The sequence below is a fragment of the Squalius cephalus genome (genome assembly GCF_949319135.1).
Source record: "Squalius cephalus genome assembly, chromosome: 18".
Lineage (NCBI taxonomy): Eukaryota > Metazoa > Chordata > Actinopteri > Cypriniformes > Leuciscidae > Squalius > Squalius cephalus.
Genome location: NC_137139.1, coordinates 29,524,480 through 29,585,427, shown reverse-complemented (window position 1 = coordinate 29,585,427; position 60,948 = coordinate 29,524,480). Strand labels below are relative to the sequence as shown.

Here is a 60,948-nt window from a genome sequence, read left to right as displayed (position 1 = left end):
CTAGAGTTTCATGACAGAACTTTGTATTTAACATCAACACGACTCAGAACAATGTCAAGATATGCCAATTGTTTTGATGTTAATCTGCAAAGTGTAAAGCTAAATATTGGCTAAGTGAGCTGACTGGGGTCAGAAGTTTTTTTTTTTTTAATTAATAGGCTACTTTTATTCAGCAAGAACACATTAAATTGATTAAAAGTGGCAGTAAATACATTTATAATGTTACAAATGATTTTGGTTTGTAAATAATTTATGTTCTTTTTAACTTTATTTTCATCAAAGAATAACTGTTTTCACAATTAATAATAAGAAAATGTTTCTTGAGCAGCAAATCATCATATTGGAATGATTTCGGAAGGATCATGTGACACTGAAGACTGGAGGAATGATGCTGAAAATTCAGCTTTGATCACAGGAATAAATTACATTTTATAATATATTCAAATGTTGAGTATAAGAGATGTCTTTCAAAAACATTGTAAAAAAATTTACCAACCCCAAACTTTTGAATCCTAGTGCCTAATGACACACACACACACACACACACACACACACACACACACACACACACACACACACACACACACACGTCTGGTTTACTATCTTTGTGGGGACTCTCCATAGACTTAATGGTTTTTATACTGTACAAACTGTATATTCTATCTCCTTACACTAACCCTAACCCTAAACCTACCCATCACAGAAAACTTTCTGCATTTTTACATTTAAAAAAAAAACTCATTCTGTATGATTTATAAGCTTGTTTACCCATGGGGACCTCTATTTAAGTCCCCACTGTGACACGAGTCCCCATGAGTCCCCATGTGCATTCAGGTTGAAGTCCCCACCGGGATAGAAAAACAGGTACACACACACACACACACACACACACACACACACACACACACACACACACACACACACACGTCTATGCTTAAAAAACGCTGTTTAATTAAACATTTACAGTAAATGCACCTATGAAGCTCAAACATACCGTTAGAGTAAACTTTTTAAAATGCCTATGCCCCAAATTATTTGAATCAAACATTGAAACATGCCCTATAATGTAAAAAAAAAGCCAAATATTTACTTTTTATATTATTTCATTGACAGTAAGACCAATCATAATGTCAGCAGTGTCAGTGTGTCCTCGTGCATTAGTACACACTCAGCAGTAAGATGACTAAAGTCTCATGCTAATCTGAGCTCAGGTGAGTGACCTGCATAACGTCTACAGGTCAGCCAGGAGTCCAGGTCAGATGCTGGATGGGGGGCAGGCGTTATTTGTTTACTGGGACCATCTAAAAGTTTCAATTCTCACACTATTTGAATGTAATGTCAGTAAAGATAACATGCATGTCAGCCTGAAAATAACAGGTTTTAAAGAGAACCTATTTTAGGCTTTTTTTTTTATACATGTTCAGCTTTTTTTAGTGTGTAATGTTGCTGTTTGAGCATGAAAAAGGTCTGCAAAGTTACAAAATTCACACTGAAATGCCTTGATTGTGATCTTGAGTTTTCTTCCGGGAATGAACACGTCACAATATTCCTCATTTAAATATTTCCCGCCCAAGGAACACGCAAATAAAGGGACGAGGCCTGGTTGAGTTAGTTAGTAGTGTGTTGAAATTCACACTTATGGTAAGGGGCGGGACATTTCACAAACACAATCGTAGCGATTGACCAATCACAACACACCTGTTTTTTTAAACATTCAAGCACGATAATCTAATCTACTGTAGTAGACACTAAAAACAAATTTAAGAGTTCGTGAAAGGGCATAATATGGCCTCTTTAATTAGATCTAAGCATGCAAAAAAGTACAAACATTAGACCAGTAAGAAAACTATAAGTGATAAAACTGAGGGTTTATTGGTAAAAATATTGCACAAAGCTTTGACAGTATAGCAGCCTACACAAGCATAATCCCTTTCTGTAGTTCAGAGGACACTTTATTATAATCTCGTACAAGATAATTAGTCACAGCACAGTATTTCTAACAGTGAAGTTCATGTGTGTCACGTATACTGCAATATAGTGCACAAAACAAGGGCTATAGTCTTACAAAGGTGGTGGGAAAAGGCGTTAAATCATTTTAATCTGCTTTATTATGACAAAAATATATAATAGATAAACATACAATAATAATTTCTGCATTAGAAAAATAAACCACTCTAGATAAATTACTCCCAAAACACTATTTAACGAATAAATAAAGGCTGGGACTTTATGTTTACAGTTGGGTAGTTTCTTATTCCAGCGATGTACAATCTAATATCGATAGGTACAGCTTACAGTTTTACACATTATTGCACATTACAAACTAGCCATGCATTACAGAGAGTATATGTACAAAAGCACAGAATTAATACTCCTCACACAAGCGTCCAGTAACACGGACCCCTGCTCCAAATGTTTTAATACAGAGATATTAATTGTCCTTGATAATGTAAAACTGTTTCCTCAAGGGAAAATACAAAATTTGAAGTTCAGCACTTGAAGTGTAACTGTATACAGGGACACTGTGTCATCATGAGTGTGTGACAGGCTGTATTTGTGCTCTGTGAGCATGTGTGTGTGTGTGTGTGTGCAGATATGGAGGCACTCCTCTGAACTTCAGTATTTCAGAGCGGTGCGGGCCGGTGGCCATCTGTCTTGCAGACACTCTTGACCAGAGCAGAGCAGCAGGACCTGCCCACAGAAAGCAGCCAGTGACTGGGTGAAAGGTCACAGACCTGTAGCCAGCACGAGAAAGTGAGGCATGTGGCATATATATATATATATATAATATATATATGCGTATACTGTATGTGTTATTAAACAATCAAGCTGTCAGCTTTACCTGTCAAAAATCACATAATTCCAATGCAGCCAAATCACATGACGGAGCAAACGCCAGTCTGCAGGTTCGGCCCGCTTCGGTTGGAGCTTCTTTTTGCGTACCTGAAGAATTTAAAGTACATAATTAGAGTCAATCAATCAATGGATAAAAACAAATTATGTTGCAAATTTTTCTCCTTTAATATCCTGTTTCACTCAAAAATATATTTCAGATTACAGAGGGGAAAAGGCAATATTGTTTTTGAAGTATTTATCTGCAATTATAGTATTTATCATTATTTATTTATTTTTTATAAAATTCATGTTTTTTTATTTTAATTTTAAGTTTTAGAAATTTTTGTTAAGTTTCTATTTAGTTTTAATTTTGTATTTTCATAAAATTCATGTTTTTTTATTTTAATTTTAAGTTTTAGACATTTTTGTTAAGTTTCTATTTAGTTTTAATTTTGTATTTTCATAAAATTCATGTTTTTTATTTTAATTTTAAGTTTTAGACATTTTTGTTAAGTTTCTATTTAGTTTTAATTTTGTATTTTCATAAAATTCATGTTTTTTTATTTTAATTTTAAGTTTCAGACATTTTTGTTAAGTTTCTATTTAGTTTTAATTTTGCATTTTCATAAAATTCATGTTTTTTATTTTAATTTTAAGTTTTAGACATTTTTGTTAAGTTTCTATTTAGTTTTAATTTTGTATTTTCATAAAATTCATGTTTTTTTATTTTAATTTTAAGTTTCAGACATTTTTGTTAAGTTTCTATTTAGTTTTAATTTTGTATTTTCATAAAATTCATGTTTTTTTATTTTAATTTTAAGTTTTAGACATTTTTGTTAAGTTTCTATTTAGTTTTAATTTTGTATTTTCATAAAATTCATGTTTTTTTATTTTAATTTTAAGTTTCAGACATTTTTGTTAAGTTTCTATTTAGTTTTAATTTTGCATTTTCATAAAATTCATGTTTTTTATTTTAATTTTAAGTTTTAGACATTTTTGTTAAGTTTCTATTTAGTTTTAATTTTGTATTTTCATAAAATTCATGTTTTTTTATTTTAATTTTAAGTTTCAGACATTTTTGTTAAGTTTCTATTTAGTTTTAATTTTGTATTTTCATAAAATTCATGTTTTTTTATTTTAATTTTAAGTTTTAGACATTTTTGTTAAGTTTCTATTTAGTTTTAATTTTGTATTTTCTTGTTTTAGTCATTTTAGGACTTAACATTATGGCAGTTACTTAGTTGCAAAGGCAACATTTCTATTTTGTATAAATATGTAATATTTCTATTTCATTTTATTTAAGCTCTATTTTAATTAATGAAGTTTAAAAAAAGTTGTATTTTTAGTTAACGATAACAATACTGAAAATTGGTTATGAATAGCACATTAACTTTAAATCTTGTTTTTGGCAAACTCAAACACTCACTAATAATGTAAGTCAAGGTTTCTCACACACCGAAAACATCATAATTTACTATTGCATGACCAGTTTTTAGTTTTTGCCACTGTACCTTTAAGATGTAAATGACCCCTATTATGATTGGCTAGCCTTCTCGAATGTGAAATGGGTAACCATGCTCACACTAGGGGTCCATTTACACGACACTGTTTTTAACAAAAAGATTGAGAACTTTTTATGCATTTTCACCATTCATTTACACGACAACTGCGAAAACATAAACTTTTGAAATCAGGTTTCAAAGTGTGTGTTTTTGAAAAGATACAATTATTGTCTCGAATGCGAATTTGTGAAAACGGTGTCTTCATGCGCATGCGTATTACATGTTCAGTCTATAGACCTTATGTAGCCCCGCCCCTTTTCAGTGCTGCGCTCGTTGTCTTTTGACTTCCGGTCTGTATTTTCACAGCGATTTTGCATGTTTATTAATGAACGGCTCGTTTTAAAAACTTTCCGGTCGACTGACATTAGTTAAGACATCTGCTTTAAACATTACAGTCCTCAAGATAACTTTCGTTAACTTTACATTAAGTAAATCCACTTCTAAAGCTAATTACTCATGGACAGCAATGCCATAGAAATATACAGAGCGACCGCAAAAACGTAAGTTCAAAGACAATATTCTAAAGATGGCGGCGCCCTCGTTTCTCTGGCGCATAAGGTCTATAGGCGAGTAGTGTTTCTTAACAAAGTGTCATCGGCATCTACTGGCCAGGCAGCGAAATACAGCGTTCGGTAACTTTATTTTAAGGTGACGTAGTTACACGTTACTACATGTGCTTTCGATTGTAATAACAGTAAATTATGCATAATTACAAGTAACTAACCCTAAACCAAACCCTAACCCCAACTCTAAAGTAAGTACATGTAATTAATTAATATTACTCAGTACTTATTTGAGCAAGTACAATGTAACTACGTCACCTTAAAATAAAGGGTTACACTTTATTTTAAGGTGTCATTGTTACAGTGTAATTATATATTTAAGTACTGAGTAATAGTAATTAACAACATGTACTTACTATAGGGTTAGGGTAGTATTAGGATTTGGTTTAGGGTTAATTGCATGCAATTATGCATAATTTACTGTTATTACTATGCAAGTACATGTAACATATGTAACAAGGACACTGTAAAATAAAGTGTTACCAAATAAAGTGTAACCCAGCGTTTTTTAATTATTTTTGCAGATCTGAGTGAACGGGGGTCGTTTTTAACAACATTGGCGTCTGTACGTGAAAAAAGCAAAGGAAACACTTTAGTACATTTGTTGCGTAAACATGCCCAAAGTTGCAGAGGAAAAACAAACCCTGTTCTTAGTTAGTCTCCCAGACTGGTCAGGCTAGCTTAAACCAGACCAGAAACTAGTTTAGGCTGGTTTAAGCATTTTGTTTTTCATCAGGTACAGTGTGTAAACATAGGAAATCATATGTTAATATGCTCATGGTTGACAAGGTGGTTTCTGAACATTTTCATAGCTTAGAGTGTTAGAGTTTTAGTACAAATGATCGAACAAAGATCTGTTTTCCATGACATGACCTTTAAACACAAACACATACCCATTTAGATCAGCTGGCTCCGAGTGATACACATGTTTGCCCTTCTCTGCAATGGTTAGGGTCCCGACATGAGTGGTCTCGCTGTGACTGACCCGCATCGGGTGGTACTGACTCTTTGCCTCGGTGGAGCCACACGGCACGTTCATCTGATGGCTGGGCGTGTGGCCGTTTAGTTGTGGGGTCTCAGCGAACTGCTTCTTGCGGACGGACTCAGGTGTGTTGGTCGCGATGACCTTGATCTCAGGCACAGTTGGAGGGTTGTGTTTCAGACAGGCCTCAGAGTGGGCCAGCTGCAGCTTCTTCATCTGGCGAATGGCCACTGTAGCGTTGAAGGCTTGCTGGAGGGACGAGATCAGGACTTCAGATCAGGAAAGAACAAAAGCTAATAGACAGATTTTTTTAGTACCAAATCTCACTTTGGATTGTATCTTGAGACATGAAGTAAAAGGAAAAAGCAATCAATGCATTTTAATGGTGCACAAAAAGATTTTTTTTTTTTTCTGTATGAATGATAGACCTGTGCGATCTACTATATGCACATGCAGTATACAAAATGAGCTTACTAAATGAGTGCTGTGTCCCATAACGCAGTGCACTTCCATTATCAGCGTGACATTTAAATGACTGTAAAATATGTAATGACTATTTCATTTGAAACCATATGAAAAACCACACCAGTGTACCAGTTTACAGCACAGTATGCATTTAGAAGTGTGCTAAATATGCAAATATAATGTTTATGTTCGGAATTGGACACTGGTTTACAAACTAAATATTGTACAGTTATTCATGAGACCATGCATTATAAGGTGCATAACAAGGCATAATTAAGGCATTACAATAATATTAGAATGCATTATATTGCTATTTGGATTTAAACAGGCAAATGCTTAAGGATCATTATTGCAAGGATTATTATGAAAATACTCAGCAATGGTGTTGACTTGTGAATTTGCACATGGTTTGTCTTAAAGCATATTAAAAACACCACATAGACATATAAACAACATTAAGAGCTTGATTTTCACCACAGGGGGACTTTCAGAGTCTATGATTGGATCAGTATTGCAGTGATTGTTATGTTTCTATCATGTTACTGTATATGTTTGGGAACAGTTCTTCTAACCCTAATTGATGGAGTGTGTAGCTTTTCATTTCTTAAACAACCATACATCATGGCCATATTCCAGGATGACAATGTAAAGATTCATCAGGCTCAAATTGTGAAAGAATAGTTGTGAGGAACATGAAGAATCATTTTCACACATGAATCGGCTCCTCTGAGTCCAGATCTTATATTCATTGAAAGTCTTTAGGATGTGCTGGAGGAGACTTTACAGAGTGCTGGACTCTTGCATTGTCAATACAAGGTCTTGAGCATATATTGATGCACCTCTTGATAGAAATAAATGTTGCAATGTTATTTCCATCAAGAGGTGCATCAATTTCTGTTGCCAAACATGCTAGAAACATAGTAATCATTGCAATAATGACCCAATCATAGATTCTTAAGCATTTGTCTGTTTAAATCAAAATGGCCGGGCAGTGTATAAATGCTTGAAGTGTTTCTAAAATATATTTTTCTAGGCCACTGATTTTATTCCCCAAAAAGAAAAAAAAGAAAATAAATACACCTTTAGATGTCTCCAAGCATAAATCAGTTTGCTAAAACTAACTGAAACTGGTCTGTTCCAGATATTCACACAGATGGAGCAATTATAAGGCAAGACGGATGACCAAATCAACGACTTAAATTGTGTAATCAGACCAGAGATCATCTGAAAAACCCTACTGAGACTAAACCACAGGAGACCAACTCCAAGCAGAGTTATGAAACATGACTTTACCTTCCACTTGGACTTGGCAAAGTTTTTCTGGATCTGCTCACTGACGGAATGGTAGATGTCCTGACTCCGGGCCGTCTTTCCTATAATCCTGCAGGTCAAAGCTGGATTTAAAACCAGAGCTAGAGGAAAACAGGAGGATTTCGTTTCCTCTTTTAACCAGACTTTAAGACAGGAAGAAGTTTAGACCAGTTTAATCTAACAACTGTCGTTCTCATATGTGATCTGTGGGTTTCGTTTCAATGAGATTATACGGAGAGCAAACAGAGACTTTTAATGTCAAGTCAAGTTGGAGATATCAATACAAACTCAATATTTCCCATCAAATTATCAATGTTATTTTAGAGTTATTATAATACAATCATATTTTTTTTAATATTTTGAATTATTTTTATATTCTGTTTTTATGATAATATCATTAAAAATTTTGGTAATTTTGCTATGTGTTTTGTCACTTTTATTAATTTTTGTGTTCTAATTAGCTTTCTTTTTAAATTTCAGTTTATTTTTTATTTATAACTTGTTTTATTTCAGTTAGTTGCCACATTTAAGTTTTTCATCTACACGTATTTTATTTTATTTCTGCTTTATTTCAATTTCTGAAAACTATTTTTATAGTTTTAGTTAACAAACAACACTGATCTGCACAATACTATCCATATTAATTTTATAGTTCTATACTCTGTCAACAAAGGTTAAAAAAAAGTTTATTTTTCTTTTTTTTCCTGAGACATATGAGAAAAATGTATACATAAATTAAACAACAGATATTTGTTAAAGAGATAGTTCACCCAAAAGTGAAGATTCTGTCATCATTTACTCACCCTCATGTCGTTCTAAACCCGCAAGACTTTCGTTCATTGATATTTTCAATGAAATCTCTTCATAAAGAGATCGTAAAACATGGTTTTAAGTGTGGTTAAATCCAAGACTTCTGAAGAGACATGATTGCTTTATATTATGAACAGATTTAATTCAGGCTTTTATTTACATAAACATTGATCATCGAACATGCATAATATGTAGTGCATTCAAATTTGGTAAACAGAAGCTCGAGTATGAGAACCAATGAGATTCATTCTCACGCATCAAGCAAGTACGGAACGACACAAGGGTGAGCAATTGATGACAGATTTGTAATTTTTTGGGTGAACTGTCCCTTTAAGGCTTTGAAAGAGCAACGTCTGAGCAATAGAAGTGTCCTGCGGTCACTCACCAGGGGTGTCTGAGAGCCTGTTCTGTGTCGTAACGCATCTTAGGATTCTTCTGCATCATGTTGCGGATGAAGTCCTTTGCTAGAGAGATAGTAATTATACATGAGGTTAAGGGCTTCTATTACAGGTGTGTTTTACAGAATCATAAGAGAGGTTTAGATCAATCTGATAGCAGTAGTAAAGTAATGAATGGTTGTATTATTGGATGCTCACCAGACTCAGAGATATCATCCCAGAAGGGCGAGTCGAACTCGTACTGCGCCTTCATGATCTTAGAAAACAGACGAGTCTCGGTTTCTTCGTAGAAAGGAGGATATCCACAGAGACTGTGAAGATAAAGCAAAATAAATGGTGACACTTAATATTGATGCTCCACTTTAGACATTCTAATAACTATAAGTAACTTTGCAACTACATGTCAACTACCAGTCATTAGAGTATTAGTAGGCCTATGTCTGCCTAATATCTGATAACACTTTATTATGATGTTTGCTGAACAGACGGTCTACTGACTAGAAGTAAATTTGCAAGTACATATCAGCTGAGGTATAAAGTCCAGGGGTCAGAAAGTAAAAGTCCTGCCATGTTTATTCCACCCATAAGTTTACTAATACTCTAATGAGAGTTAGTTGGCATGTAGTTGCAAATGAATGAGAGTTAGTTGACATGTAGTTGCAAAGACATTTACAGTTAGCAGAATGTCTATAGTGGACTATTGAAATAAAGTGTAACCAAATAAATGAATGAAAATTTAGATTTCCACCAGGGGGCGCCGTGCATCTGAGAGCCCTACACTGTATTATGTATTCTGTGTGACCTTAAACTGATAAATGAATCAAACTGCTAATCTGTCAGTGTTGACAAACAGTAAGCTTTAGGTTTCCAAATTAAGAACCTGGCATCTGTTTATCACTCTCGGTAAATAACAGTGCTGTTTACAGTCCAGCTCACTTGATAGTGTGGAGTGGATTTTGTACAAAATCAGTTTTCTTAGAAATGACATTTGTGCTAGGGAGGGACTTACAGGATATAGGTGATGACTCCAATAGACCAGCAGTCAACGGCTTTACTGTAGGGTTTCTGAGCCAACACTTCAGGGGCTGCGAGCAAATACAAATACATCCACTTGTTTATTTTCTTGAATGTCTCTAGTGGTTTCATCACTGCACGTTATTCTAAAAAAAATTATGTTCATTGAAATAATGCAGCAATAAAATAAATTCAACATAAAAATGAGTAATACAGTACATTTGTTATACACTCAACTGTTCAGCTGTTCATGTTATATCAGGTCCATTAAATACTGCCATTAAATACTGTCAATTAAATAATATTAAGCTTCTGGTGTTGTTTAAACAATCAGAATGGTACGAAACTCTGTGACTTTTGCAGGAGTCGCTATGTAACCACAAAAAAAAAAAAAAAAATTTGTGGACATTCAAAAAAGCGAAATGATCGTAAAAAATATATGTTTGCACTTGTGTTGTTCGTGGTCAAAAATGACCGCTGTAGGAAATGAGTGGGAAATAGGCACAATGCAAAAATACAGAGAATTATTTGTGTGTACAATCTACAAATCAAATCGATGCAGAAAAAAGTGCACAGCAATGAAGGAGTGACACTCTAAAATATCAAGAGTGCAAAATAATATAAAAAACATTTTTTTTACATTATTGTCAATGGGGAAAAAAATATCATAATTATTGCATAAATATTTATTAGTACCATGAAATTCTCTCAAAATACAAAATAAAAAATAATATTGAACAAAAATATATTACATTCATTTTACTTAATTTTTTTTTTTTTTTTTAATCAGGTTTTCGTCACCAGTGTTCGGTTTTGACTGCAAACAACACAAGGTTGACTCCCAAATGAACAATATTAGATTAACATATACAATCTATGCTTTTAATAATGTATTAGTAAATGTTGAACTTAACATTAACTTGTTAATGTTAACAAATGGAACCTTATTGCAGTGTTACCAATAAATACAATTCATAAAGACTACTAAAATAACACTTTATAAAATCTTAATATAATAAAATTAAATAACTTTTCTGCAGCGCAGTATTATAATACCAATATTATTACAGCATACTTTTCATGATCCCAATGGATACAATTCAAGTCTCAAAACAGTATCTATCACTGAATGCTGTGCATCACTCAGAGAAACATCACATTACAGAAGTTAAATATGTTGTGGATGCAGTTTCACGGTGCCTTTAGAGACAATGAATCAAAACCAGCTGCCTTTTGTGCTTTGACATTCCCTGGCTGTCAATGGCTATCATTCTCACCGACATATCCCGGAGTCCCACAGGCCGTGGACATGACGCCATGCTCTTCCATCTTAGAGAGGCCGAAATCACTGATCATGATCTTGGAGTCTTCATCAGAGCTGTAGTAGAGCAGATTCTCTGGCTAAAGAGAGAATACAGATCTCAAGTCTTTATCTGCATACATGTACAGTATATGTGCAGTGTGAATGCGGCGTCTCTGTACCTTGAGATCGCGGTGTACTATGCCGTTTTTGTGCAGGTAGCCGACTGCCTCCAGCACCTGTTTGATAACCTGACTAGCATCCAACTCTGAGTACATGCCCCGGTCCAGGATCCGGTCAAACAGCTCACCACCTGAAACTCTGACGGGATACGAGACGTTTAACAACATGCTGTAAAGACACAAAGAGCTTTGAATACAGTAGCTTCAGTGGGTGATAACACTTACAGCTGCATGAGCAGGTAGTAATGCGTCGGACTCTCATAGAAATCCTCCAAGCAAACCACATTGTCATGTTTGATCCTACAGACAAAAAAAATTAAGAAGTTAGTATAAGGAAATACAGTTATGCTGTTTTAAATCAGATAAATGTTGTTTTAAATGCATTTACAATAAGCTTATTTACACCATGGAGTAAAACGATAAAAAAGGTTATTTTAACTTTTTATCTCAAATTGCTACGTTTTTTTTTTTTTCAGAATTCTAACTTCTGAGTTTATATTTCACAATTTAGCAAAAAGTCAGAAAAAGTTATGAACTCACAATTGCGAGAATAAAATCCCACAAGTGCAAGTTATAAAACCCAAATTATAGGATATAAGCGAGTTTATATCGCAATTCAGACTCTTTTTTTCTCAGAAATGCGAGTTTATATCCCTCAATTGCAAAAAGTTAGAATTGTGATCTCGCAATTCAGACTTTATAACTCGCAATTGCGAGTTTTTATCTCGAAATTCCATGGCGAGCTTCCATAATTTCAATGCCCTAAGTTTGAATTTCTAATGTGGTTTCAATTTCAATTTCATTGCATATCTAAAAGCTAGGGCTAGTTTCATTCTTACATCCGCAAGACGGCGATTTCATTCTCCAGGTTGATGTCCCTTTTGTTTTTCTTCTTCACACACTTCATAGCAAAAAGCTTGCCTGTTTTTCTCTCCTTCACCATGTAGACATCTGAGAACGCTCCCCTAGAGAAAGCAAAGAGAGAAAGATGGGGGTAAGGTCAGATGTGCAATTGCCTGGGATGATGTTTTTCTGAGCGAGAGCATGATCTTGGTTTATGTGCTGCCGGTGCGGCACGTCCCCCTGAGAGTAAAACAGGTTTTAATGAAGGCGAGGATGTGACTTTTTAACCCCTGCTGAGACCTCCGCGCCACACTGCAAACCATCCATTTAATAACAGCTAGAAATGTGAAAGAGGCCAGGGCTCTGGCGAGATCTGCTATGAAGCAATATGTGAAGCAATTACTATTAGTGCAAGTGATTTTACAATTGTAGATAAACACATATATCAATTTGCTAAATGCCTGGACAATAAAACAAGTGAAAAAATGCCTAGCAACACCCTAGAAACCACCCCAGCAACATCTGAGAAACTAATCAGAGCACAGACTCAGACAATAATTTTTTCTGAATTTACAACTAATTGGGTAACCGGATAATTTAAACAATCAGTAAAATATGGTTGGCTGGTTGTAGGAGCTTTGGAAGATCACCTAAAGCACTTAATTTTCTTTTCTCCATGCCCTCCTCAGAAGTAACCTGGAATAGCTGCCCTGGGACGAGGATTACATGTGAAATCCCTTACGCAACGGAAACGCTAATGGCCTGGTATCCAGGAGCCTCGACAAACACAGGCCTGCAACCAGGGCGCCTGGCACTTCCCACGACGGAAAGAGGATCGGTTACAATTAGCATGAGATTGGTTGAATAAGCCCGGCTATAAAGAACAGCTGCTGAGATTACGCATCACTGCTTTATCTGCTGCAAATCTTCATATTATTCATGTAATACTCTTATCATCCCTGTTTAACTCTTTCCCTGCCAGCGTTTTTGAAAAAAGTTGCCAGCCACCGCCAGCATTTTTGATCATTTTCACACACACAAAAAAATATATGTTGTTTTATGAATATCTGAACATGCAATATATCAAAAGAAAGAACAACACTTATTGACACTTGAATGTTGGTAAATTTCATTAAAAAAAGCAACATTTTGAGCTAAAAGCTGAGAAAATTGTGTTTTGTCAAAGACGATATCGGTTGTTTCTGCTTCCTCTTCGCCTGTATGTAATAGCGCCCCCTACCATATAACAGTGAAAACATGGAAAGCCGGAAATTTCCGTCAATGGAAAGAGTTATAAGCTGAAAGTTTTACTTTTATTCAGCATTTTTGTGTTGATTCATCTAAAAAGATCAGACGAAGAAAAATTTACCAGAGAAGTAAAACTGTATAAGATATTAAAGTCACCAAGAAATGGACAATTCTTATTTTTTATGGAAACTTGCAGTATTTATCATAAACGATTTATCCGTGCACATTATTATTTATTTATTTTTTAATTCATGTGCCTTGTAATCTTTAATCAAAATATTTTCCCCTCCCTCCTTCAGCGACATCTCTTCTCTTCTCTGATGACGAGGGCGGGGCAACCTGTCACTCACATGAGATCCACCAATAGCAAACCACAACCATCCAATCAACAAAATCAAGCCCCGCCCTACATTTGTTCTTGTTCAAGAAGCCGATTCATTTGGATATACGTCACAATAGAGAAGAAAAGACGATCACATCTTCCGTTTCATGTCGACTTTAAGATTTCTCAGAGAATATTTAAAAAACATTAAGAGAATATATATCTTGAAAATAAGTGTACTGCGTAATTTGAGTGTAAAACTCACTAAATGTATTATTATTACAATATTTTAATAACATTTACTACTTAAAATAAAAAGTTTAAAGTTTGAAACTCCGTAAATAGATATTTTTGAATGTTTAATATAATTTTTTTTTTTTAAATGTAGGTATTTATTTTTGATATAGCACTGAATTCGAAATGCTTAAATCATGCCTGAAGTGCTACATCACACAATCTCGTCCTCACACACACACACACACACGGAGCGTCAACAAACAAGCGTCCCCTGACACTGCCAGCGTATATCACATATTCCCACAACACCTTTTTCCTGTATTGAATGCAAGAGCTCAGAGATGTGTGTTAACCTTCACCTACAGTCAGGAGTGAATAATCCTTTAGAAAGTCCTGAATTCATTAAATACTGAGGATTTCAATGAAATGCATGAATAAATAAATAAATAAAAACTAAATACAGCTCACACTGAAGGTCAGTGCACAGAATGTGTCCAAAGGCAGAGAAAACTGCTAATGAAATACATAGAAATATTATTTTTCATCATAGAATCTCTGGATTAAGCCAATTTTAGATGTCGTACTTCATCCTGATGGGTGTTAACTCCAGTGGAAGCCTGCTGAGGGATTGTGGGAGTTTAATTCGGGTTGTTTTTGTCAGAGGAAACCACTGTGCTCAACTCTCCACGGCCCATAATGCCCCAGTGGTGCCAGTAACACCCTCAGGCAAGGGCAGGTCGTGACAGAGCTCTCTAGACACAGCAGTTTATGCTTGAAACTAGATCATTATCTCACTTTATGATTGTAAACTTGTAAAAAAATAAATAAATAAAAAAAGAAGAAGGAATTGAATGTGGTCTCAAACTGGGAAAACATTTCCCATTTTCATTTAGTTTAACTTGATGTACAAAAACCCCCAGAAAAAAAAAACTAAAACTGACATAAAAAATTAATAAAAACTATACAGACATTTTTAAAAATCAAACAAAATCCCTAAACCTTTAAATGAAATAAAAATGAAAAATCTAATTCAATCATAAAAACTATAATACTATTTCGATACTAAAATAACACTGTGGTCTCAAAACACAGAGGCAAAATTCTCCATATTAAAAGAAAACAGTAACAACAATATTAAAAAGTGGAAAAAAGAAATTAATAAAATGAAACAAATTAATAAAAAAAAAAAAAAAGATTTACAGAGATTTTGGGCTATTTGGCTTTTCATTGCATGTGTTCTTTCCACTAGTCAGAAAAACATGTGTTTATTTTATTGCACTTTATGTATTTGCATCAGTAGATTTTAGAGATGTGCCGATACATTTGGCTCATGAGACGAAACACGATATTCAGTTCACGAGACAATATTTTAAGTTAACACTTTAAAAATCTTCAATGACAAAATATATGAATTGTCTTCTATTTGTCTGAAAGTCACAAAATGCAAATATATTTAAATATTTTAACTAATCTAGGGCTGTGACGCGATTATTTTGGTAATCGAGTCATCTGTCAATGATTTTGATGATTCTGATCTGGAAATGTATGCAAATTAGAGCATATTTAATTAGATAATTAGATAATGCCTCAACAACATTTCAGATAACATGTAATACAAAAATGTTTGTAATTCTTAATGTAATTGCATTAAGTAGTGATATTCATTAGATACATTTTTTATATTGTTTCGCCTTAATCAATGAAAATAATCCAGTATAATTATTTACATGGATATCATCATCTGCGTAATAGACAGCACATTGCAGGCCATGCCTGGTAGATTATCGCAAAGCTGTTTCCATCCCGTTAGCTGTTCCCCGGTGCCTGTGATCCCTGTTATTCCCTGTCTGCCAGAGCGATTAACACACACCGGTCTAGAAGTGTCTTAACCTGTGCTTTACCCTTGAATCACCTACAGACGCAAGGCGACCTGAATGCTACAGTCTCCACTGAATAAATCTCACACCCTCAACATCAGCCAATCAAATGCACACTTTTGGATCCCATTGTAACTGATTATGTAATTACAGACTTCCGTGAAACATGGAAACAAACGTCCCAAATAATGTTTATGACGCTTGTACTGATCTCATGTCTGTCTTCAGGGATGAAACATTATTCTGCTTAGTGATCGCTGGACAGTCAGCAAAGGCGATGTACAGCTGCTCGAGTCTGCTGAGCTCACGGTATAGTCAGCTTTCTGCGCCCGCAATGACACAACCGCTTCAGGACGACAGGGCCGGATCATTGCTGTCTGCTTTACAGGCTGAGGCCCATTAAAGGTGCAATATGTAAGATTTTTCAAAATAAAATATTTCCTGCAGTTGTGTACTTACAATATATCCCAAAAGTTCCCAAAGATTTTTAATTTCAGAGAAAATCCAATTTTAAATAATGGCTCGTCCCTGGTCATTGTCGCCTGTCAATGACGTAATATCCGCGTTATCCCTTGTTTCCGCTTGTACTGCCATAGTATCCATGGCGACAGACGTGGACAACTGCGTTACGTCTAGCGGCACGATCACGCTGTTGTTGTTTCGTTCAAACATTATGGACCATGGCAGGCAGACTTTGGGACAAAAGGAGAAATAAAATGAGGATCAATATCGGCGTGGCGTTTTCGAGATGCCGAGAGCTCCACGTCCGCAACTAACTTCAACTTGACAGAGCTTCACGAGCGACATAAATTCATCAACCATTCAGAAATGTCCTGTTGCATTCTACATGTTGTCACTTCTTCTTGAGTCTCTCCATCATTGTCTGAATCCGGTTTGAACATAAAAGGCTAAAAGTTTTTGAAATTTTCAGTGCATGTCTGTATGAGTACAAGCTCTTGAAGTTCCGCCCTCTGTGCCGGGAGCAGCAGCTCATTTGCATTTAAAGGAACAGACACAAAACAGTGCGTTTTTGCTCAACCTCAAAAAGTGACAATTTTAACATGCTATATAAAAATATCCAACACTATCTCACGACCAATTCGTACGAATTTGTACGAATGATAAAAAGGTGGCTAATCGTAGACAAATCGTAGTGGTACGATTTGTCTAAACCCACGTGATGGGTAGGTTTAGGGGCGGTGTCAGGGGTAGGTCATTCGTATGAATTCATACGAATTGGGCAATTCGTAAAATATGTACGATTTAGCAAAAATCGGACAAATTCATACGAGTGAGGTCGTATGAATTTGTACGAATTAACCACCTCGTAGAATTTGTACGTTTTCCTGTGAGATCAGGTTGAAATATCTGTGGGGTATTTTGAGCTAAAACTTCACATACACACTCTGGGGACATCAAAGACTTATTTTACATCTTGTGAAAAGGGCATTATACCACCCCTTTAAGGAGAAAATACTTAGCAATGGTGTTAACTTATGAATTTACACATTGTTTGTCTTAAAGCATTTAAAAAACACCACATAGACATATAAACAACATTAAACACTAGATTTTTTACCACAGGGTGTCTTTAAGTCAATTTTCTTTAATCAAAGAAAATCCAAACAAAAGTCTTAAAATGTAAGGACACAGTTAAAGAGGGAATCACTAATCTCACAAATGCCGAGCCTTGAAATACCCACACAGTGAAGTTGGGTAAACAATCTGGGTCAATCCTTTACCGGACACTTTGGGTGAGGAAAAACAGCTTTCTGGAAAATGTCTTTAAAAAACTCAGGAAAATGAGATACAAACTTTGAGGTTTAAAAAAAAAAAAAAAAGATTTAATGTGCATGATAAACAACTTTTTAGCACAGTACTTGTTTACACTTAAAATCTAAAAATAATTGTATTATCAGCTGCATGTAGGAAGTAAATTTAAGTTATACTTCATTAAAAATAAAATGCCACTTGAGACATAAATACTGTCAGTATAAATTTACCACCAAAATAACATATCCTACTGAAAAAAATGATGTTAATAAAACCATTCACAACTTTTACAATGAATAATAAGAGGAACTAAAGTTGTACTTACGATCCGAGCACCTCCATGAATTCAAACACATCCTGGATGTTATCCGTGCTCTTTTTCCAATCATAGTCACCCTCCTTTCGCCCCATTTCTGCGTGAGCTTCTACAGGGATTTCTGAAGAGAATAAAATAAAAGAAGAAACTTCTTTATAAAGTGACCAACAAAGACGTACGTCTGTGATCTGTGATAATGTTTTTTTAAATGTATACCTTTATTCGCAGCCAAATCCCTAATAATCCCTAACAGCCCAGGAGCCATGAGGCCTGATTCCTAATATAAATCCAATTAGAATTCCAAATCAAGATGAAATATCAAAAACTCTTTTGCATCCTTTAAGGTTCCATCAGCTACTGACGGACAATCGATGGCTTCACTTTTGACTGGAAGTGTGTTCATCTAACAGCTTTAGTTTTAGTGTGTCACTGATCTGCGCCAAACTCTTTAAAAACTCCACAGCTCCTCATGGGCTGTCCTACATAGCTTATAGATGGCTGTCAGAAAACACTAATCAGGTTTGGGCTGGTCAGAGTACAGACAGGAAGATGTGCGTCTTAATACTTATGTCTTTTTTTTGTTTGAGTTTGAATTTGAGTTTAGGTGACTTATGAGATTCTTTTGGCATTTCTATGAAATATGTATAAATAAATCTAGTTGTTTTAACTGGATTATATTTGGAGAAGGTGGATTTTGTCTAAACTAGACCTTTCACCTCTGCAAACCCAACTCAAAGGTGCTTCTAAAAATGATTGGATGTATTTCATAAAGCCATCATCTTCAACAAAACGCATGCACAATGAACTCAAGCCCGTCAACTGCACACAAAGACAGCAGAAATTGCTCATTTACATCATGTCTATTGTGTTTATTTTAAGGTAAAATAAACACAATATATCTTATTTCTTCATAATAGGTGTTCAGACATGCATGCAATCCAATCAATTTGTCATTTCATAAAGACTTCTTTGGGATTAGCAGTAGGCCTACTGAGTTCTGGTAAGTTCTGGAAAGCTTTGCTCTCATTCCACTTATATAACGGGTTAAAGGCTCTGATCTTCTGACCTTAAAACAATGACCTCCCTGATGAGTTCATGAGGTCACTTGCCATTTATAACTTCAATAGCCAAAAATATCAGTCATTTGCCACTAAGAGTGTCGTTAAGTAAAGTGAGGTGCAAAAACTCAATGGAATCGAGTAGGCTAATTTATAGAGTAGACCATTAGAACCAGTAATAGACAAATTAGGTAACCAAGAGAAAAAAGTACATCCAATTAAGAGGCAAGAATGGACTGCAGTTCTAAAAAAAAAACACCATGATTGCATGCAATCATTACCGTCAATGTCATAACGAACAATAGCTGGTTAAAGCATAAATATGACCATCGCTATGTTAAACTACAAATTCATAAAAATAAATGATCAATTTATGAAATAAATGCCACATATAAATTACAAACATACAAATGAAGACAAATATTTAAAATATTAAATTCATCTAATTAATTAATCAATTAAAATGAAATAAAATTTTATGAATTTTTTTTTCATTTCTTGACTTTTCTTGTACCAATCACAGTATATTCGTATTCATTTTTAATATCCTATCATAAATTAAAATGCATCTTGCAATGCACAACATTGCAAACTAATCACACATCAATTTCTGCACGTGTCTGGCTTTGTCTTTAATGTTCAGCGAGTCTGTGTGGATTAACACTCATATTTCTGCTGAGCGCACGAGACCAGCATAAACATAAACATGCAGCTCAGCAGGGTCATCATAAACACATGCATGGGGCGCGTGTCCTGGTGCAAGGTGTCCCATACAGTGACTGACGATCATATCGCATAATTCAAAGTCTTAATCTATAGATCGTACTCACGTGCACCTTTAAACCACACGCATAATAATGCGATCCATTAATCATCTTTCACAATGTGCATTCTGATGCTGCCTGCATGCATAAGCAGAGGGGATTATTTTACAAAAGAGCCCGTTTTTGACCTTACCTTCAGGTCTGTAACTCCAGCAGGATTTTTGTCTCTTGCAGAAACTATCGAAGCTCAAGCAAGGACAGCATTGACAAAGAAAGAGAGGCGAGGAGAGAGGTTGATGCGAAACGGACATTTGCAACGCGTCCGAAATGCAATGATGCACATTTATGTGCAATTAGTACAGTTTGCAAAAATCTTTCATATGCACCATCATCATATGAAAAACGAGCATTTAAATTTCGCAAACCACTAAGTCAGAAGTTAATTTTTTAAGCAATTGTTGCGCGCACTCAAGCAATAAAACTGTCAGATAAAATCGTCTATTTAAAAAAAAAAAAAAACACTTTACATTACAATGTCCATATTGCATAGAAATATAATGGATTACAATAAATAATTGAACATTAACATGAACACTGTAATTTAAAGTGTGACCTGTTTTTGCAGCATCCTCAGTCTCCTCTTGTCTCTGTATAGGACAGGAATCGGGTTTACTCGGGAGAGCGTCCCGTCCTTTGACTTACCTAGAGAGGCAAGTGCGCAAAAGATGCCCTGCTCTGACTCTCCTGCCAAAAGCCCGCTGCAGTCTGGACAGATTAAACCCGCCGGGAGGAGCACAAATAACCAACAGGTTGAGATTACATGAGCTGTCAAAGAAGGAGGAGCGGACAGCGAGGCGGATTCTCAAGGTCTCTTTGATGACTTCTCTACTGTACATGTGATATCCCCACACGCAAACACAGAAACTTGCCATGATGGGTTTTTCAATGGCCTTTTCAATATCAGTATCATGAGAGCACAGGTGGTCAATGGGCATATAAATCTTTAACATTTTATGACAGCACCACATGTACACAAAATTTCTTATTTTAAATAAAGACTAACTTTAACTAAAACAAAGCATTCACAAACAAAGCATTTTGGGAAAAAAAAAAAACTTTAGGCGACAAGGCTGTTGGTATATTTTAAAACTGACCACATGTGAATGACCATTAACAAACACGGTGCCTATTCAAAGAGGCGCACTCACCTACAGGACTTGACAAACTAATGGCGTGTTCACACCAAACGCGAATTTAATTATTTGCGCGAGTAGATTACATACAAAGTCAATGCAAAGACGCGAATAGACGCTCGATATTCGCCTCAATCGCGTTTCCGCGCAAGTTGAAAAATTTCAACCCGAGCGAAAAATTCGCATGACGCTAAGAAATTTTGTTGTTGTTGATGATGTGCCTGAAGACTCTCCTTTTTCGCGCGATGTTTTTTTTCGCGCGAGTGATGCGAAAAACAAGAAACATCCCGTGAGTAGCCTAATCTAGAGCGAGTAACGCGATGCGAATTTACAACACACAATAAGAACTGAGAGGCGGTTTTATGTGCCGCACTTTGTGTCTGAGCACTAAATCTGCGGGAATGAATAAAATTATGCGCAATACGAGCATTCCCACGCTGAAATTCAAGCCCTGTAACAGAAACTATATTCATCCAGAGTGAGTGAGGAGAGGCGGGTTTGTGTGTAACTCGCTGTCGGAGAGATGAGAGAGAGAAAGCGCAGCTATCGGGCCCTGTCCCAAATGGCACACTCCGGACTTGTGGAGTCCAAACTTTGGTGACGTCATGTAGTGCAGACCTATAGGGCCCTTGGCGCGAGTCCACGAGGGCGCACTGAGAGGTATTTTTGGGACAAACTCGATCGTCACGCCGGAAATAACGGCCTGGTTGTTGTTGGACAGGAGAAATCACATTTTTGGGCTCCGACGTCATTATCTCCATGTCAACTACACAGCCTAATTTTACAGTTCTATATTTTGATATTGTGCATACCACCTGGGCATTAGACAATAGACACATCATGCTTATTTAAATGATGTATACAGTTGTACATAATGTTCCATTTGAACTAAGATTACAATTTTAACACAATGAAAATGTGCATGAGTTTCAGATGAATTTACAGGTTTCAATATTCATACTATGTTTATATGACTCAGTAAAGCCCTGACATTCGGTTCTATTTATTTAATGAATCATAATGTGATCGTATTATCCAACGGCGCACTATTATTATGTTTGAGACATCAACCACTGGTCGATGACCATAATGTTTGTATAAACTGTAGGTAACAACTGGTAAAATGTACATCTAGGTCATAAAAAACTTAATATTTTCTTCTCAGCCATGTCAACAATTATCCGTGAGCGAAATCTCCTCCCATCCGTTGTCTGATTGGCCTTTCGCAAGGACTCCTGGGTAGTTAAAGTGTGTGGAGCCTGCATCTATGCGGGCTTCGCGGAAGGCCGCTTCAAGGGTACAAAGGGGGCGCTGCTGAGCACACCTCAGAGCGTTAAAATGCTGAATGGGACGGCCTACGGACTCGGCGAGCACGAGACCGAAAGTCCGCATGAAGTGCGCCGCGTCTATTCTGCGGAAAATGAGTATTGGAAGCGTTTCAGATATTTCAGTATTGATATGTGTAAAAAAAAAAAAAATCTATATTTTTGACAACACTACATTTTACTTAGTTTATTATTTCAGTTGCCTTTTTAAAAGTCTACAATTGTAAAATGTGTATATAGGCCTATATATATATATATAAAATTCAACCCGCCAAAGTGGCTAGGAGGAGTGACTGTGTTACACGCCACTGCTGAAATAGGCCTACACAGCATTTGGTGGGTTGGTGGGTGTTAATGTCTGTTAGGCTACTATGAATGGGAGAAAGTGCAATGCGCAATATGGCGTAATAAGTAGCCTATCGCTTTTTTAAATAAAAGGGCCAATTGCCAATTGGTAGTCATCGCGTCACTGCAGCTGCCGTTGGTGTTCTGATCCAGCTTAAAAAATGCATATTTTTTAAATATGGCTTGAGCATTTAGAATTTTTTTTATTGTCAGACAGTTATTGTCAGATTTCATTCAAATATGAAATGTAATCGTAAGCTTGGTAAACAGTTATAGAGAATTTGATGTTTCCCCATTCAAAGAGATAAGAGCTGCACTTGCATGACTGAAAAGCTGCCCAAGAGGCGTTTCAAAGATGGCCGCCGAGTGAAATGACTTGCCTTTAAGGGAATTTGCCATGAAAACATGGTGGAAATGGCACTAAAAACATTATCTGACAATCAACCAAACTTGATTTTTGTAGTTTCTGAAAATGAGAGTGGTGTTTGCATGTGTAAAACTCCCACGCTACAATGCCATTGCATTGCTATATGGTTGCGAAGGTGTTCTGAGTGGTACTGCATTCAGCACATTGCCATGTTAAATGCCATGCTTAAATGGAACAAATCTGGTCTCTAAGAAAAAGGACCATTCAAGTGTTTTAGTTTTCTCTAGTTTTCCCTAGGTCGCATCAGAGTTGTACAGTGAGCTCAAGGAGAGATTATTGCATGCGACCTGTTGGGCCAGTCAGGATAATCCCATAAAACACACTGTGACACTTCCTCCTTTAATAGGCTTGAGTAAATCTTAAACGTGAATTTTACATCTCTTATTACTGGACATGCAACGACATTAAAGACCACTGTCTACAATAAAAAATGTAATATAATTTATAGAATTTGATATAATTTAAATATAATTTGTTTACTTTTTGTTTTTACATTTTGAATGAATATATATATATATATATATATATATATATATATATATATATATATATATATATATATACATTACACACCTACTGAATTTTTATTTTAGAAGAAAAATATTTCTTGTGACAATTATTGTGACCAATTCTTATTATCTTTATGCAAAAATAAATAAAAACAGAAATCTTATTAATGCAAAAAAAATTATATTATTTAAAATGTAATATGTATTTTGAACTTTAATGTATTATAAATTTAAACAAATATACATTTTATTAATATCAAAATAGCAATGTGTAAAAATTGAATAATAACATTTACATTATTATTGAAAATCTATATTTTGAATGTAGATTTAATACTTACTGATTATTTAATAAAAACAAATATACATTTTATTAATATCAAAATATAGCAATGTGTAAAAATAAAACAGTAACATTTACATGATTATTAAAAATCGATATTATTTATTATTATTTTGAAATGTAATCAAAACTATTAAAGGTTTTAATATTAGAATTTGAAAAGTTGAAAAATGTCATTGTAAAAATGTTTGTTTTATAAGCAAATTCATATGTATGCACAATTATTTGTCTACAAAACTATTTGTCAAACACAATTTCAAGCATTTAAGCAATATCAAAAGGTTGACAGTCAAATGTGTCCAAACTTCTGCCTGGCACAGAAGATAAATTCGAGGTTTCTTCCAGCTTACCTTTGTGATTCTGTTTTTTGCTGACCAGCGCTTTGTGTTGCTTGATGAAGTATGAAGGCATCGCTGGCAGAACTGCGTCCTGTGGCAAACGTTACGCTGTCAGGACCGGTGGAAGTCTGACTTGTTTTCAAGATGTTGTCGTATGTATCCTGGGAGAGACATGATGAACCTGGGCGAGACAGTTCTCTCATTAAAACACTCTGTGTACGGTGTTGCCATGGTGGGGAAAGGAAACTTGGGAGATAACCGGACGTGAAGATCTCTAGATAGTTCTGTTTCAGGGAGGATGATTTGCGTAAATAGGAATAAGAATGTGGAGACGAGGAACCTGTTTCCACCTAAGAGGTCTCACAGAGGACGCTATTCACTTTCAGAAAATATCTAACACCCAGTGCCATGAACAGACATTACAAAGAACATTTGCTCTAGATATCATACACAAACATCTGCACTGAAGTCATTTCACAGATTGACGAACCATACACAGCCAGAATTGTTTCTGCATCATCGCAAAGTGTTACTATATCCTCCCTGTCTGTTAGCCATGATTTTTCTTGTTTTTTTTTTTTTGTGTGTGAATTATATCAAATGCAATGCTTTATATTTCAAAATTCAAAAACCCTTGTTATTAGCGACACCAGTGGCTGTTAAGTGAACTGCAGCCAGTAACTTTTTGCTCACAGGTAACACACAAGAGACTGAAAGTGATTAAAGGCCCCGTTATACTCTTTTTTTGTTTCTTTTTCGCTCTTCACTTAGATGTAAAAACTAGTTAAAAATTACTCAATTAAAATTACACTGTTATGATAGTTTGATTATAAAGTATGTTTGAGACTATAGACTATATACTGTAGCCTAGATCTGACTATGAGAGACTATAGTTTGAATTAATCCCCATTGGCAACAAAAAAGCGATTTATACATGACATATACACATAGCTTACATATAGCCCCTTTAAATTAAAGTAGTCTATAAAAAGATTTTTTCTTTTTTTTTTAATGCTTTGCGATTCACATTTAATTAGAACTTTTATTGTGAACATAATTTAAGAGAAAAAAAAGACAATTATTTTTAGAATAGAAACTTTCACCAAGTTTTACTATGTCAAGTTTGGTTTTGTATTCATGTCCGTGTTTTCAAGTCTCTTATTTTGAAGTTGTCTCATTATGATATTCCTGGTTTTGTCATGTGATTTTCTTATCCCATCATGTGATCCTGTCATGTGTTTCCCCTGTTCTTGTTTTCATTGGATCATTGTTTGATTGCGCACAGGTGTCCCTCATTCAGTCATTAGTCTCTGTGTATATATAATGCGAATTTTACGAGGTGGCTAATTCGTACGAATTCATATGAATTAGTATGATTTTTGCTAAATCGTACATATTTTACGAGTTGCCCAATTCATTCATTCACAAATGACCTACCCCTGACCCCGCCCCTAAACCTAACATCACGTGGGTTTAGACAAACCGTACGAAATCGTACGAGTGAGGTCGTACGAATTAGCACCTTTTAATCACTCGTACGAATTGGTTGTGAGATATAGCGTTGCAATAGCCCTCATGTTTCCATTGTCTCTCAGCTTTGTCTCTGTAACCATTGTTTGAGTCCATGTCTAGTCCAGGTTTATGTTCATAGTCAAGTTTAAGTCAAGTCTTTGGTTCTTTTGTATTTGTTCACATTGGGTTTAATAAAACTGCACATGGGTTCATCAAGCTTGCCTTCAGTGGACTTTGTTACATACTATGATTATAACAAACTTTCAAACGGTAGTGTACTGTATATGTGTACTGTCAGACTTTTGGTCCCGATTGCATGTGAAGATTCATCCCAGAGAAACTGGTGTTCTGGTCCAGCTGACAAGGTAATCTACTGTCAGTCACATAAGATCCCAAACCCAACAGTCTTCTCGTTCCGAGCTCTTTAAATGGTTCTGCTGGGACTCTGTGGGTCTCTTATCAGGGGATATTATAGGGGATATATAGACCACATCTAACTTTGAATCTGTTTTGGAATGATCGTTTAGTTCCTGGATTTCTTCCTGTTTTCCTTTGGCAGAAGTTCAGTCGTATTTGCAGTGAATCTCGCCTGCCAGCGCATCCGTCACTCTGCCAAGTCAAACAGCCCCTAAATGGATAAATGTGTTTGCAGCAGGACTCACAGTGACAGTCTTAAAAAGGCCTGTTTTTAAAGTAATTATACAGACAGAACAACTGATTTACAAACCCTGCAAGTACAAAAGATAATGATGTCCTCGATTTGATTTTGAAGTTACATAATGGAGAAGAGGTAACTAAATATGGAATATCCAGTACACAAGTATATTCCTGTAGAGCTACACTGTGCATTAGTCATTTTATTATGTATTTAGGCACACTATAAAAATAATCATTTCCCAGGACAAAATCACAAATATTTCTTGTGACTTAGTCTCAGCACTATCAAGACATTGAGCCTCCCAAACAGTTTAATTATATCAGCCCAAACATTTATAATGAAACCTTTTACAAACCAACTGTTGAGTGTATTCTATTAAACATATTAACATATGCTACAAATCATTAAAGGGTACATAACATGCACAGTTTCACCTAATCTCATGTTAATCTTGAGTACCTATAGAGTAGTAGTGCATCCTTAATATCTCAAAAAAGTGTTTAGTTTTATTAAATTTATAAAAGAAAAATACAGCTTTCCGATTCTCTCCGGAAAAAGCCGAGGTCCTGGAGGCGGAGCTAACGTTATAGAGTCAAGCGGTAGCTTTCCAGCAAAAGACAGAAATCTGATCCAGTTGTACTTACATGAATGGGGTCTTTTATCACTGGGACCACTCCACGTTTTAATAGCAAACGATTTGCAAATCCAGCGTCGACCTGGGCCTTGTTAATAAAACATTCGTCAGATCGTCACTGAAACGACCAGAACTCACAACCGCACTTCCTACACTCCGTTGCTGCCCCGGAAAAACAAACGGCATCCACTGTTCCTGTAACACTGGGTTCTTTGGAAAGCTGGACACGGTAAGCTTTCCCTCACATCCAAAAACACTTTTTTGGAGACATTCTTGAACAAATCCTAGGCAGCGCTGCCGATGATTTCCTGTTGAAGCGCGTTGATGTGCGCGGTCTCGCTCTCCTCTAGTCGACGTGCTCGCGGGCGAGCTTTTCCGAGAGAAATGCTCATATAAGGAGTTCCATTCTGGTCTACGTCATTAGATCCACGGTCGAAAAAAAACCAGCCGAAACTTCTACCAACCCGGAAGTAAGATTTTCGGCACAGAAATTCTCCGTTATTCGTCCAAAATATTTTTTTAAAACTTTGCCCATGTTTAACACGAGAATCCATCTCTTTAACACTGTAAACAACTCTGAATACATGAAACACCATGGTACCCCCCCTTTAAATAGAATTGAATTTGACATTTTGTTAATTTTATAAATGTATACATCATTTAAAAACATTTATTGGACCAGGGGCTTTCAATCTTTTAGATGCCATGGACCCCCAAATATGATCGTTCTCATGCAAGGGACCCCAATTCTAAAATTTAAAAGAGCTATATATGTTTTAACTATAAAGAACCAATTTATACTGTAAAAAAATCATATTATAAACATGTTTAAAATATTTAGTTTTTACAGTTTTTATGATCATTGTACTATTAGGTGCTTTTTTCTTTTTATATTTTTGTTATTTAGTTATTTAATTTATTTATTCAATGGATTTTAATAACTTATTTATTTAAATCAAAAGCATAAAAAAAAAAAAGTACTTTTTTTTTTTTTTCAAAACTTTCCCACGGATCCTCTAGGACCCCAGTTTGAAAAACCCTGTATTATACAATGGTTCGTGGGTTAACTTTGGGATCAACACCCCAGCCACGATTGCTGACATCACATGACTTGGCTAGTTTGATACGCTCAGCGAACCACTGATATAAAAGGTTTCATGAAGCAGTGTTTCGAAAACATCCATAACATGTTGCCAACTTACCATGCAGGTGCAGCGCCCAGTCAATGTATAGTTTCATGCAGTGTTCACAATGATGTTGACTATCTTGTGCCAGTACCTCCAACTGCAATGTAAAGAAGCCCAAATTTTAAAACGTGTTCACAAATAACGTAATTTATACGTCAACCTGCAGCTGCACTACAGAAACATGCTCATGATGAGCTTTCAATAAGCAGACAGTCTTGTCCCAGCAGATAATGTTAAATAACATGAATGTTTGTGTTTATTTAAGACACAATCCATGGATTGCATTGCTAAATGCTAAACATTCTATAATTGCCTTGACAAGAATTTTTAAGTTCAAAGAACTACCTGTTACTCATTAGATAAACAAAAGGTTTTAAGTTGACTTCAACTGGAGTGAATTAGTTGAGTTAACCTAAAAAGTTGAGTGTGAATACTTAAGTTAGACTAGGCAAGCTTATTTATATAGCACATTTCATACACAATGGTAATTCAAAGTGCCTTTCATAGAAAAGGAATTAAAATAGTCATAATCACAACACAAATAATCATTTTTAACTAAATACTAAAATACTATTCCTGACTTCCTGAATCACTAAATTCGGGGCTCCCCTGTCTGAATGTTGGAGTCAGACACACTAGTAGCAACTCCCAGCTTCCTAGTGACCTCCTACCCTTCAACAGAGTTATTTCAACGCCTTCTGCCTCTGTGTCTCTCGATCGCCCAATAAAGTGGAGTTATCACCAACCGTCTGCCTCTGATGGCTTTCGGGAAGACACCAGCCTGCATCCAAGACCTCACGTCTGAGTGCGTGCATAAACTCACCATATCACTTCCCAATTCTCTCGACTGTTGGAAGTGATCACTTTTCAAATCTATCCAAAAAACACCTAAGCGTTGAAAGTTGAGAAATTACTACTGCTGTATAACAAAGTGTAGGAAGAAAGTAGAATGCCAGAAAGCTGGAAAGAGGCAATAATCATACCATTCATAAAGCCTGGAAAGAATAACAGCAGGCCAGGAAATTACAGACCTATTGCCCTGACATCACACATTTGTAAATTAATAGAATGTACACTGTAAAAAAAAAAAAAAAAGTTGAGAAAACTTAAAAGTTTAAGGCAACCAGCTGCAGGACATTTTTGAGTTTTCTCAACTTACGTGTTTGAGTTATCTCAACTTTTCTCACCTTTTTTCATGTTAAATAGTTGAATAAACTTTAAAAACTTAATTTGTCATACAAAATGTAAGTTGGATTTTTTACAGTGTAGGATATGTGTGACCCTGGACCACAAAACCAGTCATAAGTCACATGGGTATATTTGTGTATGGGTCAAAATTATAGATTTTTCTTTTATGCCAAAAATCATTAGGATATTAAGTAAAGATCATGTTCCATGAAGATATTTTGTAAATTTCCTACCGTAAATATATAAAACATTTATTTTTGTGAGTGAATGCAGCACAATCGCGAACATAAACGGACAACTTTAAAGACGATTTTCTCAATGTTTCGATTTTTTTGCATCCTCAGATTCCAGATTTTCAAATAGTTGTATCTTGGCCAAATATTGTTATATCCTAAAAAACATACATCAATATAAAGCTTATTTATTCAGCTTTCAGATAATATATAAGTCTAAATTTAAAAAAATGTATCCATGTGACTGGTTTTGTGGTCCAGGGTCACAAATGAGAGATTAATGTACTTTCTGAAGAGTATAAATTTGATAGCAACATATCAACACGGATTTAGAAAAGGAAGAAGTACTAGTACTGTACTACAGAATCCAATAATATGACTTGAGGATGAAGTACGAAAAGCCCAAGCAACAGAGATGTGATGGTAAAGAAACAGTGATGGCTGTAATTTTGATGTTGAAAAGGCCGATGATATGCTATGGACTTCTAATCAAAATGCATTTGTTGGGTGTTAGAGGAAAAATGTCTAATTGGATAATGGATTTTCTAAATATGAAAAAACAAACAAATGTCAACAACAGTGGGATAATGCAGTAAAAGGGAGACATTTATCCTCAATACAAAGCAGAGTAGGTATTTTAAGAAATAAAGATATGAATCTATAGAGAGCAAGTAATAAGGAGCAAGCTAAGAATGGGACATAGCAATCTAAACTGAACACTTCACATCCGGGGAAAACATCCAACACGTCTGAGACCGTTCAACTTCACTCCGTTCAAGAAAGACAATGATGATTCAATTACAGGAAATAGGACAGCTAGAGAACAATATTAAAAGTATTTTAGAATGAGCAGGCAGTAAGGGTGTTTATATTTTCTCAAAAAGACTTGACTGGACAAGAGACTTTTAAAAAAATGGAGTGTAGTTTAGTGTAGAACCGCAGGTGGCAGTAATGCAACAATCCAACCCCAACAAAGAAGAAGATGACGTGGTGGAATTTATTTGGCGGGAAATATAACGGAAACGGAAAGTTGGCACGTTGAAGAAAATTCAAGCATAACACCGAAGTGTTTTAATGAATGATCATGATGTGTGTGGTGGTGTTGATGTTGATGACCATACTTGCCGCAGGTAAGACATGATTTATATTGTTTTCATTATTTTGATTTTCAAGTTGAATCTTGCCTGCGCTGTTCAACTGGCTCATTTCAGCGACTGAGAAAAACCAACACCTGGTGTGTCTAGACATGTAAAACCTTTCAAAACATCATAATTGACTGATGTTATATGCTCCCGGCAATTTTGTTAACAGAAGTGCCAAACAAAGTGAAGAGACGGGTTGATTCTGACGCTAGCACAAACTGTATAAATGGCAGCCATCATTGCCCACGTGAAAATAACCGCCTAGCGTGCAGCTATGCTACAGTGTAGATAATACTTAGCACACATTTGGGATGAAATTACATGTTTAATGAACTTTTTAGCATGCTCTGTACATTTCATGAGATATTATTTATGAGAAAAAGACTATTATAATATAATCTCAGTAACTTAATAAATTACTAATATCTGAAAAAGCTGCTGGTTGAATGATGGCTGATTTTTGGAACGATATTTGCCGTTTTTAGGTGATCCAAATCGGCCGATAACCGCGCATTGGCAAACTAACAGATTTTTGTCTAATTTCTGCTAACGGTCTTGTTTCTGCCTACTTTAGAATAACATTTGGAGTTCTGAGTGAATTTTTTTTCAAAGTATTTACATTAACGGAGTAAATATTGACTAAAATAAATGTTCATTTTATTGAATCCTTGGGCACAGTTCTCCTAAATGTTTTACTGCAAATCTGTGTTTTGATCATTTACAGCAAATGATTGTAAAATCAGAATGTGAATCAAATAATTAATCTGTGTTGTTAACTTACAGTTCAAATATTTATTTTGGCAGGTTCTTGCATGAAATGTAAGGAGTTGTCTGTAATCGAGGGTGGCGATGCTACACTACGCTATGCAACTTCTGGAGTGACTATTTTCTATGAAATCGATTGCAAAACAAAGAGTAAGATCGGTCTGATCGCTCAAATCTGTGGCCCTAATAAGAACTGCACCACCAACAGTACGGCACCTAATGTTTCAATAAAGCTTGGCTGTGTAATTCTAAATAATGTCACCTCTAACAAATGCTACAGGGCAGAACCCATACCAGGAGAGAAGAAATGTTATAATGTTAATGCAAAGAGTGAGTATGTTACTGTATGACTAAACTTTTTAAATAACATTTGACACTTTCCAATTTATGTTTGTTTTGGGGTTCATGTGGGCAGTAGAGAAGTTAGCCTACAGTTTTATAAATGTATTGTTCTTGTGACCCTTACAGAACCACTACACTCAACCATCAGCCCAGAAATATCCAACTCAAAGTTCAGTACTGCAACACCCTTCAATAACTCAACTTCAGACACTCCCGGGGCATCCAAACATATTGGAGCTATTGCTGGTGGTGTTGTTGGTGGTGTTGTTTTTGGTGTTGGCTGTTACATATGCAATGTAAGTATTATCACAATAATTTAACTGTTTTTATTTTACCTCTCATTAACAGCTATGATACGGTAAACACCATGTGCATTATTGCACATTATTCAGGGCAGTTTTGTTCTTGAACTTCACAATCCCAGACTAGAGAAGTTCCTTCAGACATTTGACCAAGAATCAATTTAACAATGTTTAATATCATCATACAGAACATCGCCAAACAATAATCAAAACCAGAAGAGTGCCCAAATTCAAAGTTTTAGCTCTGTTGTTAAGTAGGTTAAGTAGGATTAATAACATACAACATTTTCAAAACACTTATGGTATTAAAAACAACAAACAGAAATTACATTTTCATAGCATAAATTTGTTCACAAGGGCTAAAGTAGATTCACACTGCAGTTAAAACTAGCCCTAATTTGATTTTCTACTAAAATCTGTTACTGAGGCCTTTTATGACCCTTTTAATTGTGGCCAATTTCAGATACTCATCTGATATTAGTTTCAGATATTAAAAAAAACATGGTTACTGCAATTTTACTAATGCAACTCCATGGTTATTTTTCATAAGTTACACTCAAAGGTTCTCTACCCTTAAAGGGTGCATATTGTTTATATGCTACTAAAATGCACCCTTAGGGGTAGAGAAGTGCACCTTTGAGATTACTACCCCAGTGAGAAGCTAAAAATACAATTTTAGTACATTTTATTTCTGACAGTGTAAACAAAAATAGTCTAATAATTCACAATCAAGGCCTATTGAATGTAAAAAAAACCCCATGACTTTGAAATATAATGTTGAGTGAGTATTAATTGCCTATTTTATTCTAAGAATAATTAAAAAGTTCAGCTTAATTTAGATATATCGGTATTGGTATTGATATCGGATGGAAAATTAAAACAAGTGATATCGCTCATCCCTACCATCGAACGTGCACTTCAGAATCTCGTTCTTTTTTTACATTTTTTTATGAAGGCTGCATTCATAGGTTTTGGTTAAAGATCTGATGACATTCAGTGTAAAAATGCACAATACAGAAATTCTCATCAGGAAAAACTCTTTCACAGCAATGTAAATACGAAGTCTAATTATAAATCGAGGTATAACAGTGGAGTATAGGCAAAGCATAAGATAATTTTAATTCAAAAGCCACACTTTCTAGTTTGTAGTTCGTTATTCTCATTACATGTATGGTTTTAACTTCTCAAACTAAGTATGGTAATTACAAGTCTTACAAATTACAAAATTACAGCATAAAATCATTTGTGTGCAGAAGTGGAGGAACGGACAAGTCAATTATGTATTGTGAACTGGCAAGCTTTCTCACGAAGAAAGCATCAGGAGTGAGTATTCACGTCTTTTACACCTGGCATAAACGTGTTTCATATAGTATCTGAATTCTGAGTGAAATATAATTTACTTGCATTCCAATGCATCTTCAGTGGGATATGTACATGATTCCCATACCATACATGATAGCTGATAATGGTGTAAAGGTTTTTAGGAAGTTCAGCTACAGTAGGCTATGATTGTAATTTTTAATAGTTGAACATGTTAATACTGTGTATATCAAGAAGAAATTTACATAAATTACATTCTCTCTCTCATAATAAGGACATAATGATATTGTTTGCAATGCAATTTCTGTATTTTTTGCAATTTCAAAATAACTGATTGGGACCATTCGTGCTTTAACCCAGTTCAGTTGTAATATAATATGATCTTGTAAGGGTGGAATTCCTGCAGTGGTTCAAGCTGCAAGAACTGCCGAATGACTAAAGAAACGTTATTGGCAAGATGGTAGAAAACTGCACATTTCTAGTCTTTAACCACCCACTGCCACTTATACCAACGACGGAAATAAGTGCAGTTACAATAGCTTAATATTTGTGGGAGAGCGTTGCTATAGATAGTGACAATATTGTATTGCAATATGTAGCACTTCAAAGTCAATATCAAATCAAAACTAGTTAGCACATTAGTTGCAATTGAAAAGGTTTAATGACAAAATATGTTATGGTTACACTTAAAATAGTTACAAAATATATGTATGAGATGGTGATAACTTATATTATTAATTGTACCCAGCATATATGAAAAATGTTACCTGAGAGAGAGAGAGAGAGAGAGAGAGAGAGAGAGAGAGAGAGAGAGAGAGAGAGAGATAGAGATAGAGAGAGAGATAGATAGAGAGAGACAAAGAAAAGAAGAGCCCCCAAGAAAGGGACCCAGAGAAGAAAATAGCCAGAGCCTCAAAGAGACAGAGCAACAGTTACAATCTTATTTTATCCTTTCCTTGACCATGTGACCAAAACCCAACTGTGAGACATTCAAACTGACCAATCAGATAATTACACTTCCACCACTGTACTAAAGGTGTGACAATTCATCGACCCCCCAAAGTACAAACATTTGGCCTGCATGCCTAGATCACTATCAGCCCCTCTGTGCCTTAGGAACTCCAAATGGTCATTGTCTCTGAAAGAGGGGGTAGAAAAACAGTCAAGCAAATATCTTTGTTCATTTAAAATATCTTGGATTATTTTCAATCCTACAATTTTGAGCGCTTCTGTATCGTTAGAATAGTTTAATAATTGAAATATACAGTCAGTTCAAATACACACAAACATTTATGAAAATCGATAAGACATTGTTTGAATTGTTCTAAGTTGAATCCAACTCAAACACTTGAGATGCAAAGAAACTGAAGGAATGGGACTCCAACATTGAAGTTCGAAAAGGACTGACTTGGTGGTTTCGCAGGAGAAACGGTTTTACTCAACTCAATTCTAACAAATGTGAATAAAACTGTTTTTCATGTTTACAGTAACTTGAAGGATTAGGATATGAAGGTCATTACCATAAAAGTTTTATTTCTTTCCTGTTTTAATTTTAAATCAACTTGTGCACTTTTTTTTTTATTCTGTATATATTATTTATTATTTTCACTGCTTCACTAAATAAACATATACAGCCTAATTATGGGCCTTCTTGTGTAATTATTAGTTTTCTTTTCAGAAAAAAGCACCTCAAACTGAATATGTTTGATTTCACTAACCTCCTGTTTCATCCTGAAAAGCACTCACTGCCAGTTCGGTTTAAACAATCGGATTTGGTTTAGTTTGCGTTCTGGCATTCTGATGGTCCAGATGTCGGTTTCACAGACAAGAATTAGGCCCAGTCCCAGACTAAAATGCATGTCTTAAATGAAAGTAAGTTGCACTGACTTATCTTAAAATATCAGTGCCATTGTTTTTATGAAGATGCAGACAAGGAATTTTTTTTTTCAAAGGCACGTTTAAAAAAAAGTGACTTAAATTAACTAAGGCCATCTCCTGGCTTAATCTAAGGCCTGTCTGTGAATCTGGGCCCCAGGGTGTTAAAAACACCTGTGTGCCCTTACTAATGGAAGTTTCTTACAACCAGCCAATCAGATTAGATCTTAACAGTTGGAGAGCGGACCATGGGCAGTCATTGGGAGCGCCAACTGAGGCTGCATTTTACTCCACTTTAAGACATACACTCATGAACTTCCCTAAGTAGTTCCCTTGGGGAAATCCTTGCTGGCCTTTTGAAGTGTGTTCATCTTCATCAAGTTGGCGAGGGAAGTTTATTTAGACAGACCCTCAACCCCTCAATTTTGACAAAGGAGCGAGTCTGCGATTGTGACGTCACAGCAGCAACTTGCTACACTGGAAAAGTTCTCGCGAGAGCACAAGTTGAGTTTGCTCAGTGAGTTGCTCTGGCGTCGAGTAATGATGCTCATTAAATATGCCCTTGTATCCGAGCTGCACCAATCACATCGGGTTATCTGATATAGGCGGGGCAGAGGCGAGATGACGACAGCGCTGTGACGTCGAAGTCATTAGTAAGCATTGCAAGATGGCTATGGGTGAACACCAGTTGTTTGAAACGGCTTTGGCCGCTACAATGAACGAGTTAGACTTGGCTTTTTATCTAAAAGAGGAACAGAAGACGGCGCTCGAATCGTTCCTTTGCAAGAAGGGCGTTTTTGCTGTTTTGTCGACCGGATACGGTAAGAGTCTTATCTACCAGTTAGCTCCGCTGGTAGCTAAGCGTATGGGGCTTGTTGTGATTGGTCGTAATATTATCCAATTGCGTGTAGTGAGATTTTCAAATGCATGCTTGGTGCCGCCACTCGAGCTGGCCGATTTTCATTAGTCGATGCCAGACCATTAATCTTTCAGATTTAGGTCTGGATTTCCAGGTTAGCAACTTGCAGAGCTCAGACTTAATTTACCTGCATTTATTTTAAGTGATCACAGGCTTATGTTCCATGTTCAATGATCCATTTAAACATATTTCAAGGGTTTCGCCAGTAGTGGGAATTCGTGCAACCTAAGCAATGACGAGACAGAGGGAAGTTAGCAAGGGAGGGGCATAAATGCAGCCTGAGACTCTCAATTGAGAGACATGGTGTCTCTGACTTCATTTACAATATGTAGCATAATTGGTAAGTTATTCTGAATTCAGCCCCTTTTTTAAGGAGCAAACAAGTAAACTGGTGTGGATGACTGGAAGATAGCCCATAGTTCTGTTTTGTTGAATTTGTTGCTTTGAAAGAAATATTTAAAATGGCACTTTATTTTATTAATAACAACAGACAATGGCACTTCATGTTAAGTTTGCTGGGCCCTTAGATGGCAACATAAAGCTCATACCTCAGAAAACATGCCACTAGACCACTTCCTGTTCCACTGAATGTGGATCATCAACAACACTTCCTTTTCATTGAAATCTCAGAAGATGAAGATGCGTTCTAGAACATCTGAGCTCTTTGAATGTGGGTTGTCAGAAAGGCAGAACAAAAAAATAAACTTTTCCTTAAAATATTACACCTCTTCTGAACAGAAAAACAAAGTACAAACTTGTTTCTGGGTTTTGGCCAACAAAATACATCATCCCGTCAGCACTCTAGATTTACAGTATAGTTTGGAGTTTTTGAAAACCATCAGAATTTTAGTAATTTCGTTTGGCGCTGTCTAACCTTAGAAACTACCATGGCAGTATCTTTAGCACACAGATGGAGCTCTTCCTCGACCTGAGCGGAACATCACATGCTCAACCAGAAAGGAAACAGTGCCAATTCCCACCAAACCAGACAGAACCAGTCGGATCAGAACCTCAGTGGGACCACAATGCTCCGGACAATCTGATAAAGAAGAAAGTGACAGGCATGAAGTCAACAACTGGCATCATCTATTTAGAGACATGTAAGCTGCACAGAGATCATTGTGGCAGGAAGAGACGTGACATTTTGCACCTTCATGTTGTGGGCAGATCTTTTTCATGTTAAAGGGGTCATATAATGCCATTTTTGTACAAGCTAATATGATTCTTTAGGGTCTAAATTAAAAGTTTGTAATATACTTTAATTAAAAATTCTCATTAGTATTGTAAGAAAACACTAATTTTACCTGGTCAAAAACAGCTCTGTTTTCAGCACGCCGTTTCAGTGCATGTGTCTTTAAATGATAATGAGCTTTGCTCACCCCGCCCCTCTGTTCTGTGGGTACACCGTATCTAACACAATAACCACGTGTTATTCGTTATAAACGTGTGATTATGAATTATATTGAGAACGTCGTACATAGAAAACATGCAGTAATGTACCCTGAGTGTAAACCTTAGACGCATTCATTGTGAAGCCTGCAGCAAGGTTAGCAAATTTCGCAAAGATTAATATAAATACTAATATAAAGGTTAATAAAACATTACACTCACATCTTCTGGAGGTTCAGCAGTAACACGTTGGTACCGATCCGTTTTTTCTCGTTTGTAAAGCTGTCTGGTGTGAAATGATTCGCGTAAACATGAAAGCATGGACGATCGTGGGGAATCCCCGTGAGGGAATCCCCGCGTCAATCCTTTGGGCATATCGCTTCAAAAACAAAACTCAGCCACTGCATCTTCAACGGCTCAGATTTAGGAACATCCAAATGACTGCTGTGTTCCTTATTACATCTAAGAACAGAACACCACAATCGCTTAGACGCCATTCTACTCCAGCATATCAACAATTGCGGACTACTATGACGACGGCTGTCACAGCTTGCTCAGGGCGGGTCTTGTGTTGAAACACGGCTGTCAATCACAATCGCGGGAGGGGCGTACGATCTTATGACGTCACAATATCGAACGGCTTGATTTCATAGATGGTCAAACATATATGGAGATTAAAACAAAACCACTGGATGGATTTTAATCATGATAGGATGGTTGTGTACAGGCACTGCCAACAGACATTTCAGTGCAATCAACTTGTAAAAGTGCATGTACCATTATATGACCCCTTTAAGATGAACGGTTTTATTGCTCACTGGATTGGCGGCCGTGCAGCTGTAGGTCTCCGGATCATTATAATGTATCTCTAATGGTAAACTCAGGTTAATGCTGAGATCAGGATTGCTGGTCTGGTTCACCATTTCACCCCCTTTATACCAGGAGATGGACACATCTCGTTCATTTTTTACAGAACAAAGCACAGAACAGAGTTCTTGGTTTGGGTCTTCCATCACCTGTGATTGCATCAATGCACCTGGTAATACATCAGATCATAAGGTTACTCTTGAACATTTTAAAGTCAAGACAGTTTTTAAGCATTTTTGACTCGTTTTTAAAATCAAACTGCTGTTTCATGAGCCCATATAGCTGGCAATTTATTGGTGTCTTGTGTGACACAGATGTACAGTTAATGTTACTATCGCTACTAATCTTGTAAGTCACTACTGGGTAAGAGAAAAAGACTTACCTTGTGATTGGTTTATACTCATCAGTGAGCCAATCCTGATGGCAGGAACAGAAACTGGTTCTTTACACACACACACACACACACACACACACACACACACACACACACACACACAGAGAGAGAGAGAGAGAGAGAGAGAGAGAGAGAGAGAGAGAGAGAGAGAGAGAGAGAGAGAGAGAGAGAGAGAGAGAGAGAGAGAGAAATCATTATAAATAGTTATCACAAAAATAATTGTATTGGCTGCAACTAAATCTTACCATAAACATCAACTTTAAACATCTTCCAAGACATTAATTTAGTGATGGTGACTTCATAAGATCCAGATTCACTGGTGCTGATGTTCCAGATAGTCAGTGATCCAGTTTCTCTGTCCAGCTGCAGTCTGTTGATGAGTCTCGGTTCATAATGGGTGAAAACTGTTCCTTGAAACAGCTGTGTTATACGGGTAGTTTGGTTGCCACTGTCAAACAGCCACATCACTTCAGCATCTCTCGGTAGCTGAGTAGCTCCTGTTTGCAGAGTGACTTTTCCATTTATCACAATCTTTAGCTCATCCCACTTGCCATTCACTAGATCTAAAACAAAAATTAGTTACATAAAAAGCTAGAAAAAAAACCCACACAACAAAACAAACAGACATCAACGACAATTAGACAAGAGCTGGTACAACACCTGGGACATCTGTGTTATCAACCATGTAGTATTCAGGTTTAAATAACTATTAAGCAACTATCAAGTATGTTAGACATTTAACGGGATGCATTTTTTTGTACAAATTTAGTTTGCATGACAGAACCAGGGTTTCAGATTGACAGCATGCAGACAAACCAATGACCACAACCACTAAAACAGTAGTCTGCTTGTAAACAAACAGAAAACATCAGCTTTTAAATAGCTTACCTTTCATGCAGATGAAAAACACAGTGTAAGCCCACATGCTGGAGAATGTTTTAAGAGGCATCATATTTGCATGTTCTCTCTGTTATGCACCTGGAGCTCAACTCAGGGTGAGCATTTAGTGAAGATCGTCTGTGCCTCAATTACTTTTATCAGGAAATGACACTGACCATGAAATCAGGTATACAAGATGGCACTAGATGGCATCAAAAGAGGCTTTAAATAAAAACTAATAATTAATAAATCACAATCATTGTTCTTTGAAGCCTCAGGACAGGGGTAGGTTGAGTCGTCTGAAGGGACAAATTTAACCATCTGAAACGGTTCTAAATTCCATTATGTGTGATGCTAATAGGGGATTATCCATGATGGGTTGTCATACAGTATACAGAACAAAAAATGAGCATACAGTATAGAATAAATATAAGCAAGAGTTGGTTGTTAGTCACCAGAAGCACAGCAGCAACAGAAAAACAATGACACTCACAACCGTCCTGTTACTATAGCTAACATTACACATCTCGGTACAAAAAAACCAATTTTACTCGCATATGGAGCAAAAACAACGCAACCTCTGCGTCCATTTTCAGGTCTTCCCGCTCAGGTCTCTCCAGTGCTGGCCCCCTAATGCTGATTGGCCCACTCTCTCTCCTCCCACATCATGAGTGGAAACGCCCCCTAATGCTGATTGGCCTACTCTCTCTCCTCCCACATCATGAGTGGAAACGCCCCCTACTGCTGATTGGCCTTCTCTCTCCTCCCATATCATGAGTGGACACGCTCCCTACTGCTGATTGGCCCACTCTCTCTCCTCCCCCATCATGAGTGGACACGCCCCCTAATGCTGATTGGCCCTCGGTCTCCTCCCATATCGTGAGTGGACACGCTCCCTACTGCTGATTGGCCCACTCTCTCCTCCCCCATCATGAGTGGACACGCCCCCTACTGCTGATTGGTCCACTCTCTCCTCCCAGATCATGAGTGGACACACCCCCTACTGCTGATTGGCCTACTCTCTCTCCTCCCACATCATGAGTGGACACGCCCCCTACTGCTGATTGGCCCTCTCTCTCCTCTCACATCATGAGTGGCAATGCCCCCTAATACTGATTGGCCCACTCTCTCTCCTCCCACACCATGAGTGGCAACGCCCCCTACTGCTTATTGGCCCACTCTATCTCCTCCCACATCATGAGTGGAAACGCACCCCACCTGCTGATTGGCCCACTCTCTCCCCTCCCCCATCATGAGTGGAAACGCCCCCTACTGCTGATTGGCCCACTCTCTCTCCTCCCACACCATGAGTGGCTACTGCTGATTGGCTACAAGTGTGTTGTGCAGCTCGGTCCGATCCACTTTCAACAGCTTCTCTCAGAAATCACTTACTGCAACTTTAATGTTAAAGCTGCAGTCCGTAACTTTTGGCGCTCACTAAACAGAACGGCATGCGTCTTGCGGAAGAACACTGAAGCCGGAGCTACTTTCTCTGTTTATGTCTATGACTCACGCAGGTACTGGGCTACTCCGCAGTGGTACAACCCGAACCAGTCTAAAATAGTCTGAATATAAACATTACTCATTATAGATGTACCATAGTGACTCAGGATAAGACAAAAACACTGATTGGAAAATGGATTCATGATATACTTGCTTATTATATACAGTTAGTTTATTTTGAACAAAAAATGTTACGGACTGCAGCTTTAATTTCAACATTTATTAATACATTTTAAAATAAAAAGTTATTATTAATTAATGCACTGTGAACTAACATTAAAAATGAATTGTATTTTTATTATCTAACATTAACAGATTAATACGATTAATAAATGCTGTAAAAATATGTATTGCTCATTATTATTTCATGTTAATGAATGTGAACCTAAAGTGTTACCATCAATCCTCTGACACTTTTTTCCTATGGTAAAATGTAATATCCTTAAAGCAAGTTTACACAACTCTAAATCAAATCTGATTATTGCAGACAAACCTCTACTGTGCTTCGGCTGGACAGTAAAAAGCAGCTCTAATCTAAAGCCATAATCTGACAGTGATGTCACTGGAAAGCGTTCATGACCAATGATGTCTTATGTAACTCAGATTGTGTTTGGTGAAATGAAAGGTGTCAGAGAGTAATAGAGGAAGAGAGAAAGTAACAGGACACATGACGATGATGATAAAGTAACCAATAACAGGATAAAAAGGGACTAAGGGAGAGAAAAATAATGAAATCTTGGTAAAAAATTACAATTCTGTCATTTACTGTCATATATCGTTCCAAACCAGTAAGACTAACTTTCTTATGTGGAAAACAAAAGAAGATATTAGGCAGGATTTATGTTCTTTTCCATACAACAAAAGCTTACCAGAAAAAAAAGGAGATAACAGTTGTCCATCCGACTTTAACTATATTTGCAAGTCATATGATGGCTTATTTTGTGATTAATGCATTCTAAATTTTATAAATGTGTATAATTGTAATACTTTATCACCTGATTTGATTTCACTGATATCTATCTATAATTATTTTACCATTTTATGAATAATTTTTTTTCCTCGCTGTATTTGCATTATCGTCATCAATTATAATAGCAAAATATTGCTAAGAAAAGAAATATGCTAAAAACAAATATGAACTATTGAGGGAGAAGAAAAACCCTCATTGTTAAATGCTAGCTTGTGTACAAATGGGCAATTTTATAAACAATTTTCTCTCTCTCTGTCCCTCTCAAATCAAATTGATTCTCTAGAGGAGTAACGGCAAATGTAATTTAAAAAGTATCAGTGATTAAAAAGGCCATGATTGAGGAACAGGCACATACTCATCAAATCAAATGAGCATCTGTTGTGCTTCAGTAGAGCTCTTGATGGAGGAGCGCACAGATGGCTCTGCACTGATGTATGATGGCATTTCATTAGAGGTTTCTGCATCTGCCAAGAAGAAGCGTGCATCTGACCTAGGCATAATTCAGTATGTTTACAACACCCACATCACCCTATATGACCCATCCATGTGGAACTCATCAAATTGATCCTAAGCAAATTGAGGTGTTTGGATTAACCTGCAGTGTGTGCAGCTCTAGGACCAGTGTCCTGATCCAGTTACCATCAAATATCTGAAGTCAACTGATCCTAGATCTGCTGCAAAGGTTGATGGTCTTTCGGTGAGAATGCCATTTTTTAGGTCCTGAAAGTGTCCTGCATGCAAGAAGATATCTTAAATGTATTGCAATTAGAGAGTCCGACTTGTAACCTTAACTTGTGACCACACACACACAATTCAATTATATCATTTACTAACCTTCATGTTATTCCAGTGACTTTCTATCATCTGTGGAACACAAAATAATTTGAAGAAACTATTTTCCATAACATAAAACTGTAGGACTGGGGCTGCCAAGTTTCAAAAAATGACATTAAAGCACCATAAACATAATCCATACAACTCAAGCACTATATTCCACATATTCTGAGTCTTTATTTTTTTATCTTAATGCGAGAAATAAATTTTTTTTTTGCGTTGTTTATAAATGAGTATAAATAATTAATAAATACACAAATGAGTATAAATAATATATTGATAAAATATAAATAAATTCAAATATAACAGTAAATAAATGATAAAATAATACACAGAACATTAATTATACAAAATAAATAAATAGGCCTAGTTAAATAGAATTAAATAAATGATAAAATAATACACAGAACATTAATTATACAAAATAAATAGGCCTAGTTAAATATTTAGTGTATAAAAAGGGAATTTTGTGATTAACACGTATACTGACTTCATAAACAATATTATATAATATAATATTTTGTGTACTCAGTACTCACATCAGTAATAGAATAGATAGAACCTAAATCACACCTTGTCATGATCCTTGTGCATCCTGTTGCTCCTTGTAAACTGATGAAGGAGGCCCTCTAGTGGTGATGGTGGACCTTTTAAAAAAAACGCAACACAACGCAAAACAAAGTTCAGAGCAAAAAAGCAATGAGAGAAAATGTCATTTTATGTGACAGGAATGTGGTTACTCCATTTCTGCAAAGATTTCATAAGGACTTATTAACAGACAAAGGATATGTGGAGAACAGCATACTACCATCCTACCCTAACTATTTCTGCAGTATAGTATAGTGTATGTATGTCAAGGTCATGTTTCAAACATGATAAATGTAAGTACATACTGTTTCACACACATTTTAAAATACCTGTCGAATAACACGTCCTTGCCAAAGCAGCCATGACGTCAATGCTCAAAATCGGTTTCTGATGTGCATGAAGAAATCAAGGCCGTTTTCAAAGCACTGAAACCCAACCGAGAGGAAAAACATAAAAGTGCTAGATATTTTATTAGCATATTAAGTGAATTACTGTCCCCATAGAAAAGAAACCACTGCTGTGTATGTGAACATGTTTAAAGAAAAGAGATACAGGGAACAAAAGCAAACAGCAAGAATTACACCACTGTTCCCAACACACTACCACAAATTTCCTCTCTGACAAGAATTAATGGCACTAATTATTCACAGAGCCTCAAAAATGAAAACCAATTTATCAAACACATAAATGTTCCAAGTAATAATTCTCCGTGGGAATTTCATACAGCAAAGGAACAAACAGACTTGTTAAATTTCACTCAACTTCCTTTGTGCCTCCCTAAAATGAATTCATGAACGAGTATGATATACCGTGTAAACACTTCGCAAATATACATAAGTAGAAATATATAAATGGAAACCGGGCCAGGCAGATGTTCCCCTGAGAGTCAAAACCATGATCATGCAGAAAATATCAAATCAATGAGTAATTATAATAATAATAATAATAATGTGTGAAGAGAAATACAATCACTTACAAGAAAAACAAAACAATACACTGCACAAAAGCCCATTGTGATATTGAATCTCTTAATGTTGCAAAGCCATAATATATTCATAATAATACAATGCAAGTGCTGTTTAAGACATGATATTGGCATCAGGTTCTGCCAAATACAACAGCATTAATGTGTAAATACCTTTTATATAATCTCTTGATATTTAGAACATACATGACCTTGATAGACTTTTATAAAAGTGCGAGATGCAATATAATTGCACAAGTGTGTGCATACATCTGACCCAGCAAATTCTATAGTCCGTGTATTTGAGTTTGTATCGTGACCGCCGTTGGTCTCGGGAAAGGCCATGTCCGGGCTGTGACGTCTGGGACGGATGAGCAGTTTCACAACATTTGGCACAGTCTTCAGAGTTTATATATCTGTTAGAAAGCACATTTATTTTGGAGCAAGACCATAGTGACTGTGTGCACAGATGTGTTTAACTCTTTGGTTTTCAAGAGCAGAGTTTTTGCACAAAGTGGTGCAATGTCGAGTCATTGTTTTTTTTTTAAAATATGCAATATCAGTGAATCAATAGAGACAGTTCACACAAAAGTAAATATTCTGGCATCATTTATTCACCCTCATGTCTTTTCTTTTTTTCGTCGAGCACACGAGAGATGTGGGTGCAGGATGTTCACACAGCTGTAAAGGCCTAAAAAAATGACGAAAAGCACCATACTGTTGTCTAAATGAGTAGCTTTGTGTTGAAACATACTGAAATGAAAGTCGTTGTTCACTGAAAATCTTCCTCTCCACTGTAACGCTAAAATCTCATATGTTTAATCTGAAGATATGCATATTAAAATTTTGAGCACTGAAAAACTGGTTACGAGGCACATGAGAAGCATTAATGTTTGGCAACAATGACATTTAACATTCAAAATCTGAAAGATGAAATTCTTTCTCTTAAAAACGTAATAAAACTGGATTTAAAGGGACAGCTCACCTAAAAATGAAAATTCTGTCATCATTTACTCCCTCATGTCGTTCCAAACACGTAAGACTTTTGTTCATCCTTTAAACACAAACGAAGCTCGTCGAAATCTGAGAGCTTTCTGTCCCTCCATTGACAGCTACACGACTACCACTTTGACGCTTCAAAAAGTTCATAAAGAGATCATAAAACTAATCCATATGAATTAAACGGTTGAGTCCAAATTTCTCAAAAGATACATGAATTCATATGGATTAGTTTTACGATCTCTTTATGAACTTTTCGACGAGCTCAAAGTGGTAGTTGCGCATCTGTCAATGGAGGGACAGAAAGCTCTCAGATTTCATCAAAAAGATCTTCATTTGTGTTCTGAAGATGAACGAAAGTCTTACGGGTTTGGAACTAAATAATGGTGAGTAATTAATGACAGAATTTTCATTTTTGGGTGAACTAACCCTTTAAATACCATTTAATTTCATTGTATGGAAAATAGAAGATTGTGCAAAAAATTGTCTTTTGTTTTCCACAGAAGGCAGAAAGTCACAGGTTTAAAACAGCATGAGGATGAGTAAATGATGAACTTAATGGTGAACTACTCCCTTAGGGTGTTGTGGCATGTGTTTTGTGGTTTTTTAGTCCCAGATCAGACCTGGGCTGCCTACAGAACTACAGTTCGTCATTGACTTCCTTCAACCTCTTCTCCTCCAGGAAGGCCACCAGTGAATCCCTCATGTCCACCACGTCCAGCATCTCCTGCAGGATCCGCTCCTCCTGTGCTCGCTGCTCAGGGGTCTTCTCAGTTTCTACACGCACAACAACATAGCAACATCTTAATAAATGTGTGCAGACGTTTACATAAATAAAAACAAATCAAGGCCTGTTCACACCAAGAACGATAACTATAACTATATTAGTGGCCGCACCAGTGGACAATATCGTTCTGATTAATCTAAGCGCACGCTGCACTTTTGTCGTCTGCCGCTTTAAATGCTCTTTAAAGCTGGATGGATTCTGATTGGCTGTCAATGTTTTTATCGGTCATCATCTGGAAAAAAATTCTGATCCCAACGATATTGTTCCTCTGTGCCGTTATCGTTAAAGTTGAGGTGTGGAATCTGCTATTCTTTTATTTTTACAAAGATTTTTAGAACTATATCTTTATCGTTATATTTATCATCCTTGGTGTGAATAGACCTTTAGAATTAAAAATTTTAATCATATTAATACTAACTTAGAAATGTTACTATTTCAATAATAATAATAATAATAATAATAATATTAATTCAAATGATTTAAATATTTAGAAATATTATAATAATTAAAATATTTCATATTGCATAATTTAATACAATAAACTCTATTAAAAAATATTTTTAATACATTAAGCTTTTATGACTTACAAATAATTGACAGGTGGACTATTTGTAATTCATTCCACAGTACTATTAAATTGACTATTATATAAAGAGAATATAATGACAAGTAAAACTGTATTTCAATATGAACAATAATTGAATTCTAATTTATTATTCAATTATTTAAATTAATTAGAATTATTTAATATTAAATAATTAAATACAATAAAACAATTTTATTTTTGTCTTGCATTTGCTCTGCATTGGAGCATGCGCACTAACAGCAAGATTATAATAATATATATATTGTTTTTATTATTACGCATGAAGCTTTTATGGCTTCATATTAACTGACAGATGGACTTTTTGTAATTAAATCCAAATTCATTTGTCAGAAGAACACAGGACTATTTAAATGAATATTACATAAAGAGAATATAATGATTATATAATTACATGTACTGAACATGGTATATTAGCGACCATTTACAAACTGAAATAGAATCAAACTAGTTTGAACAGAATTATCTTTAATTTCCCACCATCCATTTCCATGTATCGCCGTAGCTCCATCTCTAACATGCTCTGTTTGTCTTCCAGCTCCAGCTGTCGAGACCTTTGAAAAACGAAACCAGAATCACACAAATATACGATGCTGCTGTTAGCACAGCCTGTAATTTAGTTTCTAACACAGAGCCAATCCATGATAAATAGATGCAAAGCGGTGGGTTAAATAAATGAGGCCACTCTGAGCATTCATCTTAAGCATTAGTGCTCAAAGACATGCAGAAGAGAGGTTTCCAAGGGCAACGAGACTGAGCTGGCTTTCAGTGAGGTTTTCCTTTACACATGCAAAAATAAATGATGCACTTTGAGCAATAACTGCTATTGAGCTCCTTAAATGTGCATTGTATTAATGCTGATATTACCACTTGGTTAAACAACCAATATGTTTATTAATTCAACCCAACTTGTGCCTATTTTTGAGGGTAACAGTGATCAGACTTACGCCACCATGAGATCAGACTCCTCTGAGAGTAGATTGTTCTTCTCCTGGACCAGATTAATCCACTGGTCAATCGTTTCAGGGTCACCTGACACTAAAACACAAACATCCACACAGGAGGTTACGACACCTTCAAGATCTCCTTATCCTCAGTCGTTGCCACACTATGTTACCCATTTGCTTCTCTTAATCAGCTTACAGTGCATCCTGGGATGCTTTTAAAACAGTATTCAAGGAGTTGTATGCAGGGCAAAAAAATTCAAAGTAATATAATTTAAAGGAATGTATATGCAAAAAAAATTATTTCAAGCATTTTATCATTTGCATAATGAGAAACATAAATTAAAGCTTTAAGTTACGTATTTGCATATAAACATCTGATAAAAAAAAAAAAAAAATTCACGTTCATTGAAACTCTTATATGTTAATAAATCATCTGCTGAATTGTCCTAATGTTAAGACAGTAGTGCTGGGTTGATTTCTCAATTTTAATCCATACTCATTTTGATGAGCCGATAATAGATTCTTAAAATCCAAAGAATCGATATTTTAGTCAACCCAAAATTTCACTAAACATTTTTTGTAGAGCCAATAATTCGCAATGATTTTTTATCTGAAACAAAGTCTTAGTTTTCAAATTCTGTCCATTTTTATAACAAACAACGTCACGTAACGTTACATTTGCCTCAAAAAAGCCATTCAATTACCATAACTAAATAGTTAGCAAGAAAACTGAAGAGAGGATCATTTTGTTAAATATATACAGTATTCACTATATTACAGATTCATTATACTTTTGCTTAATCTGTTCTTCAATATTTAGTATATGTTTGAATAAATTCAGCATGAAAACTATTTTATGACAACCTGAGCCAACGTTTAAATAAATAAAAAAACAACAACAGTGGACCAGAAATTTATGTCATTAAAGAGTTAATATTATTGTCCAAATGTTATTATTATAAAAACTGCCTTATGTGCAATGTAAATGTTTGAATACAAATCAGTTGTTAATTGTACCAACTGAAAAGTTTACAACATTAGTTTTTCCTTGATAAAAATGGACTGTACTGTATCTGAAATACATATCCAAATGAAGTGATACTGAATCAAAATTTAATCGAAAGCTTGTGAATCGAAATGCCTGGCTATATTACACAGTAAATGTAACTCTTATTGTAACTCTGAAAACAAAATAATCTTGGTACGTCTTGGTGACGTGCAAGTATGGGGTTAACAAGTTCACTGGGTTTCAGCGAGAGTTTTAGCACACACACATTCTGACTGCTGTATAATGTGACGAAGTGAAATCATTAGTGGTGCATGTAGATGGATGAGATGTCATACCAGCCTCTCCTCTCAAAACTCTCTCCAGCTCCACTCCTTTCTCTTCAAGTTCTTTAAAGGTCACTTCTATCTCATCCAGCCGTCTCTGAATCGTCTGTGTGGGCGTCACAACCAGAACGGTATCAGACCAAATGAGAATGAAATTCAGATCACTCTATTTTTCATCTCGATATAAATTGATGCTGATTTTTCTTTTAAGTGGCATGTGTTTTTTTGTTTTTAGCCATTATGGGAAACAATCTACACAGCTTTGAGCTTTATATTGTATCTCACCCCAGCTTTGTGGAAGCGCTGGATTTCGCTCATTTTAGCTTTCCGCTCCAGAGTTTTCATCCTCTTTAGGTCCCGTTTGTCTGACTCAGAAATCTCATAATCGCCTCCCTGAACACATACAACACAAACCTACAGTCAACAATATCTTGGGAGAATTGAATCAGTCCACCAGAAAACATGATCTCATGATCATGATTCAGTGATATTCTGCCAAAATAAAAGCTTAATTATATGAAAATGAAGAAATTAAGACATACATATTAGTAATTTTACAGCTGTACAGTATAATTTATTTTTGTATTTATTATATCTTCATTAAGTTTTGTTTTGTAGAAAGCCTTTGTTTAAAGTGAATTTCGTTTTGTATAAATTGTATCTTAATTTTAATCAATTTTTCATCAAGCAATTGCCTGTATTTAATAAATGAGAAGCAAATATATAGCAGACAATATAATCATGGAGGCGCGCCGCGGTCACTTGCATTGCACGTGAACTGGAGCGCATCTCATCATAAATTAACCAAAACTCAGTGTGTGCCTCACATACATGAGAAATACAACTGAAGAAAGTTTGGAATGTCTTTAAACGAAACAATCAAAACGAAAAGAAATAGGCTACTCTCTGATTATGTAATCCATGATGTGGGACCTGATATTCATTTATGTGATATTCATGCTTTTTTTCTTACAGTAAAGCACAGTCCACAAACAATCTCAAATGCAAACTCCCTATAATAAGACAAATACGCGATAGTTTCTCGTGCGGACGCGATAGTCCGTATTATTTTATTTTTTTGCAAAGGTCCCCTCAGGGGCTCCGTACAATAATAATACTTATTTTTCTAAATATTTGTAATTATTAATAATTACTAGTTTTATAGTCATATTAATATAGAATACTTATTTTTTAATACTTACATTTTATAATAATAATAATTATTATTATAGTAATGTTAATATAATCACACATTTTTTGGCCAAATTGTGCAGCTTCACAAACAAGCTAGTTGCAAATCACAAAACAAAACAAAAATTATATATAATCATGCAGCCATTGTTGATGAAATGGCATCCAAGTTTTGTTTTGGGACATCACAATCAAGCATTATCAAAACAATAACTGTATATTCCTATCTGTTTGAAAATTATGTTTATAAAATCTGGTTGGTATGGATGGAAATTTGGTCTTCTGACTAAATAAGTTATGGACTAAGTCTCAGAATGAAACTAATTTAAACATTTTCCCACCTTGCAATCCAAAAAATGGTCTTCTTCTTGAAGATCCTCTTCGTCCTCTTCTTCGTCATCGTCCACACCTTCTTCATTATCATCTTCTGATACATAATGGTCTGGTTGAGTTTGTTCTGATGAGGGAATTCATACCAAAATCAGCTACTAAGTTTAACCTAAAGCCGTTTAGAAAGAAGTACAAAAATATTGGGCTTCCAACCTGAAGGTCCGACTCGATGGACGCTGAAGCGCTGCTGTAGCCGTGGTGAAGACAGATTCCATGGGGAAAACTTGGAGCGCGTCTTTCCGTGCTGCGATTGGATGGTGGGCGGAGGTTCGCTCCTCCTTCTCACGCAGCGACGGTTAAGCTGGTTCTGCAAGCTCTTCCGTGTAGCGATGCCTCCGCTCCAGTATCCCTCCTCCTCGACTCCTTCATGCTGCTTGGAGGAAGAGGAGGTGGAGGCTGCAGAGGATGAGGCGGGTGTCTCAGAGTCCGAATCCTGGCTGAGAAGGTCAGCTTTTTCCTCTTCGCTCAGCTGAAGTTTGCGCAGGGACGGTTTGGGTTTGGAGCCAGGCGTTTCCTCAGGTTCCTCTGGGATATTTGAGGGTTCTGGCACCACGTTATGGACAGTGCGAGGTTTAGGGAGCGGAGGGTACAGCGAAGCTCTGGAACTTCGCGGGGCCGGCACTGGAACTGACGGGCTGCTCTCAATGCCTGTGCTCTCTGGATTGAGCTCTGAGGGTTTGTGTGGTTCATGAGATTCCTTAAGGTCAGGTGACAGATAGTCATCTTGCTCTGTGGGAGTAGGGCACTCATTCGATTCTTCGAAGTCAGGGTCAACAGATATCTTATATGAGCCCTTCCGTTTTACAGAGACATGTGGAGGAGGCGATGCCATCTCTACAGTTTCACCATTTTGTGTCTTTTCCTTATCATCCTCTTCATTATGACTATTCTCAACATGATTCTAGAAAACAGAAAAACATGACATTATTGTGATGTTTTTGGCCAGAGATATATTCTGTGTTCGTGAACACAAATGTTAGTCCATCCATCCATCCATCCTTACTACTTTTTGAAAGAAGTCTCTTCTGCTCACCACTGCTGCATTTATTTAATCAAAAATACAGTAAAAACAGTAATATTGTGAAATATTATTACAATTTAAAATAACTGTTTTCTATTTTAATATATTGTAAAATGTAATGTATTCCTGTGATGCAAAGCTGAATTTTCAGCATCATTACTCCAGTCTTCAGTGTTACATGACTCTTCAGAAATCATTCTAATATGCTGATTTGCTGCTCAAGAAACACTTTGTATAATGAATGTTGAAAACAGCTGCGCTGCGCTTCATATTTTTGAATCAGTGTCTTCTTCTATGGTTAATTTTAGATTTCAGGTCAAGAATGGTCATGGTTGAGCATATTGAAGAGCATCTATCAAAAATAACAACGTGATCAGTGTAGTACGATTCTGAAAGAATCAAACACATCCAGCTAACTGTGAGAGTTGAATCAGTTCAGTTACTGACTAGGTCATATGGCATGTTAAAAATTAACATTATGAGTTTTGTTAATATTTTTAACTGTATCAGATCAACTGCTAAAAATACTAAAGGCTAATGAGAATTGGAAAGTCATTAAAAAGTCCATGTAAACACACCTTGTGTCGTTTTAAATTTACTTGGTAACTATTATATCATTTGCAAATGAAACTAAATTAATTTTTTTCCAAATATGTATTACTTTAAAAATACTAAAAGAATCGATTTGTTCATGAAACTGTTAAGGTTTCAGAATCAGAGGAATGTGTTAAACTGTCCAATCTCAATAGCTAAACAGCCAACATGAATAATAAGCAAACTACCTAAATAATAACATTTTAAGATAACTTCACCTCATTGAATACTGAAGTTTGTTACCATCACAGTCAAGGTACAGTCACATTAGCAAAACTTCACAGGCAAAAATGTCCATTGTCTATGGTCAATAGTGTAATGATATATGAAGCACAACTCACACATAAGTTGAACCCAGTGCAAAATTCCTGATCACAGATTCCTTACTCTTATTTTGACGAAAATTCCCCAACCAACACTAAATGGGACCTTAATACAAGGATGCATGTTACACATGTCGGCTAAGCACTCTCATCTTCATTTGGGTACTTGTATTATGATTGTTTAAAATAAGCAGTAGTGTCATCAGATTAGGTAACTGTTAAGTTACCTAACAGTTACCTAATAAGTTGCCAACACAAAAATGACTGCAAAAAAATATCATCAGCTCACAGAAAACTGCATCAGCTCTGAGGATTCTTATGACCAACCACTAGGAATCCAATACCACAAGCACTGCTTTACACAGAATTTCTCTTCACACACACACATACACTCACCGTAAAACACTATTTTACTCGAGAGCAAGAGAGGAAAGGAAATGTTTTCCCTGACGCAGCAGCTGACCCACATTACATCTCGTCATAACAAAATGGCTGAATATATCTCAGTGAAGAAAAGACCATCGGTCTATCAAGACCGTAAAAAAAAACTACCCACAACCACAGAAAGCACTCGAGCAACTCCATAGTCACCTAGAGTTTTGCCAAGGTCCTCTTAGATTTTCTTCAGAAAATGTGAAAATAGTGTTACAATCCTATATTCCCATGGTATTCCTATGGGATCATGTCCAAATAGATCACATTTCATATATATTTCTGTGTACATGAACTACAGAACAATGACTTGCTAATGAAAGTTATTACGCTACCCACACTCTCAGTGCAATATCGACACTAAAAATAATTAACGTTCCCAGTATCCTCACACAAGAGATCCGACGGTAAATAGGAGGCAATCAAGCGTCTCATTAGCTCTGATGTGATTCATACCTGTGAGCCTCTGTGACCTTCATCACCCTCCTCTTCCTCAGCCACTGAGTGCTGCTCACAGTAGAATCTCCCTGAAGACAAATCAAATTCAACAACATGCTCAGGAGCAGCAGTAAATATGGAGGGCTGTAACATGGATGCACATGCAGTTTTTTCAAACGAGCAGTGAATTATTGAACAAGCTCCACTTTTCTTGTTGGGAAAGCAGGATCATGTAAGAATCATGGACCATAGGTGAAACTGGAGGTTGACTGTAATTTACATGTGTTGTAATAGCCATAATCTAATAAGACAGTGTTCCACACTGTACGAGTTATGAATAGCTTTAAAAGGTTATGTAATATTTTATTTAACATCAAGATGTTTCAGTCCTTATGACAGCAGATGAGAAACAAGTGCATGATAAATAATAAAATAAAATGTATTACGTAATGTAAAAAATTAAAAATAATGCTGAAATATTTATTATTTTTCAGAACTTAGTTAGGCCTATATTGTACTATAGGTATTAGCCCTTGATCTACGAAAAATAAAACTAAACAAAACAAAACTTCCCCATGACACGTGGGAAAAAAATATGCATATATCGCGGCCACGAATTAACAAATCATTCCCACGACTTGCTAATATGTCAGCACATTTTACTATTCGTTCCCTCGTTTGAAGTAAATCGTGGACACAATATAATAATTCGTTCCCTCGTTTTACTAAATCGTGCACATGATGTAACAATTAGTTACCTTGTTTCAGTTTAATTAAATTAGTACAACAAATAAATAAAAAAAAATATATATAAAAAATAAAATAAATTAAAATATGAAGCTTTACGTCATATGAAGGGTCTTTTGGGCTTACCCGTGTCGGAGTGGAAAGTGTATCCGCCCTGCCGCAGGGTGGAGCCGCAGTGATAACAGCTGAAACAACTGCGATGGAAGAACTTGCCCTCGGCGCTTCCTCTCTCCAGCACGTACAGATGCTTCTTGCAGAAATAACAGAGCTCACTGCCACACGTCTCTGATGAGGACATCGGTGCCACAGGCGCCGCACACTGGAAATGAACAACGGTTTAAGATACTGCACTTATAATGAATATACAGCAATGAATTAAAAGACGTGACAAATGGAACCAAAGTTGTGTGTGTGAGTGTACAAATACTTAAAGTTATTTCATTCAAATTTAATTTAAATCAAATCAAATACTAAATTATCTATAAATAATGCACAAAAGATACAATAAACACTCCATGTTTTAACAAATTTTACAGTTCTAAGCTCTCTACCGTTTACTAGTAATTGGGGTTTCAAGTTTTAAATAAAATTATTTCATATAAGTAGATATATATGTATATTAAATAATATTTTAATATCTTTAAATTAAAATTCAAAATTAAAATCAATTAAAAAAGGAATTCACTACAGTGGACACTTTTGGCCACAATCCTGTGGTATTTTTGTCCAAAGTCCTGTTTAATTTTTGATCCTTTGACCTGAGAGAATTTTTTATTTTATTTAAAGGAACACTCCACCGTTTTTTGAAATAGGGCTTATTCAACTTCTTTCCTACATTTAGATAGGTGAGCAAATGCATTTTTGTCTCAGTGCATGCATTGTTTTAGTTTGACAGGGTCGGCGATAACTTAGCTTAGCTTAATGAGGTGAATCCTTTGTTGCCAGCTAGCATGTAAGTAAAAGTGATCAAAAAAAAAAAAAAAAATGCAATTGTGGCCTGCGCATTCACAACGAGTACAAATAGCGATGCAGATTAACACTAGGCGATTTCCTAGGCAGATATTGACTTGGGACTATATTAGGGTGAAGCACAGGCGAAGCACTGCTACATGGGCACAGAGATTAGAGCTGAAGATCTTTGCCCGAACCCGACGGGACCCGACGGGACCCGATGGGTTTGGTCGGGTTCGGTCTTAATTTCTATTATTTTACACGGGCTCGGGCCGGGCTCGGGCTCGCGCTTCGGGTTGCGTGGTAAATGAGCGGTCAGGTGATGTGTTTAGATTAGCGTGAAAATGGATCTTGAGGAGGTGAAACGGAGGCTGGTCTCTGGAGGACTTATTTTATTTCTTTGTTCCAACTTCCAAGTGGCCTCTAGCCTCCGTTAGTCATGAATAAATGATGTTAAAAAATGTATAAATTACTCCTTTTTTACGAAAGACAAAGGTGCTCACGTGTGCGTGCGGCGCAGTCTCTTTTTTTCTTTCTCTCCCTTTTCCGCCGAGTGGTGCGTGTGCCGGCTCGCGGTGTGAAGCGCGTGTCCGCGCTATTCTCCGACACTCTTATCACTGCTGATAGACAGCCTTTTGGACAGTCGGGCTGTAAACGGGTTCGGGCTTTTAAAAAGCTGTCAATCAAAATGTACTTGTCGGGCTCGGGCCAAACTCTGTCGGGCTCGGGCCTTTTCGGGCCGAACTTTTAAGGCCCGATTACAGCTCTAACAGAGATATCACGGAACACATGAAATCCCACGACTTCCGTCAACATACCGGCGTTAATAGTGGCTGGCTATTTTTCCTACAGTACATAAATGGCGATGAACATGGCTGATTTTGTGAAAGACGAAGAGGGTGACTTCTCAGACAGTCAAGATCCAGAACCATACCTCTATGAACCAGAGTTTTCAGAAGAGGAGCTGCGTGCTTTGGAAATAGAACGACAGGAGGAGGAGGTTGCGATCGCTCAACAGCCTGAGGACGTGAGGATGAGAGCCATCATGAACTGGTGGTGTGAATGTGGGGGAATATGCCAATCTATGCTGACTGAAATAGAGTGTCTGTGCTGTGGCGAGTGGGACAAGTTACTGCCATCGATGACCAGGCTCAAAGCGTCAGATCAAGATGAGCGTGCCCGCAGTTGTGTCACAGCTACCGAGGATTTCACGGCGTTCCATCCTGCAGTACTCGATTTTTTTTTTCTGTGTGATAAAGTGAACTGGAAAAAGCGCCCCACGCCAAATGGACCAAATGGACAGCTGTCCACAGAGTAAGTGATTATTTTAAACATGACGCATGTATAGATCGACCCATATTATACCTGTATTCACAAGTTGTGGGATTTCATGTGTTGCGTGATATCTCTGCGCCCAAGTAGCAGTGCTTCACCTGTGCTTCCCCCTAATATAGTCCCAAGTCAATATCTGCCTAGGAAATCGCCTAGTGTTAATCTGCATCGCTATTTGTACTCGTTGTGAATACGCAGGCCACAAGAAGTAATTAGGTGGGTTTTTTTTTTTTTTTTGATCACTTTGACTCAGGACATGCTAGCTGGCAACAAAGGATTCCATTCATTAAGCTAAGCTAAGCTAGCGCCGACCCTGTCAAACTAAAACAATCCATGCACTGAGACAAAAATGCATTTGCACACCTATCTAAATGTAGGAAAGAAGGTGAATAAGCCATATTTCAAAAAACGGTGGAGTGTTCCTTTAAAAGGCTTATATGTAATCAAGCCACCCATATTATATCTACAGTTCTATCTATCATTTGTTGCATTTACTGCTAGAAACCACAGAAATAACAAGAGAAGATCGGTCTTCACTCCAAGCAGGTGTTTAACGCGTCACAATAACACTTAAGTCACCATTTAAATGAAGAACTATATTTCAACCCTTACTTTTTCCTCTTTCACATCCTTCTCTTCCTCTTTCTCCTTCATCTTTTGCTTTCTTGATCCTTTCTCCGATGCCAGTCGGTCCTGAGAGACACGGGTCACATGATCTCATTTATAGCTCAGGTTACGTAATGTGGCGACAGCAGATCGACAGAAATAAACAATGATTTCACCGTTATCATGCACTGCAAACGGACAGCAAACAAACACTAGCATCCCCCTTTCTCTTGTCCTTATATTATTCGCTTTCTCTCGTGTAACTTCCTCATTGTGGCCGCAGCATGGGAGTATTTGGCTTTGGCAACAGCTGTGTGTAATGGGGGCGTTTAGTGTTTTCCTAATGTTGTGGTTCATTACGACAGAGATAGCACATGATTTCATGCTCTATTTAACCCAATACACCAAAGATGACCTTTGACAGGCACCACTGCTACACTGTAAACAAAATGGGGGTTTATTTTACATAACACGCAGGTGTTTGCGTACCCTGCGTCTCTGGAGGGAGTTGCGCTTGAGCGTGTTGAGGAAGGAGACGGCCAGGCGGGTTCTGGACAGCGAGAGGGTATTGTTGGGGGAGAGGCTGTTGCAGCGTTCTGAGGAAACAAGAAGAATGGAAATAGTGAGATGAAAATAAATGGAAACAGATGTCAAGTAATTGTCTCCCAGAAATAGTTTCACATTTATATTTGTAGATTGGTTTACATGTTTACTCACGCAGTGCTAAAAGTAAAGTAAAATGCATACATTAAAATAAGTTTTTGAGGCAAAGAAAGAAATAAATAACATTTTTATGTAAAGTAAAAATGCTTATAAAGCCATAAAACAGACTCCAGAGAATAAACTATTTATTTTTTTATCTGTCTCATAACATGATCTATTATTTAAGCTTTTCATATTGCAGCAAATTGCATTGTACTTTAATTGTAGTCCTACAGCTCATAACATATAAAAATATATAAATAAATAAATTAAATACATTTAAATTAAATGTAAAATAATACAAACATTTTTTAATAAAAATTATAAAAATTTAATGTACAAAAATCAACACTGAAAAACACTGTGAAAAATGTACATTAAATATGCTGATATCATAAAATTAATTTTAAACATCAAACATATTCCACACAAACACACACGAGTGAACAAGAAAAGCATCATTTATAATCTCTTAAATGCAATATATTATTTCATAATCCAGAACAACCTTACATAAACTGTGGTTTCTAGATGCAATTTAAATGCAATTGATCAAATCATTTCAGCAATAGATAAAAACGGAAGCAAACTGAAATAAAAAAAATAACCATTACGTTAACAAAAACCAAAACCGAATGAAATATCCTCCTACCCTTTAAACTGCAACAAATACGAGTCGTCACATTCAATATGCGCTTTGCAGTGGCGTGTTAGAGATGAGCTGTATTGGATCCCACCCCCTTCCCCAGAATACACACATCCAGAGCCTGCGTGAGTGACAGCTCAACCTGGAGAACATCTGTGTGAGATCCCCTCCCAAACACAGCATCCAACAACTAAACGCTGAATCCAGCTCCCTAAAGCCCCTCTAACGGCTGTGATTCCTCTTCTACAGATGGCGTTTCAAAATCCGTCTCATAAAGCAGTGCGTGTGGAGGCTGGAATCAGATCCACTCCCACCGAATCCCCCGTAAGCAGCTGATTTCTCCCCAGCTGAGTGCATTTGCTGCTGCAGCCGCTGCTGTCAGACTACAGACTACAGCAGAAAACTGCCTGTTCACAGCAGTGCATGCTGGGAAGGGATCTTAAAGAGACAGTAGCGCTGCTATTATAAGAGTTTGCCTCCATAGTCCATACAGATCATGTATTGAAATCTGTTACGGTCTGTGGTTTAGTCTGTGTCTTATGCTTTTTTTGTTGTTGTTCCTCCCTTGTTTACTTTGACGTCATTCTATCTCTATAGAAGCGCGCATGCTCTCTTTCTGGTAGGTTGACGCACATGTTCATCATTTGAAAGGTAGCTGATTGAAATCGGAAGATAAAAGTCACCCTTTTTATAGGAGAAAGGGGAGAGATGAAAGACTTACGAGCCAGCCAAAACAGCAGCCTCTTTATGTTTTATGTTATTTGTGTTTTGCTATGCTTTGCGTTTCATATTTCTCTTTGTTAGTTGTTGTCCGCTCTTAAATACTTTCTTGGTTGGCATGTTGTTTGATTTTGCTTATACATTGTCTTGAGTGAATTAATAAAATCGTTCTGAGCAGTGGCGTTGTTCACTCATTTTTGTTTGTTAAATTATTTCACTAGAAGGGAGAAAATGTCCAAGTATAAGGATTGTACATGAAGGCAACAAATTGTTTTATTATATATTTCGGACATCCATTATAAGTGCCTTTCATAATTATGAATACCTCCAAAGACCGCCCATCATTACCTGCTGGTGTATCTTTCTCGGTGAGAGCGCTGCGTATCTGTGTGAGGTAGACCACCATTGAGAGCTGGTCGATTTTTCCGCAAGTGGTCATATCAGCGGCATGCATGATGGGAGCGATGCCAAACACTTTCTCCGCGACGTCAAAGGCCAGCTTATTGTTCGCAGTGATGTTATATTCATCTAGACGAGACATGTCACTGAAAGAGAGGACAGCATGCATTATTTGTATGCACTTATTGTGTATACCCAAACTGATGAACGATAGTGTATCAAGCAACAATTTATCATAACATAATTGGGCTCTGCTGCATGTTAAATCCATTATGCGAATACTCTTGTTTCTTGATGGTCAGGTGGTCTTACATGAGTTCAGGTCTGAAGCTGTGGATGAGAGCGCAGAGAGCCAGGCCGGACCTCCAGGACTCGCTCAGATCTTTCACCTTCACGTGCTCGTACCCCGCTGTGTTCTTCTGACACCAGGACAGCAGTTCCTCCAGACGTCTGATAGAGTCTAAACACACACATTTAGTTCATCACTTCACCGTAAGGTCTGTGCTTCTGTGCATTTTCATCGGGTTATGAAACCATAAAACACATTTTTGACATGTAATCAGATGCATAACGCTAATATGTTAACATATATGAACAGATGATGCATATTATTGAAAACAATGATATCCTACGTTATTTTGAATTGTTGAAAACATTTTTTATAGCTTTTTTTTAACATATACTCAATTAAAATAGTAAATACACCCTCAGTGTGTTAGAAGTTAAAGTGATACAAGTTACATATAAAGTAATATACAAGTATGTATATGTGAGGGTTTATATATATAAAATAAAGTAATATATAAGTTTATAAGTTAAAGTATGTGTCGTATGGCATTTACCTTTTCTAGGTTTAGATTTTATGATGGGTTTCAACTCTTTGTTGGGTTTACTCTCATCCTCTACTTCATACAGACGCTTGACCTTTAAATTGAACACACACAGACTTAAATAAAACTCTCTGATGATAAAAACCCTTTCA

General features: G+C 36.4%; 3 protein-coding genes across 17 annotated transcripts in view; all 3 read right to left on the bottom strand.

Annotated features, from left to right (window-relative positions):
- Positions 1-1,849: 1,849 nt before the first annotated feature.
- Positions 1,850-28,423, bottom strand: camk1gb (calcium/calmodulin-dependent protein kinase IGb). 12 transcript variants are annotated; one of them, XM_079848745.1, is made up of 14 exons: positions 28,347-28,423; positions 24,353-24,521; positions 18,048-18,159; positions 12,262-12,387; positions 11,648-11,722; positions 11,423-11,561; positions 11,218-11,341; positions 9,936-10,011; positions 9,125-9,237; positions 8,914-8,992; positions 7,701-7,788; positions 5,854-6,191; positions 2,843-2,943; positions 1,850-2,735 (listed from the first exon to the last, which is right to left on the bottom strand). In XM_079848745.1, the coding sequence occupies exons 2-13, from the start codon at positions 24,411-24,413 to the stop codon at positions 2,877-2,879; spliced, it is 1,398 nt and encodes a 465-aa protein (XP_079704871.1). In that variant the 5' UTR covers positions 24,414-24,521; positions 28,347-28,423; the 3' UTR covers positions 1,850-2,735; positions 2,843-2,876. The 12 variants fall into 12 exon arrangements, with proteins under 12 accessions (XP_079704871.1, XP_079704872.1, XP_079704867.1 ...); XM_079848746.1 differs by having other exon boundaries at positions 1,850-2,691; XM_079848741.1 differs by lacking the exons at positions 24,353-24,521; positions 28,347-28,423 and adding exons at positions 20,054-20,097; positions 20,474-20,597.
- An 8,432-nt stretch (positions 28,424-36,855) lies between these two features.
- On the bottom strand, positions 36,856-40,093 carry LOC307145927 (CD48 antigen-like). Of its 3 annotated transcripts, XM_079849566.1 has the most exons (5): positions 39,956-40,093; positions 39,313-39,630; positions 39,056-39,115; positions 38,584-38,842; positions 36,856-37,456 (listed from the first exon to the last, which is right to left on the bottom strand). In XM_079849566.1, exons 1-4 carry the CDS (start codon positions 40,017-40,019, stop codon positions 38,586-38,588), a joined length of 699 nt encoding a protein of 232 aa, XP_079705692.1. In that variant the 5' UTR covers positions 40,020-40,093; the 3' UTR covers positions 36,856-37,456; positions 38,584-38,585. The 3 variants fall into 3 exon arrangements, 2 of the variants coding, with proteins under 2 accessions (XP_079705692.1, XP_079705693.1); XM_079849567.1 differs by lacking the exon at positions 39,056-39,115; XR_013819022.1 differs by lacking the exons at positions 38,584-38,842; positions 39,056-39,115; positions 39,313-39,630; positions 39,956-40,093 and adding an exon at positions 37,568-37,598 and having other exon boundaries at positions 37,169-37,456.
- Positions 40,094-44,294: 4,201 nt separating this feature from the next.
- Positions 44,295-60,948, bottom strand: part of mical1 (microtubule associated monooxygenase, calponin and LIM domain containing 1) — a 30,781-nt gene continuing 14,127 nt past the window's right edge. For both annotated transcript variants that reach the window (XM_079849941.1, XM_079849942.1), the window contains exons 11-24: positions 60,809-60,890; positions 60,279-60,426; positions 59,916-60,112; positions 57,989-58,095; positions 57,506-57,586; positions 54,737-54,929; positions 53,882-53,952; positions 51,209-51,956; positions 51,007-51,122; positions 49,760-49,867; positions 49,487-49,580; positions 48,143-48,233; positions 47,676-47,749; positions 44,295-46,581 (exon numbers count right to left, since the gene is read on the bottom strand). In XM_079849941.1, coding sequence (XP_079706067.1) covers positions 46,445-46,581; positions 47,676-47,749; positions 48,143-48,233; positions 49,487-49,580; positions 49,760-49,867; positions 51,007-51,122; positions 51,209-51,956; positions 53,882-53,952; positions 54,737-54,929; positions 57,506-57,586; positions 57,989-58,095; positions 59,916-60,112; positions 60,279-60,426; positions 60,809-60,890 — 2,247 coding nt within the window. In that variant the 3' untranslated portion in view covers positions 44,295-46,444. The remainder of the gene's footprint in view (positions 46,582-47,675; positions 47,750-48,142; positions 48,234-49,486; positions 49,581-49,759; positions 49,868-51,006; positions 51,123-51,208; positions 51,957-53,881; positions 53,953-54,736; positions 54,930-57,505; positions 57,587-57,988; positions 58,096-59,915; positions 60,113-60,278; positions 60,427-60,808; positions 60,891-60,948) is intronic.

Bases quoted from the DNA above. Each gene is read 5' to 3' on its own strand.
- camk1gb (XM_079848740.1), bottom strand. From the start codon at position 20,171: ATGTCCGTTTCGCATCAACCTCTCTCCTCGCCTCTCTTTCTTTGTCAA. The intron at 10,012-11,217 runs GTGAGAATGATA...ATTTGCTCGCAG, and splicing joins TGGGACTCCGGGATATGTCG to CCCCTGAAGTGTTGGCTCAG. The intron at 7,789-8,913 runs GTGAGTGACCGC...TTTGACCTGCAG, and splicing joins CAGGCTCTCAGACACCCCTG to GATTATAGGAAAGACGGCCC.
- LOC307145927 (XM_079849566.1), bottom strand. From the start codon at position 40,019: ATGATGCCTCTTAAAACATTCTCCAGCATGTGGGCTTACACTGTGTTT. The intron at 39,116-39,312 runs GTAAGATTTAGT...GTGTGTGTAAAG, and splicing joins GTTTAAAGTTGATGTTTATG to AACCAGTTTCTGTTCCTGCC. The intron at 38,843-39,055 runs GTAAGTCTTTTT...ATGTATTACCAG, and splicing joins GAGTATAAACCAATCACAAG to GTGCATTGATGCAATCACAG.